The sequence below is a fragment of the Schistosoma haematobium genome, chromosome 2, assembly GCF_000699445.3.
Source record: "Schistosoma haematobium chromosome 2, whole genome shotgun sequence".
NCBI classification, from domain to species: domain Eukaryota; kingdom Metazoa; phylum Platyhelminthes; class Trematoda; order Strigeidida; family Schistosomatidae; genus Schistosoma; species Schistosoma haematobium.
The window spans coordinates 17,786,859-17,858,947 of record NC_067197.1 but is presented as its reverse complement, the minus strand read 5'-3'; the positions used below and the strand labels follow the sequence as shown (position 1 = coordinate 17,858,947).

Sequence of the window (72,089 nt, the reverse complement as noted above, 5' to 3'; positions counted from 1 at the left end):
ATATATATATATATATATGCATTTCGTGCAATTTCGTGGATTGGTTGATGTTAGACACTAACAACATTTGATGCCGACTCAATGGTCCAGTAGGTTAAACGTTTGTGTGCGAGACGGAAGGACCTGAGTTCGAGTCCCGCGAGCAGGATCGTGGATGTGCACTGCTGAGGAGTCTCACAATGGGATGAAACGGCCGTCCAGTGCTTCCAGGTTTCCAACCGTGGTCTAACATCAATTGGTTCATGATCTCAATAAAAAAAATTGTGATAAAATTCATATTCTCATTGCATTATCGATATATACCTAATGTTTCTCTTTGGTTTCTAATGAAAGCATTACTATATTATGCACAAGTGCTAATGATATAACAAATAAATGTAAACGTTTCATTCAAATATTTATTATACTTTTTTTCCCATTTTAATACTGTAAGCAGGATTTTAATTCAGTATGCACCTAGTGTACAATAGAGAATTTGTATTACGAAAAATGCAAAATGTTAATTAAGTTTCTTTGATTAAACTAAAAATTGTTTCATTGAAGTAGATCACATATCACTAAGAAATGATGAAATGTAGAAGTCTAGTTTATTCATAAAATGTTTAGTTATATTTCATTTCGTGTTGAAAATGTAGTGTTATGCATCAGATAACATGGCTGGAACAACACACTAAACATTAAAGAGACTGTTTTCATCAAACTTGGCTCACAAATTGAATTTTCTTAAGAATCAAACCTTAAAAAAATCATCTATATAACTTGAAGTTGTATAAAAAAAAACTCAATACCCATGTGACTATTGTGACGTCGGTTACTATGTTAAGCCCGGATAACTTATTCTAGCTTCTCGATTGGCCAGTTTATCCATTCTTCTTCAGTCACTTTTTGACCTTGTTAATTATTCACTTATCAACCTTGACTGTTTTTATATGGGCGTATTTGTGCTCACTTCTTACTCTATTCATCACATGTATGTAGCTTATTTCTGTATGACTATAAATATTGATTACCGATTGATTAAATGAAGTTAGTTCACACACCTTCTCCATAGTGCGTCATTTTCCTTCGCTCTCTTCAATTAGCTTCATCCTTCTCATTTCCTGTCCCAATCAGTGAGTGTACAAAATATGTATTCAAAAATCCATTCTCGTATTCGATTTATTTAATTCCGTTATTCGTCAACGCGATTTAAGTCGATAATTATATACAAGGATAGCCGACATGTGCATTTCGGTAATAATCAGTATACAATCCAATTGGAGTCAGATATAGGGCCACAAAACTATAATCTTTGATTGTATCACCTAATGGTAAAAGTAGGTCAATTGTTTCCTGTAGTTTGATTCCGAAAATTTATCATCCAATTTGATACACTACTAAGTTGAACCACTTAGATTAGTGACCAGGCAACAAATAGACCGACATTTCTTCATTGTGAATTTTAGTAAATCTGGAAGTCATATGAACTTAGTTATGTAGTTATCTGATTTCCAAAATCAAGTCCATTTTCAGCGACTTACTATATTGTGTTATTCACACATATGTATTCGACGTATTCCACTTTGTATAGCAGCACTGCAAAAGTAAGTTGCCGCCCTTGAATATTACTCATGACGTAGTTTTACTAGTGATATGACCCTAACCTTGTCAGTTTAATATCTGAAATACTACTTATTGATTAATACCAGATAAGACTTGAACCTCTCCTTTGAGTTTTAATCTCATTCATTCTACCTTTGAAACATATTGTCTAAAACGTCAAACAATTCCATGAATCTTATGAGGATCTAGTTGATGTTAATCATAATATAATTGAAATATTTTTGTGGGCTTTTCTTTTTTTACGAAAAATTCATATTTCCTGATTGTCTAGTTGACTGATGAACACCAATTCAAGTGATAGTTTCTCATCTCAACAAAATCTAAGTTTAGCTTATCAAATATTAGCTTTAATTCTTTACAAATATCACAACGGAAAAAGTTAACAATCTATCACAAAAAATAACATGTAATTATTAGTGACATTTATTACAGTTCAGGTATATACTTTTTATCGTCTTATAGTTTTGTAATAAAATGTAAAAGTATGACATAAAACTCCTATCCTACAGTAATCACTGTGTTCTTTAGAGCTCATCAAGGAATATGATGAGTACATAATTCAAAAATAATTAGCTACTTACTGATTAATTGAATTAGTCAGAAGATACCTTTTAAAGCCATCGGGTTAAAGAAACAAAATTCATACTACATTAATCTTAAGTTGTAAACAAACCCTAAAAATGAGTACGAAAAAGTAACAGAAAATAGATAGGTTATTTGAAAATTTAACTGATGACTAGTTTTTGATATGTTCATTTAAACTGCATTCCATATTTGTGATTTCAATGATGAATTAATCATCTATTCAAAGTTTCCTTATGGAACATCGGTTGACATTAAGTAACCGGCCTATATGATTCCCTACCACCCCTTTTAAAAAAATTGTGGGGTGTGAATGAAAAATTTAGGTATCATTGATTGGTGGACTTGTTTTGCAAGTGTGTGCTCAAGTGATAATGAACAAACATTTTGTTACCTTTAATAATTTTGTGATTGGTCGTAAACTGTTCATCTTTGTAATCTGATTAGTTGAAATCGAAATCACATCTGGAGCTGTGATTGGATACCAGAATTTTCATTTTTTACATTTGAAATTTAATGATAATGAATAATTTTTTTTGTGTAATCTTAGTCTTGAAAAAAATTTAGACTTTTGAAGAAAAAGACACCAACTTAATTGCATTACCATGCAATCCTACTGTTAGTGAATGTGTATTGGGATCAATTTTTGTTTTCCGATCAAGTATACCTTGAATTGAAGTCGTTAGTTATCGGAACAGGAATAATCATATGTATCTCAGTAAAAGAAAGTTTTTGGGAAAAAGCATCTGTAAACCGGTTTGAATATTTGATAATAGTGATTACTGAATGAGGTCGGTAGTCAAATATTTAATACCAAATTAATAAACAAATTATCACCAAAGTGTGTGCATAGGCTTTTTGTAACACACGGTGTGTTAATGGGAAAAAGAAATCAACATATCAATAAATCATCATGATAAATTACTGGTTGCAATATGTATAATTCAGGTGAACCAACCGTAGACGATCATTTAATGAACTGACTTTGACAGTATATGAAAGTAGTAATAAATTTTCCGAAAAAGACACTTAATATTTAGTAAAGGATTATTTTGTAAATGTTCATTCATAATGAGAATTAGACAACGTTAGATTTAAATGTGGTTAATTTGTAAAAGTCCATTGAAACGGTTTATTGTGTTCACTTGTAAATTATTTGTAGTTCTGTATTTTAAAATTAATTTTTTGGTCGTAATAAAAACTAGTTTGTTTAATCAGTCATGTGTGAATATTGTTAACCGCCGTAATATGAAACCTGAATTATCTAGACATTATGAATGTAACCATTTTTGACAAGCATTTGAAATATCAGTTTCATGAAGTGTAAATGAACAAGCCTACGTCGTCTGACTGACTCAACAAATATTTATCGACTTTAAACGTATAAATATGAGTAAGGTCAACTGTATCAATGAACATTTACAATGCTATTAGTATTATTTATTTTCCTTATTATTATTATTATTATTATTATTATTATTATTATGTCAATTGACAAGATTCAATTCTTGTACTATGTATTTCATTGACACAAAATTTTTGCATTTTCAATTTTCCTATAATGCTTAGTCACTTATTGTGACTGAACACTTTACTGCAAATCATCCCGACCTTTAGTGAATGACCTTTTTAATTTGTAAATATATATATCGTTACAGATGTAAACGTTAACCATTGTTAACACATTACATTGTCAAATTCATAAATGTCATGCCTTATTTTTGGACTTTATAAAATAATAAAATTATGGACTAATAACTGTATAGTGCGATGATGAAGTTAAGGAAAACGATTGTTTCCTAAATTATTTTTGATTTTTGAATATTTTAAGGGAATTTTTAACTGGTATAATGTGATTGTACCAGTCATAAATAGTTGATGAGGTGTGCAAATGAATACGGTGATATAATCAGTAGTTATGAATAACTATGGAGGCTTAGTTTACGATCAGACGTACTTCTTACGTACGCATAGTTCTGGTTTCAGGAAATTTTAATATTAAACAAGAATATGAAGTTCTTGTTTTGTGTATCTATGAAACGGATAATATTCTTATTTCTTTTTACACTTACTGTATGACCTTTTATCACCATCATCATTTCAATGATGATGGTTTCAACTTGTTTTCAAATGTCATTATTTTATTCCTAAATAAGTTAATTTTCTCAATTTCGTTTACTTCTCTATGAGCTTTAATCACATTCATCTTTGTAATTATCTTATTACATTCACTAATAAATGTCATCATAAGTTTATTGACCTAACGACAAAATTACGATTTTCACTCATTTAAAATATTCCTATTAAAATGTACTCAAAATGTACTTTTATTAGATAGTTTACAAATGTGTTACTAAAACATGAACGCTAATCACATTATTTTCAATATAAAATTACTAGATTAGTCTTCATTAGATGACAAAATCTTGTCTAAGTTTTCTTAACCTTTATATCTAATAAACGTTAGAAACAAGTTTACGAATACATGAACGATAATCGCTTTTCCACTATTAATCTCTAAGGGATATCTAAATTCATGAGACATTAATAAGTGCTTAATCACTTGACCTTTGCGGCGGAAAAGTAGTAGATAAAAAATAATGGAAATCAAATTGTGGGTGGCCCTGAAAAGGGCCTTTACTCGTTCTCGCGGTCGAACGTCATCACTATTAGTTTGTAATGGCGCCACAGATAGGACAGTGCACTGCTCGTACGTTCGGCGATGGGTCGTAGGCACAGAAGGTATGAAACATTGCTTCACATCTACAGAAAACCCAACCAACCGCAAAGCCCACCCAAGGATGTTATGTGAGCTTTCAATTTCCCGTAATCACCTATAGTGTACATTATAAATTGGCAAATTCCGTACCAGGAAGGTTCGCGTGTGAGAACACTTTGTACCGCATATTGCAGACATCTTGAGCGGTCAGACATTTCCCATAAGATTGGTAAGCAAAATTCCTGATGTGGAATGCAGCGGTACCGGAAATCAGCAGCGGTCTCACAGTTTCAAACTCCCCATCCGTTAACCTGCGCATCCATGAATTACCCTGGTACCTCAGGGAATTGCACTCGTGATTGTGATGTACATTCCCACGTACAACAGTCCAATAGCCGTCTATAATCTTACAAAACATAAATGCTGGACATTGGGTGTTCATAGAAGCCCTTCATTAAAAAAAATTATAAAACAATTTACCAAATTACCTCCTCCGTCTAATACGTTGTGACGAACCGCTAGATCTTATACGCCCATTTCGCCAACACACAAATTTAATGTAGGATTTTTGATCTCTGCCAATATGCGAATCTCTCACTACATAATGACTGTAAGTCGATCTTTCAAAATTTGTGATAGTGGTCTTTAACGCTTCAACCGATGGAAACGCAACCAGAAACAAGGTAGTCAAAAAGACTTCCTCCATTTCCGTTACGTGAGAAACACCAGCGCTCGTACTCGGCACGTTACTCTGCTCCATAATGACGATTGAGATTGTGCTTCGTCGACAAGTACTGATAATTTATAACAATTTTCAAGACATAACTAACCAATTAAATCTAATTTTTGGAACTAGCCATTTCATTGGACGAAACACGGGATGAAAAATATTGTAATTTGGGGTTGGAAAATTTTTTTTTAAAAAAAATGGCCGGTCGGACAATATTATTCTGGAACATCAGCTCGTAGAATATCGCTATACATCAGTTTACTTCATTCTAAAAAAAAGAAGACGAATATACATAGTTTAATATTTGAAAATAATACCGATTATCATTTAAATGAATTAAAGCTGCTACAATCAGTTTACCTCAACACTTCATAAATTCATCTATTTACTAACCAACCAATCAATAAGATTTAATCAGAAGTGATGGAAATTAAAGAAATAGATAAATAATAAGCAAAAAAACCCCACAAACATCGACCATGAAGATAACAATAAACTTAATTAGCAAATAGGGTAAAAATAGTCTTTTCTCTTTGATGATAAGAGAACTTCGTTGTTGTTGTTATTATTATTATTATTATTATTACCGTAGGTTTCTTTGTATATTTTCTTTACAAGCATGATATTTCATCAGTTTAAACAATTTATTTCGTGTTTCCTCCGAAAAATTCTCCTTTGCGTAATGCGTTGTTTATTTTCCATCACCAATTCATTTTCATTTCTGTTCATTTCTTTTCATCTATATACATTTATTTGTATACACTAGGTGCGTTGTGTGTCGTTTTATGTGTATTTATTTGTCAATCTGTTTATTTGTTGATATGTCAATTCATTATACTTAACCAACCACTTGCCACGTACCTTTTTTTTCATTTCATCTCTTTTTTGTTTTTCTTTGAGTTTCTTTTTGTTAAAATAATATAGATTTTTGGATGGAATTCTCAACAGTCAATGTGTTTATGGAGATTATAATTAGAATGAACTCCGCCTGGGGTTCCTCCGGGGGCTACTGCTGGTCCCAAGCCCGGATAAAGGAGGAGGGTTGGGCATGGGGTTAGCGTCCCCATCCCGTAGAAAACTAACTCGCTAAAAAAACGCTAACCAGAAAAAATTATTCAAACCTATAATTAAGATGATTGTAATTACTTTTTTATAATGATTATAACTATTCATTTGGGACAATTAACCAGTATGTAATTTATCAATGAAATAATATTTAATGTTATCGAACGAATACATAGATCATAACAACAAAAATTCGACAAAAGGATATTATATATATAAAGGATACCAATCTGTAATATAAACTTCCTCATAGCTAAACAATCCATACATCCTACTAAAATAAATAATAGTTGTGTACCAATTAGCGAATAATTTCAAGATGAATAATAGAAGTTCTAATAAGAAATCATTATTAATGGAATTTAACCATGTTGGAAGCGACGTCTAAAGATTCTGAGTTTAATCACCGCATTTTTCAAAGGATGTCAGTATATATGAGTGATTTTCTTCATATTGAAGTAATCATCATGATTCTCATGTAATATGCTACTTTCTCTTCTTTTTGACTAAACACATCAAATTGACTGTAGATGGAATCTGTTTAACTTTCAAATAAATTCAAGTCAAGTTGCTTTTAACTTGATTATACTAAAGACTTCTAAATTATTGTGTAGTGTTTATCCACGTTTTTAATTTTAAGTAATTTACCTGTTTGAATTGTCAATAGCTATTTAAAATTAACATTTTTGATCATGTTAGCGTTCCCAGACTTTATATAATACAATCTAGGTTCATCGCTTTTAATAGATCATCGTAATATCAGCTGTGGATTTGTGGAGATTGTAGAATTTTGATTGTTCATAACTACAAAGCAATACACAGCCATTTCTTCGTAGTATAGAATTCCTAAGCAGCGTATATAGACGAATCGAACTCAGGATCTTTGGTGTTTTGTATCGACTTTTAACCTTATCAACCATTGAGCTGGCAATCAACGGTCTAACCACTTCAAAAATTGTAAAAATACAAATAAAACAATGACAATATTGTTATAGGTTATGACGAGTATTCAATATGAGTTACCATGAAAAGTTTTATTCGTGATGTTGATAAAATAAGTAAAGGGTTTACGACCTTACGCATGGTAGTCACTTTTCGTTAATATTTTAATCAAGTTAGCATTCAATAAGTAGCATATCAATTTCCAAAGTTATCTGCCGAACAGTAAAACGGATGACATGATTCATTATTAACCATCGCTTGTCTAACAGATATGTATTGATATCACAAATGATGATAAACTAAAAAGATTCAGGGAAATAGTTACCGAGAAAACAGTGAAGACAAATTGGAAACAACGGCAGGAGTGATTTTGTTTTTTCCCAAGATATTTTGCTATCCCAATCTCTGAAAAAGATTCATCTGTTTTACTTCCCTATTCACTACCCATTATTCTCACATAGTCGAACTCTCCCAGCCACTACAATCCACTAACATTTCAAGAACTTTCATGGTTTATCTAAAATATTTTTAAAGTTCTAATGATAAGTATGATTATTTTTCCTGTTTCTTCCTTCCTTGTGATTGTACATAAAGCGTTCACGCGCGAAACAAATAGGTCATGAATTCGGGTCTGTTTGTTACGGGATCGTGGATGCGAACTCCTGAGGAGTCCCATACTGAAACGAAACGACCATTCATTGCTTTTAGGTTATCAATCGTAGTGTACGTAAACAAACTGAAGATATTCTCGAAATAAATATTTAGGACTCTAAAAAATGTTTTTCATTTTATGAGAAAAACTTAACCTGCATAATTTTAAAAATTTTGTTAAAAATTCAAATAAAATACTAATTTCTACAATTGGTAGTTTATTCATGATTTTTCAGTGAAGTGAACTTGATTTACGAACCATTCTACTTTTTAAGGAACAAGTACAATAATATTATAATGAAATAACTAATTTTATGATAAAACTTTATACAATGTTCATATTATTAGTAGATACTGAAAGAATTTCATAGAATTTAATATAATTATATAGAGTATTTTGATATAGGGATGTGGAGATTGTTGAGTTTAGATTGATATCTTGAATGGATCAGTGTTACACTACCATTGAAAACGTAGAACCACTGAACGACCGCTCTGTTCTAGTATAAGACTTCTCAAAAGTGCGCATTCACGATTCTTGACAAACGCGCTCAAACCTAGGACCTTCGGTCTAGCACGCGAACGCTTAACCTCTAAACCACTGAGCCGGCATCCAACGGTGTTAATGTCTAACTTCGGTCAATCTGCAATATATATATATATATATATAGAGAGAGAGAGAGATGGTTGTTTTGTCTTATTTTGAGACTCTTCAGTAGTACACACACCAAATATGGGATTAAGCTCATTACCTTCAAATTTCAATAGGCTGATATTTGACTGTAATAAAACAATGATTTAGTCAAATATTTATTATAATCAGAGAAAGGTTTTGTGGATATTATAGTAATGTAATAGTTGAATTCGTGAGTAAACTGAGGATAGATCACTATGGGAAACGTGGAAGCACTAGATGGCCGTTCCGTTCTAGTATGAGACTCGTCAGCAGTGACCAGTGGAGTTCAAACGGGTCTACTGTAAGATGGTAACTCACTGAAGACAATGGTGGACGGTGGCGCAACTTCGTGGATTGGTTGAAGTTAGACATTAACACCGTTGGATGCCGGCTCAGTGGTCTAGAGATTAAGCGTTCACGCGCGAGACCAACAGGTCATGAATTCGGGTCTGTTTGTTACGGGATCGTGGATGCGAACTCCTGAGGAGCCCCATACTGAAACGAAACGACCATTCATTGCTTTTAGGTTTTCAATGTTAGTTTAACATCGATCCATTCATGATACCAATCTAAAGTATTTTAATTAAAATGTCAATTAAAAAAACACTAAAACATTAAAGAATTCATTTCAATGATAAACCTGTTCAGTAATTAACTAATGTGTTATTACTCAGTTGGTTTTATTATAAGAAATGAGATTAACAGAATTCATTAATGTGATCATTCAAATAATCCAACAACTATTATTTATTAACTACTGACTACTTTGATTAACAAATAATATCAGTTTACTAACTGACATTGAAATTGTTAAAGTTTTAAAAAATTATTCAAAAATTCTTAATCTTCTAAAAAACAAAATTTGTCAAATTATAGCACCCTTGTCATAATGACAAGTGGTAATATTTATTGTTGATAAACGATTAAGGGAAAGTAAGTGTTTATCAATGAAGCATAAATAAATTCTATTCTGTTATATAAACGTCAATGATAAATGTTTCTTTCTATTAGTGTTTTTTTCTTGTAGTCAAGTCTGATGTTTGGTAACTGGGATTAACTGACAAAAAATGACATTGATATTTTCTGAAAAAAAAATATTTACGTAAGTATTTTAACAAAACAACAATAACAACTTGTTAAGAAAAATGTCATCTGACTACTAGATAAATAGAATTAATTCTTAAAACTTAGTCAAGCGTCTAGCCACAAAAGAGTCATTATATATTTGTACAAAATAAGGTTGGATGTCATTGTCATTTAATTGATAGTAATAATAATCAAAGTCAGAATTTTCGATACAAATGTCAAAACAGTTCTACTGTATGAAGCAGAAACTTGGAGAACTACGAAAGCCATCATCCACAAGATACAAGTGTTTATTAACACTTGTCTACACAAAATAATTCGGATCTGTTGGCCAAACACTATCAGCAACAACCTACTGTGAGAGAGAACAAACCAGATCTCAGCTGAGGAAGAAATCAGGAAGAAGCACTGGAAGTGGATAGAACACACATTGAGGAATGCACCCAACTGTGTCACAAGGCGAGCCCTCACATGGAATCCTCAATGCCAAAGGAGGGGAGGAAGACCAAAGAACACGTTACTCGGAGAAATTGAGACAGACAGACGTGAGAAGAATGAACGAAAATTGTCTAGAACTAGAAAGGAAGGCCTAGGACAGAATGGATTGGATAATGCTGGTCGGCGGCCTATTCTCCATTGGGAGTAACAGGCGTAAGTAAGAATGCAAGTCAGTAATAACAACTGGTCTCTGATTATTTTAAGTTGATTTATCTTGTTTCTTTCTCAATATTAAGATGTGTTCTTGAATTTTATATTTCATGCGTAACACTCGTCATTTTCATTTATTTTAGAAACATCATGTGATACAAGATAGGATCTTCCTGTTGGTTACATTCAAACATCTGTCAATGCATGAAATACATCACGATTTCTTGTCAGTTCGCCTAGTGATCATACAGCTATGTTGAATAACTGAATGCATTAACATTTTTGAATGGGCAATATATCATTAGTTCTTAATTATCGACTGTCTATTATACATAAGGGAGGTCGCGAAAATGATTCACAACCTTCACCGTACTAATAAACAACTTTTAAAATAAAACCTTGAATCCTCAACGACAAACTCAGACAGGTAGAAAAAAATTCACTCAATTTTTATCAATCAATAGTTATGAAACCATGGATATAATTAACGGAATAAAGTGCAATTAATCTAAAGTTGAAGTGATTTGCATTTTATTCTTTACCGTTCAGTGTTATTTGTCTTTTTATTTGCTTCATTAACCAAGCAAATAAACTTATTTTCTTTAGTGAATGAGTATAGTTTACTAATTTTTGTTGTTGTTGTTGTTGATTTAACATCAAATAAAAAGTGCATAGTAATACAAACCCTAGACACGTTAATTATCATTTAAAAAATTGTAACTGTGCGGAGGAAATTTTTGTTTTGCAAAAGTTATGTAGATTTTTTAGAACTTATATTATTTTTTGTTATTAATTAAACTTGATGCAATTTTCAATACATAAAAATGTGGTCAACATAAGTTTCCGTTATAAAGTTGTGTTACAATGAATTTCAATATTGTTCAATAATTTGTCAGAAAGAGTTTTTGTAGATATCATAGTAATTTTACTAGTTGAGATTATTAGTCAACTGAATCTAGACCATCATGAAAAACTTGAAAACACTGGACTGCCGTTTTTTTTCAAAAGAGGAATCCCATAATACGACGAAACGGACGTCCATTGCTTCCACGTTTTTCACGGTGATTTAAATTCAACTGACTCATGATTCCAACTACCCAAATTAATTATTTGTGTCTAAAGCGTTCAATAGAGATCATTTAACAAAAAATACATTTTATACTGCATTACATTACAATCATGTAAATAATTATCATATTTTGATGGAGTTTTGTTCTCTGAACTGGATGGTTTGATCATGGAGCTTTCATCGTTCTTCTGAACGACATCATCAGCACAAACTTCAGATAGAAGTGAAGTGTTCGAATTTCTCCATATGCGTTTCACAGCTTGTTCCGTACACTTCGACGTTGATTGGTTGATTGGATGAAAGCTCCACGACCAAACCATTCAGCTCAGAGAATAAAACTTCATCAAAATCATCCACCTGAGCTACAAATCTTCTCCACCATCTCAATTATCATAGTTATTTGCATAATCAAGCATATATTCGGTTAAACATGATTAATTAGTAGAGATTTTTTAAATTTCGCATATTCTTATTTATGTATTCAATAAGAAATCAAATACTCCCTAAGGTAACCATTCATTAATTAATTTAAATGATCTAAATAATTATCTTTATTACATCATTATTCATAAAGAACTTGGAGAAAATGACTGATATAATCATAAATAATCAAAATAATCAATTGAGTTGTTTCTTTGAAGTAACCAAATTAATTTATAGAATAATGGAGACACATTTGGAACTTAATATGTTGATGTGTATTTTACTTCAAATTAGTCGAAACATTAAAACATTCCAAGTTTTTAAACTGTCTGTTTTACAAATTGCCATGATCCTATTTTATGTAATCAGACAGAAAATTACTTGATGTTTACTAAAAAGAAACTAAAGTATCAAACAAAAACAATTAAATGATATTATAGAGCAAATTTTACTCAAACTATACAGTTCCATATTTTTAATTTGGATGATAACTTGAGTTCAATCTGAAGATTATGAGTTGTTTCGCCTGTGTGATCGTGTGAACACATTTCTAAGGAGTTTTAAACAAAAACAAATGGTTATCCAGATTTCTCCTTCTTTTTAATAGTTTGTCAAATGAAGTTAATTCACGACAAGAATTCTCTTCAAACTGAGCTAATCTTCACAATATATCTAACTAAACTATAAGCATTTATTGATTTCAAGCTAATACATACACAGTCCGTATGTTTAATTATAATTACATGAAAATAAATTATTGATAGTCTTTGGACAATATATTTAAAGATTTTAATAGTTGATTTCATGAGCCAATTAAAACTAGACCACCATAGAAAACCTGGAAGCACTGGACTACCGTTTCGTCTTAGTATGGGACTCCTAAGCAATGCACATTCACGATCCCGCCTCGGGAGATTCAAACTCAGAACCTATCAGTCTCGTACACAAATGCCTAACCTCTAGACCACTAAGCCTACATCCAACAGTGCTAATGTCTAATTTCAAACAATCAATGAAATTGAGCCATTGTTCACCATTTAAAAATAATAAAAAAACAAACCTTCATAAAAGAAATTTTCAACTGTACTATTTTAAGGATAATTAATTTACTTGTTTATTCCCTATAAATTTTATAACTTGATCAACTCATGAGAAATTTATTACATCGTTTATTAGTTTTTTTCTTTATCAGCTTATTTATCACTTTTTTTTTATTTACCGCTGAAAATACTCATTTTAATTTATATCATATTGATATACATCTCTTAGCATGAATCTAATGTACACATGATAATAGAAGACATTATTATGCCTTAACTAATATACATAACAGTGTCATGTGAATATAGACGTTATTTAGTTGAAAATTTGTTACTTTGCAACAAGACAAGATAGTTTAACGTCAAAAATTAGTTCATGAAATATGACGTTTGTTTTGTTGAAATATCTTTATTAAACAAAAAAGCAAATAATATGAATTTTAAATATAGTTAAAAATCAATACTTCAGTTCGTCTTGAAATAAATGACTTTCATTAATAATCTAAAAGATAAGTCTATTTTTTTCACTTCTTTTCTAGTAATGGAAAAGATGACCAGTGTGTTAGTAGCCTCAACAGCAATAGGTCTTAATATACATAAAGGGAAAAGCAAGATTCTCCGATACAACACAACATGCAACAATCCAATCACAATTGACAGAGAAGATTTGGAAGATGTAAAAATTTTTAGATATCTGGGAAGTATCATTGATGAACACGGTGGATCCGATGCAGATGTGAAGGTGTGGATCAGCAAAGCAAGAACAGTATATTTACAACTGAAGGACATCTGGAAATCAAAACAACTGTCAACCAACACCAAGGTCAGAATTTTCAATATAAATGTCAAGGCAGTCCTACTGTATGAAGCAGAAACTTGGAGAACTACGAAAGCCATCATCCACAAGATACAAGTGTTTATTAACACTTGTCTACACAAAATAATTCGGATCTGTTGGCCAAACACTATCAGCAACAACCTACTGTGAGAGAGAACAAACCAGATCTCAGCTGAGGAAGAAATCAGGAAGAAGCACTGGAAGTGGATAGAACACACATTGAGGAAAGCACCCAATTGAGTCACAAGACAAGCCTTCACGTGGAATCCTCAATGCCAAAGGGAGAGAGGAAGACCAAAGAACACATTACTCGGAGAAATGGAGACATACAGACGCTAGAAGAATGAACAACAATTGGCTCGAACTAGAAAGGAAGGCCTTGGACAGAGTGGGTTGAAGAATGCTGGTCGGCGGCCTATTCTCCATTGGGAGTAACAGGCGTAAGTAAGAAAGTTAGTAAGTAAGTAATTACTTCCTGATTGCTACTGGATTTTATGGCGTTTGTTTCAATCATTGAATGTTTATAAATACGTATTGTTAACAAGTTCCAAACAATGATGAAGCAGTTGTTTATTACTTTTTATTTCACCATGATGTTTTCTTTGATATTTTATCAGAATAACCGTTTATAAACTAAACTTAATCCATAATTTAATAATGTAGCAAGCTTTATAATTGCAACCCTACTGAAACTTATATGTAAACATGTTTAAAACCAAACAAATTATGTAGTAAATAGGTTATTCTAACCGTATTAGTTACTTTGTAAATATTCTCATTATAAGCTATTAACCTTTATTAAAAGTGTCATTATTAATCCATTGGTCGTATTGCACTTAATCTAATTTACAGTTGATTGATTACTAGGTAGTGATCAATCTCGTGTGTAACAGGTCCTTTTTAGTGCAGATCGAATTCTATCGGTCCGACAAACATGACATTGTTTACTACCCTGTGATCAATCAATTTTAAATACATCTTAGCCCTACAGGAGGTTAGTCACAGCCTGGATAGCTTAGTGGTAACGTCTCTGACTGCGACGTTGGGTGATACAGGATCAATTCCGTCAGGGACTACCAGTTTCCCAAAGATTAAAGGTATACCTTGCGGACGAGTGCCAAATAGCACGAACCCCAGGTCCAGGGTATCCTGTCGACTGCCTCCAACTATATTTTCAACTCATTCTAATATAATTAACTATTCACTTATTATATATCTATCTTCACAATAGATATGTCTGTCTGTGCACATGCCTACTAACCATCTATATTAATAACTCTTTTGAACTATATACAAACTTAATTGACGAGTCCTAATTTGAGTTGACTGACAAACCAACATTCGTACTTCATCATTCATTCACCTCTATTTGCTATTGTTTGTCAATTGATTTGTATACCTCGAATATATATGTTCTTAACACATTTCGTATATGACTTATAATGGCGCATTTTCCAAAGGGATTGGATCAATAATATATAATAACTTAGTCATGGGAATAATCAAATGTTGGAGTCAGCCAACCACTAAAGTTTATTAGTCCCTGATTATTACTACGGTATTCTCTTGAAAGTTGTGTCATTTAGTTCGACAGTAAAAATTAAACTGTTAAAACAAAAAGATACTTAACTTGCAACACATGAATCCTTAAAATTTGTCACTTGAGATTAAGATAAAAATATTTATTACAATGGATGTTTTATATACGGGAACGCAGTAAGTTTTCTATTAATTGCAATAGTCATATGTACAATTTTGTTCATACTGAAGGTAGTATTCGTCTCAATTCTTCTTGAGCTTATGAATCAATAAAACTTGGGCGTAATTTACTTCTGTTTTGATCAAGTTAAGGAATATACGATAATGAGTTCTTAAAACTTCACCAGGAACGAATTCAAGTTTGCGGTTTGAGTGAGCATTGAAGGCTCACGGTCAATTTATGATCTTGATCTTCTAGTCCCAAGGTTATAGATGATGAACTGAGCCTCTTGAGGGATATACTTATCAAAAACGAGTATCCTTCGATATTCATTGATAAGAACATAAAACCTAAACCACCGAAAACACAAATAACTTCAGTCAAAAAGAAAGCGTTATACATGAATATCGACTTTAAGCGTGACAGAGATACATATGCCTTAAAGAGGAGAAGTTCTGATTCTTTAAAAATAACGTTCTTCGCAGCAACGTTGCGAATATTGTTCTCCAGCTGATCATTGTTTACCAGTAATTTTAAAGATAAATTATCTCATCTGACCAATTCAATCAGCATTTACCAATTTACCTGCTCATATGGAGCCAGGTATATAGGTCGTTCGATTCGTACTTTATCCGAAAGAATTCAAGAACATTATCCGGCGTGGCTAAGAAGAGGAGAAAATTGCTTAATAAGACGTTCAATAATCGAAGACCTTGTGAACACAGGTCACTTAATCAAGACAGACTCTACGTTCAAAGTCATCTACAAGGTAAGTAGAAGTCTTCCAAAGACAATTATACTGCATTTTCTTAGCATTGCCAAAGCAATAGCCATACATTTGGGAAAACCAGAATTGTGTGTCCAAAAGGGATTTAATTTTCTCCCGTTTTTTTATCGCACTTGTAAACTACAACTTTGAAAAAGCACATTTATTAGGACTGTAATTCGAATAGTGCATTCAAATATGTAAGAATATTTAAGTATATAATGTTTAAACCAAACAAAAGTGAAATTCAACACAAATGACTACTAGATTTCATGATGAATAAGAAATATTATTTCTTTTATATCCAGCTTTGATATAATTCCAATTTATTCGACAATGAAAACTTCATTAAGATTATGTCACAAGATTTCAGGAAGATTTTGAGTTTAATTGAGTCGGCTAAGTTGTACTATCTGAGCATATATATGTATAGACAGAGAATATGTTCTAGTGTAGTGAAAGAGAACACAGGTGAGGACAACCGAATTATGTTTAGCACAACATTACAGGGGTACATGGTAAAATAGAAAAACCATACTATAATACCTAATTTGCAAAATGTTCAATAATTGTCTCGGACCTCATTGTTCTTGCATTTCTATACTAATTGCTTTCTATTTCCGTTCTTCCTTTCTTGATCTTCCGAATCTTTTGCTGCCAAACATTACATTCCTGACTCGCATTATATACTAATTATGTCAATATAAGTAGCACGCACCACACTCGTCACCCCTTTTAGTAAGGTATCTCCTTAGTCTTTCTGATCGCCGTATATCTGTCTTCCTTGGTGCTGTTCATGAGTCACACTCATAATGATCTTGAAGCCATCTCTGCAGTTCACTGGCATTTACGCGCTTCTGCTTGTCTTCTCTCCTGGTCGAGTAAACCGAGCCACAACTCTCCATGATAACGTACGATCCTTTCCACTTTGGGATCAGCTTTCCCGAACCTGATCCCCTTGCTATGTTACTTTTCTGTTCTCTACACTTGACTAGGTCCCCCACTGCAAAAGGTTTCCACATCCTCCTCTGTTGTTGCGCCTTCTTTATGTCTGATATTCGACCATTAAAAAACCTCTGATTTTATTCTTTTATTCTCATTTTGTTTTTTATTATTCAAAAGTTAAGATATATCATGCTTTTCAATAGTTTACAGCCGACTGGAACAACGTAATAATTAAGTTTTTACTTTATATCATGAATGTGTTTTCTTCTCTTTTCTGTATTTATTCAAAAAACAAGAAGTTTGATTTGTTTTTTTCAAAATATCTACAATTGAGTTGTATATTTTATCAATAAAAATCATCTCATTGAACTTTGAAATGGCATCTGGATAATTTTCCCTATATTCACAGTGAAACTTTGTTTGATTTTTTCTTTTGAAAAAAACAATACTTTTTGATTATGGTTGAAAAACTTTCAAAAATAAAGAAACACAAGCCAACTTATTCCTTTTGTACACTTCTAACTAGTTTTACTTACATATAAATATTAACTTCTATATATAAAGCTGATTTTTAAATATTAACGTTTATCAGAAGCTGATGAGAAATAAAATGAATTCTCAGTAAACAGTTGTGAAAATTTTTGAGTTTAAATTAATATTATGAACGGGTCAATGTTAGACCAGCATTAGAAACCTGGAAGCATTGAACGGCTGTTTCTTCGCAGTATGGGACTCTTCAACAGTGCGCATTCAAGATTCCTCACCCAGGGTTCGAACCTAAGATCTTCGGTATCGCGCGCGTACGCTTAACCTCATTTTTATTCTGCTCAAACCTTTTACTTTATATTATTCAAGTCAGTACATGAAATTATACGTATATCAACCGAGTTTAACTGCTGAAACTAGTGATTTTATTTTTTCATGCCGAAATTATTCTCTTTGACGCTCATGTGTCCATCTTGATCGAATGCGATCTTTCCAAGCTCCGTTTACCACTGCATATGTGTATCATGATTATTTCAAAGACGGTGGTGAGAATAAAAAAAACAAAGTGTTATTATTATTATTATTATTATTATTATTATTCAATGCTGCTATTAATTTCCAAACTTTCTTACATAACGTTTGACTTTTATAAATAACTACAAATTTGCAACAGGTGATTGAAACTTGCAATGGTTATTATTAAAGGTATATCTTGTGTAATCATTCATTCATTTATGCTCTTTGCATTTGGCAAAACTGTATTTTGTATCACAGTTTTTGACTGTCAGCATTATTTACCACGATAAAGTATGAAATTATTTTACTTTATTGGTAAATGCTCAGATGTGTGCGTATTTATTGTCATCGTGAATAAAATTAAATCTAAAAACTTTCTGATCTCATCATAAATATTTCATATGATCAGAATTAGTCTCACATTGGATAAATCTCTACAAACGAGTTAATCCAAGTGTTGACTGAGATCATGAACCAATTGAAAACCTGGGAGCAGTGGATGACCGTTTCATTCTATTGTGGGACTCTTCAGCAGTGCTCATATACGATCTCGCCCGCGGGATTCGAACCCAGGACTCTCAGTTATTTAAATCATTTAAATTAATTCCCCCATATAATATTAGTATTCCATATAAATATATAAATTAAGTTTAATTTGTGTGCGTTTTTTTCCATGCTGAACATAACGGACCACACAATTGATCTTTAAAATCATTTAGATTACTGTCAGTTTGTTTAGCTGTATTATTAGAACACTCTCATGTTTATTATTTGTCTAATAGTGATGTGAACTTACGTCGTACTAATACATTTAATCTCAGTTTACCCTCATTAAACTAATGAATATTTATATCAGAAGGGCTTTTTGGGGATATCATAGTAATTTCAATGGTTGAGATTATTAGTCAATTGAAGCTAGACCACCATAGAAAACCTGGAAGCACTGGACGGCCATTTCGTTCTATTGTGGGACTCCTCAGCAGTGCGCATCCACGATCGTTGTTTTATTATTGTCAAATATCAGCCTAATGCAATTTAAAGGTAATGAACTTTATTCCAAATGTAGTGTGTGTACTACTGAAGAGTCTTAAAATAAGACAAAACAACTATATTGCTCTTTGGTTTTCAATAGTACCCTGGTTGTTATGAATCCATGATGAAAATGTATTTTAAAAGTAAATAATTTTAGCCAAATATCTTTTATTATCATTGCTTTTTCTCAAAACAACTATCGAATCCACCAAGTAATAAGTGTACAGTTATATTTTCATTAGATAGCGGAATATTTCAAATATATTGAGGTAGGTGATGGAATTTGTAGTTGTTTAATATGAAAATGCTTTTCACCCGACCGTAAAATTAACATTATACATTTAAAATATCATCATAGTGAGAGATATAAGTTTTACATTTGATACCTTTGTTTTATGTTTTAATAATAAAAAAATGGTCAAGTCAACGTATGAATACAAGGCGATCTGATTAAATATCTGGGCTACCTGTTATTGTCATCTAGATATTTCAGCAAGTTATTTGTTTCCTAGTTTGTTTTAAAATGTCATTATATCAACTCATTGCACAACCTAATCAGGTGCGTTTGTGAAAAGTTTACAACCTTTCTCGATACAAGTCACAAAAATGTACAATCGGAGACATCCTGATTACTTGCAATATGGATTGAATAGAATGAACAATTGTTCAGATGTCGATTTCTGAAACGCTTACATCTAGCTGACGATCGCTCAACATTTATCTTCAATATCGACCAAAAAATAAGAAATAGGGACTCGCTGAAGTACTTTGTGCTGAGAATTCTATATTGTACCAAAAATAAAATATTGAATAAAGCTAATAATAACAGACGATAAAAATTCCCTACTAAAACTTTTGTGAATGGTACATAAATTTCAATGTTTAATGTTGAAACAGCTAATCGTATTTTTGTTATAATTTGTTCCTTGTGTTCTTGTTAATGTATGACATAATGATACCGTCAATTAGAGAACAGTGAACTATCGACCGAACCAATGATGCATAAAACAAGTACGAGCAGTCTAAAGTCTTTATCGGTCTTGCTTCACGCCTAGCCCAGTATGTTAATATCCAGAACACCAATCTCGGCCTCTGCAATATGAATCATGTATTTCAAACATACTGGGTTTATATACAAACCAAACAGACCACATCGTACCATAAAATAGAAAACAACATCTGTACAAGATTTAGCCAAATGTGGCTGTGAATGTATGGGATTGTAATTAGTAGACTGAGCACAACTCAAGAATGGTAAATCGTATCATAATAATTCATAAGTCAAAATAAAGCTTATGATAAGAGGAACACGAATATAAATAGTTTTGATTTGGTTATTTATTCTCTGAAGAAGTGACTTACACTAAGCCACGAAACGTCAGAAAAATCCAATTTTCTACTCATTGGGATATTACAAATATATTATTTTTATTTATATAAATAGTTTAGTTCTTTATCAATTATACAATAAAAATATACACTAAATTTACTCAAATAACAGATTTCATCTACTTGTTTATTTCTGGGTGAAGTGTCATGAGAGTTTAAAATGAAGTTCAATAATTATAACCCTGAAATGTACATGCATATTATTATCTTACTGCTTTTGTTTACATTTGCTATTCAATTACCGCATAAATACATGTCCTCAGAAGCTTAATTAATGTTTAAATATAGTTAATAATATTGTACTAATTAGCATAAACTAGTTATTGTTGAAAATATAACAAAGCTTTATTTAATTTTGTTTAAAAGTAATCATAGAAAAGATTCCAGTTGTGAATGAAATGTTACATTGAAAATATTTCTCCTTCAATATAAATAAAAGATGAATCCATGATTACTTTTATGCCACCTTGATTGATTTGAAAAATTGCTGTAACAACTGAAGCGTTCGAAATGAAAATATATCAAGTAACTGATCTTCATATCTAAAATGAATAGATTTCAGAATACAAATCACTGGATGACTTGATAAAGATATAAATGTACATAAATAAAAAAAGGGATTTCAGTAAATATTTAGAAACTAACCATTCAGCCAAGATAATCTGGGGATAAATGACTCATAAAGTAACAAATGAATGATCAAGAATAAGAATAAAACGCATAAAATAATTAAGTATCTTTAATTTTCACTTACTATAACAACTATGCTAATTAAAAAGTAACTAGAAGATCATAACGTCTGCTCTAAAATAATGAATGATTTACTTAAGTTAGGCTAACAACAGTAAACATTGATAATAAATTAAAATTTTGTATTCTCATGTTTAGTTACCTGAGTGTTATTGACATCATGAATCAATGATACCGGCTGTATTATAAATAAATCAGAAAGGATTGTAAACGGTTATTTTTGCTTTACTAGAATCTCTTATTATCCGTATCTTCATTTGCATAAAAAATCTTTAAAGCCTTTGTAAACAAAACAAACATCATTACTAAAATGAGATTTCTGAGACAACAAAAGAACTTGATCATATAATTAAATAGAAAATCCAACAACAAAAGTTTCGTCTCAAGGTTATTATTTACTGAAACTTTACAATTCTATTTGTCATTTAAATTCTACAGTCGTTCAAACCTGAACTCTGAGTATATCAATAATATGCCTAATTCTTCATCTTATCATTGTTCAAACACTTTTCTAAATAACCAGTTGTTATTAATACTTTGAAAGTTCACTTTTCTTCTTTTGTTAATTAGACACTAATCTATCATAATTGTTGTAGCGGTAAATAAATCCGCAAAATAAATAGCTCTGTAAGTCTTAGAAATTGGATGCTGACCACATTAGTTTTAATGGACTCACCTAGCTGAAGGCACTCGGTCATGCATCCGCACCAGATCATGAGTAGGAACGCCGTGATCAACATCCCCTGCAATCGCTAAATCAATTGATCCTCAATATATATTGATAGCCTATCAAATATATCTTCGAACCTCCTTGCTTCTGTTTTTTGATTTCACTTGGTGGGTACGATTTATGGTAGAAAGTGTTACTGTTTAAAGCGGTGTCTAACTCCAAATACCTATGATACCTTCACTTTCATCCATAAACTATTTTCAATAAACTTTAGATCATTATGCAATTTTCATTTGATGCTTGAAATATTCGAATATTTTGTTAATGATACAATTCAAATAAATTTCTATTTTCAGAAGGGGTATTGTGGAGATTTTAGAAATTTCACTGATTGAAAATATGAGTCAACTGAAGCTAGACCACCATGGAAAACCTGGAAGCACTATTGAGAAGCCGTTACCAGTGGAGTTCTACCTGGTCTGTTGTGAGATATCAGCTCACTGAAGACAATGGTGTACGGTGGCGCAACTTCGTGGACTGGTTGATGTTAGAAATTAACACCATTGGACGCCGGCTATCTCAGTGGTCTAGTTGGTTTAGCTCCTGGCGCGAGACTGATAGGTCTTGGGTTCGAATCCCAAGAGGTTCGGGATCGTGGATGCGTACTACTGAGGAGTCCCATACTGGGACGAAACGGCCATCCAGTGCTTCCAGGTCTTCCATTGTGGTCTAGCTTCAATTTACTCATGATTTCAATCAGTGAACTTTCTATTTATTAAGAAATAGATAACAAATATGATTACGCAACTCTAATGAACGTAATCAATCATAAATACGCTTTTCTCCTTAGTTTGCTTTCAAAAAAAGAAAATTATTTTTAACATTGACTAATCAGTAATCAAAGTCAATATTTCTTTTTGATGCAATTTTATGATTATTTCTCTTTATTATCAGTGAATAAACTTATTCGCATCATTAAAATTTACTCCTTAAATCATAATCATATATAAACAACATAATAACGGGTTGTTGTTGTTTTTTCTTTGTTTTTTCTTAATGATTTTCATTTAACAACAACATCACTTGTTATCCTCTTGAAAACTTGTTCTTTTTCCAAAATTTAGTTTACTTTTTTAAGGATGAAATTAATTCTGAAATTATGTATAGATATTGTGTATAGGAAGCACTTTGAGGCAAAACAAAGAAATAAATAAACAAAAAAAACGACAAAAATACCTTCTTTCTAAGTGTTATTGAAAAAGTAAATAAATAAACAATATATATAAGGTAAGCAAACGATTTATGCTCTTTATTCTCTTCCTCCTTTTTCTTTGCTTATTATTACATTCTTCTTTACTTGGAAAACCATAATTATCTTTGAATATATATATATATATATATATATATATATAATCCATTGGAAAGAGTAATATATCGTTTGACAGTGAACAATGAATTATTCCTGTGCAAGTAAATAAGCAAAGTGAATATTTTTTTCTCAATGCCTTTAAGTGCTTCATTATGAAACATTTAAAATATAGAAATATCTTTTTTAAGTATAGACTAATTTCTGATTTATCTGTCGTTTAAACAATTGTTGGTTGAAGTTAAACATTAACACTGTTAGATGCTAGCCGGCTCATAGGTCTAGAGGTTAAGCATTTGCACATGAGATCGAAAGTCCCGGGTTCGAATTCCGCGGGTGCGATTGTGGATGTGTGCTGTTGAGGAGTCCTATATTAGGACGAAACAGCCATCCAGTGTTTCCAGGTTTTCAATGGTGGTCTAACATCAATCAATTCATAATCACAATCAAATAATTATTTTCTTTATTGCAAACCAATATTGTAATAATAATGAATTATTTTATTGTATCAAGCTAAGAACAATCTTTTCTTGAAACCATTAATTATTTATTGATTTCTAATAGAAAATAATAAGATTCTGAAATTGAGTGAAGAAATCTCTTTTCATTAGAAATTGTTAACACACTTGGTGAATAAACTGATGTTATATGATGACAATAATATTCATAATCATGTAAAACAGTTACCTATTGCATTTACTTAGTTAGTAATTTGATGTTATTTTTGGAATCACTAGTGAGATTATGATATTACTTAACATTTCTGCTTGATTAGTATCATATTATTATTATTATAAATCACATATATTAAGTTAGAACCATGATGAAAAGTAATTTCGAAGATAGTTCCCACTCTCTTTGTTTAACTTTTCACTGGATATTTGACAGAGGATTTTTAGTATATTATTGAATATGTTTATTGTAATTGATTGTTAGGGATGCTGAGGAATATACCAATCATTATCATGTTAAGTCTAATGATGTCCTTGGACTCTAGATGGGCATTCCCTATTGGCCATTATCTATTTCACTCATTAAATATTGTACAGATGTTGTTTTCTATTTTTATGGTACGATGTGGTCTGTTTGGTTGGTATATAAACAGAGTATGTTTGAAATATAACGATTCATGACTCAGAGGCTGTGACTTGCGTTCTAGACTCAACTGGCTGGGCTAGACAGGGAAGCGGGACCAATCAGGGCACTAGGTCGTTCCCTACGTATTTTCCGTGTCACTGTAATCGATCGATAAAACGCTGCTTATCATAACCTGCAGTCCACACGTTACAACATTGATAAACTCATTAAAGTCACTGGAAATCACAGTTTGACGCTAATAAATCATCGGGTGGTAATCCATATCAGATTGTTTAAGTTTTATGATCATATATCGCAGCGTAGTTTTTTAATATTATGTATTTTAAAGCAATTAGTACTCTTTCGACTTAATTAACATTATTCAGTAAGATATATCTAATATCTTGAGGCAAATTATTCTTCCTATCAGCTTCCTGTAGATTGTTTACAATCGTCTAATATCTGACAGTGTGCATTCCGTTAGTCAGTTAAGCAGCCACTTGATCACATTACAAGCTACATCAATACAATTTTGTCACCGATATTGACAGTCCAACAAGAGACTGATTATTACTCAACTGTTAGTTATTATAAATATTTCAAAACAACCTAAGGTGAAACATGGCTGAAATAGCTTGACGATAGCTTTTCTGAATTTCCGTATAAATGTCATCTTTCCTTTTCTCTTATTTGACAGTTACTATCTGAACTGCATAATGAAACTATTACTATTCAACAGGGTGTTGTTACGATCCACGGCGTCTGATTCAGCTCGAAGATATATTCGCTACCTACAGGTTGGTCCAACCAGCTATACGAATAATGAGATTTAGAATCAACTAAGAAACTGTACTTGGTAAAATCGAACGGATAAATGCATAAATCTTTGGTATTTATACGTTTTTTCTTCTAATCCAGACAAGTACATGTGGGCTGAAACCTTGAGACAGCATGTAGGTAAAGGCAAGTGAGACGCCTAAACTTACCAGCCTATCAGATATATTTTTCAGATAAAAATATTTTTGTTATTCTTCTGATTATTTAAAATGATAATAATCAACAACAAAATGAATGAGTTACTAGACGACAATCTTTGATAAGTACTCCAAATAAATCATTGCCTCTTCATAGTATGGACTCATTTTTAACATATTAAAAGAGCAATAGATATCCAAAGTTTGATTTTGCTCAAAAACTGATCATCATATTCATAACTAATCGAATGTTGATTCGTTTGTGTATTGGTTGTTTGAATGTTCCCATTGATGTCTAGGACTGCAATTGATTGGTCTCTTTTTGGTATATGTGTATCCTCTGCAGATTCCCTCGATATTGCCTTCAGTCACAAGCATTATAAGCTTAAACGATTGTACATCCAGATACATTCTAACCGACGCGTTTCAAATACGACGAAACGTGCGTCCTGGATTCCACTGATAGACGTCATCATATAAGCTTATAATCGAATGGTACTTATGAGTGTTGAACGATATTATTAAAATTGATAGACAGAAGTCAAAATTTATAAATATGACTATACAATAATACATATTAGATCAAATACTTCTGTCAGCGTTGCTGTAAAGTATTCAACATGATTCACAAAAAATGTATTTCACTATTTTAATACAAATCATTAAGAAATCTTAGTATTTTATAGTTGAAACGTTGTTACCAATATTTTTATTTAAACTATCAACAATGTGTAAAAAATAATTTCAGTTAAAGTTAAAAGTGTACATTAATTGCATCAATCATTACTAGCGCTTAACCCAAAAAATATGACTACTACAAGTCCTGAAACATAACAATATTAGGGTGATTACAAGCTATGGCCTAAAAATCACAGCATACTTTAGTATATTTCCCATTAGAATACTTAGAATATTACGACTGCTCTTTGGAAGCATCCAAGTTATTTAACCAGTAAAATTTATTCTTAGAACAATTAATGGCTTGATTAAAGATTTAAAAAATTAGCTTCGAAAAACAAGTCATACTATTAAATAAATAATATATTTTCGTATGACTAAGGCTTCAATGAACCCTTGCCATACGAAAATTCAAAAACAGTTTGTTCTTACTTTAAACCTACCCTGGTAAATATATCCAGAGTGGTTAGGTTTCGAATTGTGTTCAAATAATATATTTGTAATATCCCAATGAGTAGAAAAATTAGATTTTCTGACGTTTCTTGACTTAGTATGAGCCACTTCAAATTTTTTATTCCCTGAAGAAGTGGCTCACACTAAGTCACGAAATCTAATTTTTCTACTCATTAGTATATTTCAAATATATAAACTTATTTATAACAATCTACCCAATGTTCAATTTATTCGAAATTATGTCAAACTTTGATCATGATACCTACAAATTCATATTATTCTTTTAGATAAACTCTTTTGAATGTAATCAAATCATCACACAAAGATAATCCAATTGAACTGAAAATTGTAAGACGAGAGTTTCAAATTTCAAAATGTTTATTTAAATGTGTTTGAGTAACTTAGCAACAGACCATTTTTCTCTATTATTTAATATATACAGCGTTTTGACATTGAGATATCCTAAATAACTATATATATCACTTTTAAGATTTAATTTGATAGATTCACTTAAAATAGAATAAAATATGTGCAATACAAGTAGTATAACCCTCATTTGGTCCTATTTATTAGATCGACACAATCAAGATCAGTTCAGAGTCGCTCAAAGGTCGTCCATAAATTATAATCTCACCAATAAATTCATTTTACAAGTCATTAGACGTATGATTAATCAATGCAGGATTGAATAAAGTGTGCACAAGCACAAAAGCACAGTTACATTTCGATATGTAAATGATACATTTTTTAAAAATTAATTGTAAGGGTTTTTCGAAGCTTGTGGACTTAAATTAAATTTACTTTCGAAATGGATCATGAAATTTTGAGTTAAAAGGAATTTAACAAATGGAACTACTAGAACTATTGTAACTATATTTTGTTTACATTGATGAGAAATTTATTCAGAAAAGTTGATTGTATGTGGAAATAATTTAATATAACTAATAATAAACTTCTTGTCGACCAGTAAGTAGGGTTAAATCAATTTGAGCATCATACTTTTACGACGATACAGATTATTAAATCTTCTAAGAAAAAATCAATAACTAATATATTTCTAAAATGAAAACATTTTGCACTTTAAAAAAATTGATAATTCACCACCATATATATTATAGAAGCCGAAACTTCAAAGTCAAACGAATACCACACCTCTAGATCATAATCACACTCTGACAGTTCAGATTACCAACTTTGATTAAACCATGGTATTTCGAGATTATCATTATTGGTGTATGTTTCACTTTTGTGGTGGTTAAATCCTACCAGTCTCAAATTCACGCTGTCATTGGTGTGATCTGAGAATTTTTAACCGACGATGAAACACTTAACAAACTATTTACACTTCCTGAAAGCTCTCCATTTGCAATCAATTCATAAAGTGAAAACCTTCTACAATTTGTACTAATCTTCACAAATGAACTGGTTTAACAACTATATGTTATATACTATGGCTAAAATTTCCCGAATACTGATGTAGAAATATTTTAACTGTAAATAGTTCGTAAAATATTTTACTATTTCTGGTGGAATAACATATACCAACCGATTTCATACGTTTATATGTAACTACATGTTAATTTTACTCTTTTCATTATTACTTACTTACGCCTGTTACTTCCGATAAAGCATGAACCTCCGACCAGCATTCTCCAATCCACTCTGTCCTGGGCCTTCCTTTCTAGTTCTAGACAATTTTCGTTCATTCTTCTCACGTCTATCTGTCTCCATTTCTCCGAATAATGTGTTCTTTGGTCTTCCTCTCCTCCTTTGGCATTGAGGATTCCATGTGAGGGCTCGCCTTGTGACACAGTTGGGTGCATTCCTCAATGTGTGTCTTATCCACTTTCAGTGCCCCTTCCTGATTTCTTCCTCAGCTGAGATCTGGTTTTTTCTCTCGCAGTAAGTTGTTGCTGATAGTGTTTGGTCAACGGATTCGAATTATTTTGCGTAGATAACTATTAATAAACACTTTCCATTTTCACCACCCGGATATTACCATCGAGATAAACATTACGATTTAATACTAGGAAATTACATTGAATATTTAACAAACTGGAAACTATACAGTCTGATTTTTTAAAGACACTACTTAAACTTAATTTCGAGCAAATATTATATTTACTATTGTCAAATACAAATACGATTCATAAGGATTCTTAGATTTAGATTTTAAAGGAATAACTTTCTTTAGTCCAAAGTAAATATAGTCAAATCTCTTTTTTTAAAAAAAAAGAAAGCTAAGACGAAGTTGATGGGAATCTTAATAATATTTAAATGCGAATAGAATGCTAAAATATAATATTTCTACCTAAATACATTGAAGATACTCAAAAAATTCCACACAAGCAGAATACCATGGGAACAGTTGTTTATCGTAAAATCCTTGAATTAAAATAAGTAATATTAATCTATGGGACCAAATAGAAATGATATTACACATGAAGCTACATATTTTGATAATATAACCAAAAAAATATATCTTAAATTGGTTTATTTGTTTCCAAGGACTTTGATTTTTCCTTTGCTGATACTCAAAATTAACTTGTTCAGTTTAAACTACTTACAGCTATCCAGACATATATATATTTCTGGATGGTAATTAATTTTCAACTATTTTTTTTAAAAATTAACCAAATATAATGGTACGTAATATTCACATTACAATGTGTTCAGTCACTAACTACACCTCCATTATATATTAACTCCTAGTACTATATTTTTACTGACCAATTATTTCTTATAACATTTTTATATAGATCTATTCCATTGATACTTAACAACAGTTTCGATTTTGGTTGTCCATCTCAACATTGTGTTTTAAAGCTAAACTAATATCATGTAAATGATGTTGTTAATAATAATATTTATGAACTTCAAAAAAATTAGCTTGAGATGATGTAAGTAACTTATAGGTTCATCCACATATGCAAGATTTTTAGTGATTCATCAATTAAAGTCATTTTGTGTTGAAAACTCTACATCTAAGTAAAAGTAATAATTATGTAACTTAAAGATAAATCCCGAAAGTTCTAGTAAGAAATCATGACTGATGAAATTCAAGTATATCAGGAATGAGACTAGTATCACTGATAACTTAACTCCGCCTGTAGCCCTTCTAAGGTAACTTCCATTCTCAAGCAGGGATAAAGGAGGAAGGTTGGAGTTAGCAACCTCACTACATAGAAAAAAAAAACGCTGACCATAAAAAGTCACCGATAAAATGGGTATATTATTGTATTGAATCATGAATCAATGAAGTTAAGAATATAAACTATCATATACTTTCTCAGAGAGCTCATCTTGAGCACAAAATGTTCATTTGTTCAATCATCAATGGGATAACGTTTATAATCCTGAGTAATGGTGAACCAATCCAAAATATCTGTCTACTCCTTTTTTGACTTTCAGTGATTCACTAACTGAAGTCAGTTTATGATTAAAGTATTCTGTATTCCATTTACTTTTCCTAACACTAAAACTTAAATTTCCTTTATAACAAGAAAATTCTCATTTAAGTTACTTATTGTAACCGAAACCATTAAATCGTTATTATAAAACAACAATTAAATATTAAAATCAAGAGTGAGTTGAAGCTAGACCACCACAGAAAACCTGAAAGCACTGGACGGCCGTTTCGTTTTAGTATGCGACTCCTCAGCAGTGCGCATCCACGATTTCATCCATGATTTCAACCATTGATATTACTAAAAATCTCCACAAAACCCCTTGTGACAATTAAATATTAATCAACTGATAATATGAAATAATATGATTTTGTCTAAGAATAGTAATTTATAAGATTACATCTACAGAATCACTGCATTCATTGATGTATACAGGCAAATAGACGAGCTGAAAATCTCTAGAAGTTTATAGTAATCAAGAACAAAACAAACAGATGGATATTAAAGTAGTAAGAATTAAATATTGTGGAGTTCAGTATAAATGTAGAATTTTTTTTTCAATATGTAACAATTAATATTTAACCTAGTGAAAGAAAATTGTAAGAAGAAAAGAGAAAGTGAAAAAAAAGAAAGTGGGAATAAATAATGATGACGACCAGTGTTGATGCAAATATGATTAGAAATGGTTAGATACATGATCAAATGACGTCAAGTAGTATAAGAACGTCATTAAAGTTTAACAAATTGAAAGTTTTGGATAGTTAATTAGTTTTCTACTTCTTTTTTACAATAATCTTGTAATTGATCATTAAAGTTGTTATTGATTTCTTGAACATATCTAACATGGTTACAAGCACGAAAATGATTCTAAAGTAGTACAAAGAAATTATTTTTGAAAAAAACCTTGAATTTTCGTAATTTTAGGTTCGCATATATTTTTTCTAAATTGATTGTATTGGTTTTTACTTCGTGTCAACTTTATACTAACCTGTATAATTTTATCTCACTGTTCCAATGTGTGATGTTAACTTGAACCGACGTGTCAAGTATTATGTTCCATATGATTGATAGACTAATCTGTTACTGAGTAGCTAACAAGGTTATGTTTTCCAGACCTCATATTTGGCTGATTCCTATTAAATTCATTTGAAATAAAGTCACATTTCAGTATGATTCGGAATCTCAATGTACTTTGACTAAAACTATAGAGTTAGAGGTAAAACTGACTATTATAAACAAGTCAGCTTAGTGGTAACGTCTATGACGATGATACTTAAGGAGGTTTATTCAAACCTATAAAGTCGCAGGGCCCTCTTGTCAGTGCAAGCCAATCAGTACAAAAATTAGATCTACAGTTAGCCCATGTCTGACTGTCATAATCTGAGATTTTCTACTCTTGTCCAGTTAAGCTCATCAAGCTCGCATTGACTTCATTCCATTTAAGTGTTTTTTGTTAAAAAAATAAAGTAAAATCCATCAAATTCGTAACTAAGAGTTCTTACTAAACACCTTAAGGAATAAAATATTTTATGGACTCTTTAAAATTTGAATATAGTTTGCTTATTAACGGCAAAATCTTTTACAATTACATTAACCACTATATTCATTATTAAAACGTTTATTATTCTGGTAATCAGTAACTGAAATATTTATATGTAAATTAAAATACATTTGTTTAGGCATTTTTATTCGAGGTATCTTTTAAATTTAATCGTCAGAAGTTTCTTCATGCATCATAATATAGTCTACAGGTAATTTTAACTCTCTTAGTACAATTTGAAATAATACTTTGCCAATGTTCTTTATGTGTGACAGAAACGTCACAGAATCGTGAATGATTTTAAGCATACATTCCTGAAAGGAATAACAGCGTGGTTGGATCAAATCTTTTAGCTAACTTAAAAATTCCATAATGTGGTCCTTATAAAATTCGAGTAAATATTGTCATTTTAATTATATAATGATAATAATAATGTCTTACTAGTAATATCCCAGGTTAGTTTGAGGAATATCATTCCTTCTTTAAAGAAGCAACTTACATTAACTCATGAGTCATCAGAAATTAAATTTTCTATTCATTGGGTTATTATGAATAACATTACTATTGTATTAACGTAAATAGTAATAGTCAATATATTTAAACCTTCATCCTGACATAACACTACCTAGATCTATCAATGAGACTAGCCGTTTCCAATTCATTAAGTCAGATCTCGTTAACAACCTATACAAATTCTATTGTGATCCATGCAAATAAGGAACAATTATTTTGCAACTTACTACATATATATATTGAGAATTTATGTTCATTTTATTGAAACGTTTTGTAGTCAAGATGCAACGAGTAAACGAAAGTTCTTAGAAATGTGTGATATTCGTAAATTCCTCGATGCACTCTGAAGTGAATAAACCTGAAAACAGGCTGGACGGTGAGCTCATCCGCTACTATAAAAAGAATTGTAGAAAATAAACGTTAAAACGGCAGTGCAAAAGATTGTGAATACCAAAACATAGGAATTGAATGTAAAGATCTACATAAATATGGACTACTTTTGGAATAAACGAATGTTACTACTAACTCCTCATATATTTGTTGGGTAATAAAATCCATAAAGCTCTCAACAATTTGGTTTTAATGTATATTACACAACATGAGGACCAAGTAGATCATGAAGTTATATTAATTTAAACACCTAGACGTTCCACTGTTCAATACAGAAAAATTTGAAATGCATTGCCTTCATAGAATAGGAAATTCAATAACCCTACCCTCTGGTTTAATGGTTTTTTCTAACCGCAGGTCATCAGATGAGTTTTGGCGCTTATATTCACATGCTAAAAAAGTACATCAACGGTGGATTTATACTCAATGCTGTGACGTCAACCTAATGTATCTCAAACCAGAACAATGATCATATTCACGTTCATGTAGTCATCTTATTCGTCATACTAAGATGTAATTTTTATTAAAAAGCTAGATTATGCTTTGAAGTTTGCTATGGCTGTAATTGTTATTTGCCAAATCTGACTGAATTACGCCGATATGCATTGCATATTGGAAGGATATTCCAAGTCTTCTTTAAGTAGACCTTCAGTGAATATTGTTACTGAAGAAAGGTTTATTGCGCTGTAAACTATGTTCTCATGCGTAAATAACTGTTATCTCTAGTCTTAGAATAATATCGTTTGTTCTCTGTTAGGCAGGACTTACTGGCGTTTAGTTCTTGTTTTGGGTTTATACACTTTCTCAATTATACTGCTTAAATTGGAGAAAAACATGACATTAAAGCCGGTTACCTTTGATCTATGAAAAATGAGCATAATAACACATATTCTTCCTTCTACTCTCTGACCATAGCCCATCGGCCTTCTTTTATGATCGTGTAGGTCACCAACGTAGATGATCTATGTCGAAATGATTGGAGGCCTACTCGAGTTAGACGTGAATAGTGTGACGAACCAACTAACGTCGAAGTCACACCTCGTGGTCAGCACCTTACGTGGACTACCCCCATTGACGTAACAAGGTACTATAGATGCTTTGAAGACTGTACAACACAAAGGACGTTATTACAGAAATATATTAGTTAAAGTAGATACAAGCGAAAGTAAGACCACTGCCGCATGGGCCAGTCCATGGCGTATGATTAACTAATGCGCGTTTGTTGTACATGACCTTGGCAGGGAGCGACGATCTGTTCGACATTCAGTGATCCAACTGCCGGATGATTTGGCTAGGGCTCAGTGACATTTCACTGGCCCTACGATCGAAACAACAAACATATACTGCATACTGGTATCATACTTCCTACCTTTCAATGTTGAGCGTGGCATACTTTTAATGACAAACCTTCTTCAATAGATTGATAACATCTCTGACTTGGTCCCAGGTTGTCGGATGCCTGAGTTTCATAATCCTTTCGAAAACATTACTGGCATGCATAACTACTGGACGCTCAGTACTAGTTCAACTTCTTGATTGGATAGGGTTATCTATAATACTGCATAAAACAACAAGCCGGGGTTCATTTTCTTAGCACAATAATGTGCTTTTCAGATTTGTTTTTTTAAGTAACCAGTTCAACCTCAAGGCCACTGAACTAGTCACAAAATCGAACCTGTGCGATGCAGGTCCCTTTTGTGGAATTTGTATGTGGGAATTTGGATCCTAGTCCATGGCACGATGGAGTTGTTGGTGCTTGCTGGTTTGAAGTATACGTTTATATCCCTTTGACTTTATTGTGTACAATCACCTCATTCATTTATTGCGTTGTCCTGTGTCGGCACTTAGCATTTGACAGTTTTTATTGTTCAGTCTTCTATTTTCGAGTGGCCATAGATATAACAATCGTTACCAGCAGTGGTGTAATTATCGTTCTCGGGTTTCTTCTTCCATACTACGAGGAGGGGTTTTCTATTAACTCTCGTTTTTTTGCAATTCACAGTTTCATAACAGTAATACTCTGGATTACAACACTAATCCTTGATTATCTCCATGGTAAAGCCCTCAAATATACTTCAAGGGGTTCTCGGATTCATCTTTCGTTTTCAATAATATACTTCTTTTGCTTAGCTATAAACTGCTGGTCTTTTCGTAGAGAAGTGGATGCGCTATGGAGACCATATGTTATTGTTAATTGCTATATTCAATTACTCCTGTTATGTCTGCATTTACTTTCCAAGGTCCCAGTGTTCTACCCCTCGGAAGAGCCTAGGCGCAGAAGGGCTAGGATCTTAAGACAAAATTCCAATAGCATCCAGTTGTCTACAAGTTATCAGTCAAATGAAATTACACAGAGACCCACTTCGCAAAATGTTAATGACCATGAAGATTCGGCTTCATGGTTTTCAAAGTTATGTTTTTGTTGGGTTAATAATCTAGTGCGTAGTGGTTATTACGGAGAATTGTATTCACTCACAAATCTACCTTTGGTCCCTAAACGTCTGAATACATACACTTTGGAGTCAAAAGTCCCTAAATTAAAGTTGAAATCTGTAACTATTGATGAAACGATTAGACAAAATCACGATATTTCTAACAAAGGGTGTTCTATCAAAGCTTGTGTTCTATTTTTAAAAGCAAGTTATGAAGCATTCGGTCGTGAATTCCTGTATCTCGGTTTGCTCAAACTTTTACTTAGTGGCTTCGGTTTATGTGGTCCAGTAGTTTTAAATCATTTCATTCTAAACGTGACAAACTCCGAAACTCCCTCATGGTCTTGCATTCTTGTTGGGTTCGGACTAGTTTTTTTGTCATTGAAGATAGCAGTTTTGAGCACATCTTACAATTACAAAATGGCAAGTTTCGGCTTCAAAGTTAGAGTCAGTGTAACTGGGATGGTTTACAGGAAAATTTTATCCCTTAAAACTTCGTCACTTAATTGTATTGGAACAGGATGTTTGGTTAATTATCTGACCTCTGATGCTGATAGAATAGTCAATTTCGCACCTAGTATTCACGAAGTGTGGGCAATGCCTCTGCAGTTATCTGTTGCAGTCGGACTACTTTACCACCAACTCGGGCTTGCCTGTTTAGTAGGCATTGGGTTTCTACTTGTGTTACTTCCTCTGAATCGTATTTTAGCAACAAAAATCGGGAAGTTTAGTCGCCGTTTGATGATGTTTAAGGATACACGGATTAAGGTGAGTGTTTCAACTTCTCATGTGTCCTAACTGTACTCGTTTTCTATATTGCTTTGAAGTGGTCGGCCAACCCGAAGTAATTGAGGCTGTCTAAATATCAGTTACCTGCTTTATGTTACGAGATTACTGCATAATTATAAACACCAATTAATAATTCACGATTACAATTAGCTTTTTCAGTTATTTCGTACTTGTTTCCTTAAAACCCCCTAGTTTCTGTTCTGTATAAAACCCCGGTTGCCTTAAAATTTGTCTTCTGTCGGGGAGATAATCTGAAAAATAAGTTGTAAGTTCACTTGAAAAAGGATTGTAAATGGTTCCCTTTTACCAAATTTTACCATAATATAAAAATAGTAGTGTCTTGAAATGTTTCTACCCTATGCATCACCGCTTCTTTTGATTAAGATGTTCAGATATAGTTCACTGCTAGTTAGCAACGTATCTAGGTAACACCAAATAACTTTTTTTATCTTTGGAAAACATAGTCAAGGAAACATTTTTGTATTCTCGCGACATCTTTACTTGTCAATAAAATATGACTAAAAGTCATAGAGGGCTTCGAACTTCTGTCTTGCTGTTCCTAACCTCGTTATTCATGTAACTTGTCATCACTAATCGTTTATCTTAAAATCGGTCAATGATGCTTCCATGATCGCGACTAATCTTTTCTGTTAAAAAGGACTAAACCACCAAGTAACGCACTTGTGTTGCAATGAGTAATGTTGTGATTAGATTCAAAAAAGTATCACATAGGATGTTTTTCCATGTCTTCCCGAGATTAAAAAAAAATTGTAGGTAAGCATGCACTTTGTTCAAATATGTCAAACTTTTATCCCATAAACAAGGTCTTCCAAAATTACTTTGTGTTCTCCCCAATGGAAAACTTAAGCAGTCATTTTACCTATAGTTTCATTTACCTAAACAATTTCTCTAAACGATTAGCATCCCTGATTTGGTAATATTAAGTTCGTTTACTTGATTATTTCCAATGTATTGACCAAACTGAGCATATTTCTGCACGATAAATATTGACCCTGTGTATCTCTCCCTTGAAGTTGTAAACTGTGTAGTTAACCCATACATTTCTGTGTGAAAATCTTTAGTTATAAATTCAATCAGTAAAGCTGATGCTCATGTATAAAAATTTATATGCAAAATTTCTCAATTCTCATTTTAGAAATTTTCTTGTGATATAATTTTGATACTAAATCTTACTTTGGTAATAAACATTATGATTGCTTTCTTTTCGAAAATTTAGTTGATGTCTGAAATTCTATCAAATACGCTTTCAGTGAAACTAGCATGTTGGGAGAATTTAATGAAAAATCGTGTCATGCATTCTCGCATTCAGGAGTTGAACGCTCTACGTGGTCAAAAGTTGCTGGACGCTTGTTGTGTATTCTTTTGGGCTGTCTGTCCTGCACTGTTAGCCAGTTCAACATTCGCAACTTATGTGGCTATCGGTAACGAATTAAAAGCTTCTGTGGTAAATATTCAGTTGCATTTATGTTATCTTGATGTTTTTAACTTAATCACTTATTGGTCTTAAAGATAGCCTAGTATACATGATATATGTTAGGGTACATACCCAATTTAGATGCTAAGGCTTTTTTCGACGTTTCCTTCCCTTAATAATATCTACGTGTTTAATTTTAAAAGCGAATTTCAACACATCTAAATATATATATGGGAAAGTAGACTTCCTATGCTCGGTTGGACATAACCACTGGGAGACGCTTTTCTTGCCAATCTATTATGCCACACCTGTCTTAAATAAGTGTCAAGTTTTACGTTCCAAAAAGTAGATGCAACTTTTTAATAATTTGCTATTCCTGTATCTAATTTTCAGTACACTAGTTGTTGAAAAAATATATTTGTTTAAATCAGGTTATCTTCAGCGACTTCAGTTAATAATGCTCAATTTTCTGATTATAGTAGGTGAATGTTTTCAGTGTCAACTAACACTAATGACCGTCTATGAATTTCAGTAGAATAATCATTTTGAAATACATATCATATATTCGTTAAAAAAGGATAAAGTTTCTCACTGTTGTTTCTTAAAAACTCTACTTATCTGGCATATGGTTTTATTGAAAATTATTGGTGGTAAATTTTCAGTTGTGTACATGACTCAATGGTTAACTAAGTTGCATCGAATACCTTGGATTTTTTAAATTACTGTCATAGTCACTTGTTAGCATCCTCAAAATGATTTTCCGGTCTTATGTATTCCATACCATTTTCTATGGAATAAATTTCCCCTTAAATTTATCATTTTGAATCTTTTAAACTGATTCACACTGATATTGGTTTGTAAATTAATATCTGCTTATTATTTGAATACTAAATTACACTCTCTGTCTTCCCTTAAACTAAGAGATTAAAATCGCTTCATATCTTTTTTTCTACGAACTAAATCTTTCTTCCTGTACTATATCCTTATTGCAATCTTTCTTTTATATATTACCACAACTGAACTAACTACTTTTATGAATCCGATGTTTATCTTGTTGTGTTAATGAGGTATGGCAACTTGGACCGATGCATATATGTGCCTGGTCCTACGTTGTAGCTGACTGACTGAATACTAAATACTCATCTTTTAAATATCCATTTAAATCTGCACATCCACTCAGTATCATCTTGTTCTCTTTAAGGTATTTTCTAGTCTTGCATTATTTGGAATGTTGATTGGTCCGATGAATGCTTTTCCTTGGGTTATTAATGGTGTTATGGAAGCAACTATTTCCATGCAACGTATTACAAAACTCTTCTATTTATCATCTGGTTCATTTTCATTAGAATTAACTGATACGCCGCTCTCTGATGTTGGAATTCCAACAGATATTCCGATTGTTTGTTCTTTTGCCGAAAAATCTACCATCAGCATGCCAGTAAACATTATGAATGAATCATTCTATTATACTAACTGTGATAATTTAGTTTTAAAAAATATCACTCTCCAGGTGCAGTGGGTGAGTTAAAAGTTATTAGTTGATTATATAGCACCACTAAAATTCGAATCCCACTTTTGTAAGGATTTAGATCTTCATGTTGTTGTCATTTAGGAATGAATGATTATCAGCTTCTGTTGGGATATTTCAACCCAAAGGGGATACCTCAGTATCCCCTGTAGTTGTTTTGTTGTATTTTTGGGTTGTTGCCATCAGAGGTTACTTGCTTTTCCATGTACAGAACAATAGTTCATTTTATTGTACTAAGTGGCTGTAAAATGTGTTCGTTGATAACAGACTACTTAAGCTTACTGGTACTGAATTAATCAGGATCTTCGAAGTTTAAGTAATTTTGTTAGAACCAACATGCGCGTATTTGTAAAAGTTGAAAGCCAATCTGTTGATGTAATGTTTTGGCTCCTGTCTACCTAAAGGTGATGTTTCCTAAATTATTATCGAGCTACCAAGCGAACTACTAGGGTCAGACAAAAATATGAATTCGAAGTTCTTAGTTGGTAATTGGAGTACCGAATAAGAAGTATATTTCAGTGGTATATCAACTTATATTGGCGCATCGTAGTATCATACTCTATGTCAATTTAATTACCCATTCCACATAATTATTCTTCTTAACAACTCTATTACATTCATGATCACTTACAGGGACAATTAATCGGTGTAATTGGACCAGTTGGTTCCGGGAAATCATCTTTACTTCTAAGCATATTGGGTGAATTACAATCGGTTGTTTCAGGAGACGAACTTAGAAATGAAAGTATGAAAACGAATCCACGACTTCGATATGCTTATGTGGGACAAACTCCTTGGCTTCATTCTGGAACTATACGCGAAAATATTTTATTTGGCTCAGATTGTGATTTAGCATGGATGAATACTGTAATTGAAGCGTGTGCCTTAAAAGTTGATCTGGGTAAACTTCCGAATGGTTTAGACACAGATGTTGGTGAAGCTGGCGGAAACAGTCTTAGTGGAGGTCAACGGGCTCGTGTTGCTCTTGCTCGAGCTGTTTATCAAAAGGCCGATGTTTATCTTTTAGATGACCCATTATCTGCACTTGATGTTGATGTTGGTCAACAGATTATCACCAATTGTTTACTTGGTCTTTTATCAGGAAGAACTAGAATTATCGTCACACACCAGTTGGATTGGTTAATGAACACTGTAAGTAAAGATACGTTTCTCCAAGCAACTATGTATAGTATCATTTGTTTGTTTACCTTATATATTTCTCTCGAACTTGTCTTAATGTTCTTTTTATCTTTTTAGAAAATTGTAAATGAACGTGCTCAAGTGGATTTTATTGTTGAATTAAAAGATGGAATAATTACTCGAAAAATTCCAGGTAATCTTTACCCTGACAATGATGATAACGATCATATGCATCAACCCGTTCTTGACATCAACAGCAGTCCTCCTTATAATGAATCCACATTATCCAGTGATAATCATCATGACAGTAGTGAAAACAATAATAATTCGACGTTGGAAAATGATGATGTTCCGTTAATTACTATTAAAGAATACAGCAGTGTCAATCAATCCGAATTCAGTCCGAATTGTGTAATCAATAATAATAACAATAACAATGTGAATATAAATATGGAACATATGGCAGTCGGTTCCATTAGTCCCCATGTCTACAAATCGTATATTCATTCTGTTGGCTACTTTTTAACATTCTCCATTATTTTGTCTTTATTGTTAATGCAAGGTATGTGTTAATTGCGTTAATTCGTAATTAGGCTATTTAGTTTGTCGTGCGCAAATAAATTCGATAAGTTATTTCATTCATCATCATAATTCTACACTGATGACCAGCTAAGTGACTGATATCATAGAGGAACATTTTTAGACATTTATAACAGACGCCAACTGAAATCGTCAACGTCACCTGAAGTACTTATTGCAAATTAGACCCAGTTGTTTAGACCTAAATTAGGATTTTTATCAAAAACTGTCAATTTCTCACCTTTCGTTTTTGATACTAAGGAATAACTAAATAACCGTGTGCACGACTTTCAGTCTTACAGGTCATTAGCCATAGTATATCTATAGCTTTTGGTTTGCAAGGTTAGTTAGCCGTAAGTCTTAGAAATATGAACGAAAGTAATTGTCAGAATTCGGAGTTTATGTGAAAACTGAGTAAATTAATGGATGCACATATCTACTGAGTTGTTTTGTTTAAGGATTTATACTAGTTAGAGATGGCTTTTTTCTTCCCATAAATTGAAGATTGCTTTACATCACAGTTTTACGAAAGTTAGTGATATATAGACCGGTCTTCGCTGTGAACGTTTTCTCGTGATCTGGCCCGTATAAGAAAGCATAGACCTCCTGTCTTAGACTCCTTACTGGTTGACCCCAGTAATTAATATGCCTCGGAATCAATCTCCCTTACTTACTTACGCCTGTTACTCCCAATGGAGCATGAACCTCCGGCCAGCATTCTCCAATCCACTCTGTCCTGGGCCTTCCTTTCTAGTTCTAGACAATTTTCGTTCATTCTTCTGACGTCTATCTGTCTCAATTTCTCCGAGTAATGTGTTCTTTGGACTTCCTCTCCTCCTTTGGCATTGAGGATTCCATGTGATGGCTTGCCTTGGGACGCAGTTGGGTGCATTCCTCAATGTGTGTTCTATCCACTTCCAGTGCTTCTTCCTGATTTCTTCCTCTGCTGAGATCTGGTTTTTTCTCTCGCAGTAAGTTGTCGCTGATAGTGTTTGGCCAACAGATCCGAATTATTTTGCGTAGACAAGTGTTAATAAACACTTGTATCTTGTGGATGATGGCTTCCGTAGTTCTGCAAGTTTCCGCTCCATACAGTAGAACTGTCTTGGCATTTGTATTGAAAATCCTGACCTTAGTGTTGGTTGACAGTTGTTTTGAGTTCCAAATGTTCTTCAGTCGTATATATGCTGCCCTTGTTTTGCCGACCCACGCCTTCACACCTGCATCGGATTCACCGTGTTCATCAATTATACTGCCTAGATATGTAAATGTTTTTACATCTTACAAATCTTCTCCGTCAATTGTGATTGGATTGTTGCATGGTGTGTTGTATCGGCGAATCTTGCTTTTCGCTTTGTGTATGTTGAAACCTACTGCTGTTAAGTCTGCTGCTAACCTTGTCATCTTCTCTTGCATTTGTTGTTGCATTTGTGATAGGAGGGCCAGATCATGTGCGAAGTCTAAATCGTCCAACTGCATTCTAGATGTCCATTGTATCCCGTGTTTCCCTTCAGATGTTGACATCTTCATGATCCAGTCGATCACCAGGAGAAAGAGTAAGAGTAAGCAACCTTGCCTGATACCAGTCTTTACTTCGAACGAGTTTGTCAACTGTCCTCCATGCAAGATTTTGCAGTTTAATCCATCATAAGAATTCTTTATGATATTGACTATCTTCTGAGGCACGCTATGGTGTCGAAGAATCTTCCATAGTGATGTCCCGTCCACGCTATCAAATGCCTTTTCGTAGTCAATGAAGTTGATGTAGAGTGATGAATTCCATTCAATTGATTGTTTCACAATGATCCGTAGAGTTGCGATTTGGTCGGTACACGATCGATCCTTACGGAATTCAGCCTGTTGGTCTCGAAATTGGGCGTCTACGGAGTCCTTCATTCTGTTTAACAATAACCTGTTGAAAACTTTTCCGGGTATTGAGAGAAGAGTGATGCCCCTGTAGTTATCACACTTGCTGAGATCGCCTTTCTTTGGTATTTTGACCAGAAGTCCTTCTTTCCAGTCTTTTGGTACTTGTTCCTCATCCCAAATCTTATTGAAGAGAATGTGGAGTATCCTTGCAGTTACCGCTACGTCTGCTTTCAGTGCCTCTGCTGGAATGTTATCTGGTCCTGCTGCTTTGTCACTCTTGATTTGTCTGACGGCCATGCCAATCTCTTCAATTGTTGGTGGGCCGACATCGATTGCGAAGTCTGTGGGTGCTACTTCGATGTTGGGTGGGTTCATTGGAGCCGGTCGATTCAAGAGTTTTTTTGAAGTTTTCTACCTACTTGTTTCGCTGTTCTTCGATGTTGGTGATCCTGCTTCGGTTTGGGCACCCGGGCAGTATCACAGCCCTCACACATATCGAATGGGATTTGTGTGGCGCATATGTATTTGGTGCCTCCTTGTACCTATGTGTTAAAATAAATAATAAAATAATAAAGATGTTGGTGATTACTTTGCTCTCCTTGCTTTTCACTGGTCGTTCTGGTTTACGATAATTTCCAGCGAGTTGCTTTGTTGTGTCATACAGTTCTCTCATGTTTCCTTCTCTTGCAGCCTTTTCCGCCGTCGTTGCTAAATCTTCCACATATTTACGTTTGTCGGTTCTGATGCTCCTCTTCACTTGTTTGTTTACTTCTGTGTATTCAGCTTGTGCCTTGGCTTTCTCTGCTCTTGTTCGGTTGGTATTGATTGCTGCTTTCTTGTTCCTCCTTTCTTGAATCTTATCCAGTGTATCAACGGTGATCCATTCCTTGTGATGGTGCTTCTTGTGACCCAGAACCTCATGACATGTTGAAGTGATTGTCTCTTTTAACGCTTCCCCTGTAGCTAGTCGTTGTTGTCCAACTTGCGTCCAATGTTTCACTAATCCCAAGCACCTTCATGTTGTATCTCCTTATTTTCGCATTCCGTTTACTTAAATAAATGGTTGCTCTGGTTGTCAGAAAAAGCATCCGCCTCATGACTTCCGAAGGAACTCGGCTTTCATCATGAGGCGTCATAACTCTTCTAAATGAAGACCTTCTGGCTCCTAGGGCAGAGTTTAAATGGTTTGAAAAATTTTTTCTGGTTAGCGTTTTTTTAGCGAGTTAGTTTTCTACGAGATGGGGTCGCTAACCCCGCGCCCAACCCCCTTCCTTTATCCGGGCTTGGGACCGGCAGTAGCCTCCGGAGGTGCTCCAGGCGGAGTTAAACCAATCTCCCTACTTTTATTGATTTTCTCTGTGCTACATTTATGGCGTCGTGACTTCAACTATTATGTTATCCTGTTACATTCTACGGTTTATTGTTTATGTCTGCCGAAAGAGTACTGCATTTATTTTCAGACTATTACTTAGTTAACTACCTACAAATGTATACTGCATGATGTGTCGCTACTGTTTATCCATTTATGTACATATTTTTGTTTATTTTAGTTCAATTAAGTTTTTAATGCATAGATTTTATTGTAGAAAACCAATTATATGTTATTTGTTCATTAACCCAAACATATTCATTGTTCAGATAAACTAAACAAACTCATATTGAAAATATTTCGGTTGACTGATACACCCTTATTTTTGCAAATAATTCAGTATTTATAATCAGACCAGTGTATCAGTATACTGGTTTAGAAAATGACAGTTATTTACTGACAATTACTTCAAATCTTCCATTCTTATAAATATTTAATTAGTTTTACTTTGAATGGAACATGTAACTGCTTTTGTAGCGATAATAGTACTTTATACTTTATTAAAACTCTTATTATATATACATAAAATATATGTACAAAATACTGAATAAATTAACTAACTGCTAACGTCACTGAGCCTCTCATCTATAGGTTACAGGTTCGAACCCAGCCTTATACAAATGCGTGCTATTGACCACTGATATTAAAATTAGCGGAAGGTTTTTGATCGATAGTCATATTTATATCGTCTTTACAGAAAAGTGATTTACTTAAGTTATAATACCCTTTTTGGTATATATACCGCTGCTGCATATCTTAAATCTTCATTTTGTTGTGCATTCCCCCTTTTAATAATAGGTACTCGAAATGCATCTGATTGGTGGTTATCATACTGGGTACAAAATGGGAATTTATCTGCAGTAGTTTCATCATTTCAAGACTCATCTTACCAAACAGAATTATTCCCAGATAATCATACGAAAAATAAATATCTTCACTCAACTCATAATTTATCATCAATTAATTACAATTCATCCATTAATGAATTGCTTCAAACGAGCATACATTCTGCTGTACGGTTTGGTGAGCCTAATTCTATCACTGGATATTATTACTTAGAGATCTATGCATTTGTAGTGATAAGTAATCTGATTGCTACAATATTTCGTGCTGTTTTATTTGCTTTCGGTGGTCTAGTCGCTGCATCTGTTGTTCATGAATCTGCTTTGGACACAATTTTGGAGGTTTGTCAAATAAATTTGAGATTTTACGTTTTTGATAGGTAGTGAAAATGTGTTGCATATTATTAATAAGTTTTATTTGTCTTCTAGGTCAATTTACTATTATTGTAGTAATTATAATCATGTAAATTGTATTGTGGTGTCTGCTACTTATACTGACGGATATAAGTAGTATGTATCAGGAAGCGAGAGTAGGATTCTTACTGACAGAAGAGGAAAATGAGGAGAAGAGAAAGAAAAACAAAAGCAGTCAGAGTAGCAACAGGAATGGAACAACGATAGAGTTTGTAAGAGACACTTCAAAGAAGCTGTGCAAATAATGTATTCAATGTATTGCTTTCATATTTTACAAATTCGGTATGTGATTTTGCTTAGTATAACAAATTGGTTTACTTTCCCGGACTCTTTGTTCATTATACTATTACTAAACGTTTTACAACGCATAGTACATAAATATAGCGAGTTATAAATAGGGTTGCACATCTGGCACCGAAGTTATGTAAACCTTTTGATTAAATATACGAAAAAAATGCGAATATCATATTTGCGATTTATTTCCTTACATTCTTATGTAAGGTTGGTATAATACATGCTGAAAATCCCACCATACAATTACACTGTACATTTAAAATTTTTGATCGTCTTAGTCCAGTGGTGACTTAATCGACATTCGGAACGTATACCCATGAAAACAGTAGTCAGTCAGTCACTCAGTCGTAAACAACGTGGAATTTAGTACAAATGTCCAATGATCTAATTTGCTAAACTTCGTAGGAGACGTCTATCTTCATCGATAAGAATCATCGTAGAATACCACCCAATACTCCGTTATATGTTTTCGAGATCAAATCACTATAATTAACCAGGCACATTCCGAAGAAGGCAAAGGAAAAAACCACGTCTTTATTGCCAAGAAAGTGTATAGATAGAAAGCATGGACGGAAAAGTCTGATATAAATGGATCTTAAAAACAGATTCTATAGATCTACTCTGGTTATTCCATACGTAGGTTAGGTAAGATCTCATTGGTTGGTCCGCTTTCAATTAATCATTGACAGCGATTATATTAAGAATGTGCTGAGAATTTAAATGTAAACCGTGTATAAACTCCAATTTTCTTACCACTGTCTCTTATTGTTCGCAACTTCAGAATATATATTCGTCCGCTTCTAATCCTTGTTTAAATTTGGGACATGTGGGGTGAAGTATTATTTCCAAGGGTTTACTTATCAGTAGAAGACGTACCACTAAGGTTGGGATTTCGATATCAAAATTTGAGACAAGTAACCTTAACGATCTACTCCGGTTTGAATAATTTAGTAGTTGATATACGCAAATCAGTACTATTCAGCGTCTAATTCATTCTTATACTAGAACACGTAGTCAAGCTCAAATTATTGCTTTTATACTTTAACTCTGATATTTCGTAATCGCAAATAAAATATAACTGACACTGTAAGTTTGTAGAATTATCCAAGGCATATACATTCTATTTCACACCCGATAACCTTTCGTTACGTCATACACATACGCAAATGGTCATAATTATTGGCCTAGCAATTTTTCCAAACATGCATACCAAAGTTCTTTCATAAAAGCTAAAACGCTTATGAGACGCTTGTAGCCTCTCTCTCTCTCTCTAAATATATATATTTCTCTCATTGTAGGGACGACAGAATTACTTTAATACTACACCGCAAGGTCGTATTCTCAATCGTTTCTCATCTGACGTTGGTACAGTAGATGACGCATTACCATTCCAATTAAACATTCTACTAGCCAGTTTAGCTGGATTATTGGGTGCATTAGTTATTGTTTGTGTATCACTACCAATGTTAATCTTCTTTCTGCTACCTCTTGTATTCATTTTCTGGTCTATTCAAAGGCAATATCGTGGAGCTGCTAGAGATCTAAAGCGAATTTCTAGGTGATTTAATTTGTCTTTTTTTTAATTTTACAATAATGATCAATCTATCATTCATTGGTTAATTTCTCTTTCGATTTATATCATGTGGCGGCTTTTTTTTTAATCTCGTAGTTATTCTATAATTCCTTTATAATGTTTTCATGTTACTCTTCACGATTTATCTCCTAGTGTTTATTAAATATAGGAAATCTTAAACTTTCACTGATAATTACATTAATGCTGTTATAAGACCGTACAATTCATCTTGATTACCTATCTCATTCGATTATTATTGTCATTAAACTAATAATAGTTCACTTTAATTACACCGGTTTATGCTATAGATTGTCAGCTGTATTTGTTATTTATTTGAAAGTTGATTATTTATTCTAACGGACTGCCTTATGTAAATGAGGTGAAATTCAAACCTACGACTGTTTATCTTGTATATAAACTAAACAGAGGTTAGATACCTCTATAATGTGTATTTTTTTCGCGATAAGATAATTGTTAGAATTTGTTTGTTATACAACGTAACAATAATTTCGTGAAAGTTAAAAAGTAACGCTAATCGAAAATAAGTTATTTATTTTCAAAGTACTGACTGTCCTTAACTCACCCAATCGAATACATATTATTGTCAATATTTCAACTGAAGTATATATAAATATTTTTGTGACCTATTAATCAATTATTTGTTCATCTCCCTAGCTTTGAGCTACACTTTTACTGTGTACTCTAATCATACTACTATGTCAGTAGGTAGGTGGAACCAGTTCGTAAATTTTGACCATACAGTTGATAGTTTAATTTACCAACCATTAGGGAAACGTTTGAGTGACAATAATAAAATCTCATGGACATACGTGAATTATGTTTATGTAATAGCTGACTCACAATTATTAAACGATTCGCTACACCCTTCGGTGTTATTTGAATTTCATCAATCGATAAATGGCATTTGAATGCTCACTATTAGACTTAGAGTTCTCGACGTTGATCTTGGTTGATGTGCACTTTTAAGTAGTCTCAAGGCAAGATGAAATAGCTGTTTGTGGTACTTTATGTAATATCTGTCTGTGATAAAACTTACCTGTGAATGCTTTTGGTGGTATTGTGTTTCCTGAGTCATATGGCTAAATTGCAGAGCTTCATTGTATTCCTGGACAATATCAGTGCCTACCTTCATGTACAAGTGAATTTTACTGCTATTCCACAAGTGTCATATCGGTTTATTCCGATGGCCTTGTTTGTGATTGTCTGTCTTCGTAAATTTTGGTTCTTTTCATTTTTCATTGTATTCACGTGGATTGTTTTTTATTATTTGATCCCCAGCCTTGTAATTGATCGATCACTTTTGTATGAGTTCACATACTGAATCCATGTCGATATGTTTATTGATTGCCGATTGATCTGAATGCCATATTTCTAGAAGCTTGCTGTGAGTTTTCCCGATTATTTGAACGCTAGATATTCACAGTCTATTGATCGTGAAATCCGTGCCCAAGTTTCATTTTCGTCAAAACTCGCTAACCAAACTATTTATCGAAAAACACATACTTTCAAGTTCATTCGTTGCATAACTAACACTTCTTACTGTACATACATAGATATTTCTCAATTGATCTAATAAAATTTTTTAGATCAATTTCAATGCTTGTTTGGAATGCAACCATAAATTTTACTTTATATTATAGACTTGTATGACGAATAACATACTTATTACAAATATCGGTTGCTCGACATATAGTCTACTTTCTATTTGAAATAAGGTTCGTTAATAGGACAAATTAAAACTTTCGTGCCTTTATCGATCACTTTCCGAATTTATATCTTTCAATATATATATTGCTTGCATTGTATACATAACTTACACATAGACTAACTCATTTACTTTAAAATACATGTTTGAAGTAATGTTCGAAAATAGGTATCTACTCAAAATCATTTTACCATAAGCTTATTTTGAATTATGTTAGTTGTGTAACAGTTTTGGCTTTTCATAAATAATTACTTTTTAGTCATACGTAATCATAAACCACTTATCTAAAAGAAAATTATACTTTATTTCACTTCTTTTTTTTTTACTTTAAACGTTTTCTATTAATGTTGATATTATTACTATTCACAATTCCCAGTATTGTTCGTTCACCTGTTTATGGTCATTATACCGATACTTTATCTGGATTAGCAGTAATACATGGTTTAGGTCAAGAAATCCGTTTTCGACAATTAACAGCTTGTAAATTATCTGATCAAATACGTGCTGAGTTAGCTAGCTTGGCTGCTAGTTGTTGGTTAAGTATAAGACTACAATTAATTGGCAGTGCTGTGATTACTGGTGTGGTCAGTGTATCATTAATTGGTCGATTGTTTGACTGGACACATGTAAGTTATAGTTCGTTTATCATTCAAAATGTACTTAACTACATCAATGATTTACATTGAGTCATTTTTCTTTAGCCATGTTATATTTTAAGTTGATCGTATATATAAATTATGGTTTCAGTCATCTAGTGGTTTTAATAAGTATATGATGAATAGTGTAATCTTGAGTTGTCTAGTCACAATAAAATTCAGAAAACTTCGCTTTGACTTCTTCTAATTCTTATTGGTTGTTTGATTGAAATCGGTTTGTGACAAACAACCAATCTATGATCTTATACAGAAGTGATCGATCAATTACAAGGCTGGGGATCAAATAATAAAAAAACAGTCAACGTGAATACAATGAAAAATGAAAAGAACCAAAATCTACGAAGACAGATAATCACAAACAAGGCCATCGGAATAAACCGACGTGATACTTGTGGAATAGCAGCAAAATCCACTTCTACATGAAGGTAGGCACTGATATTGTCCAGGAATACAATCAAAACTCGGCAATTTGACCATCTAGCCCAGGTGACATAAAACTGAAATCATTACTTAACCAGAGGATAGGTGGTTCAATTTCCGATAAAAAGTGATGTTTATTGAAAGCTACAGGCATCTCATTGACGATATAACTAATGAGTATAGGTACTTTATAGGATATCATCCATCCCATATGTATATATCTGTATAAATATTAGTTTATTTCATCTTAATACGACTGCCACAAAGATACGAAATTCAATCAGAAGTCATTATATGTGAAAACTATATTTGAAATAATCTCAGCGATTGAAATTTAAAATAATTCCAACGTTTTGTCCAGCAAACTTATCTGAACTTCTTCAGGGTAATAATCAAAATCATCAAAGGAATATATTACTTACTTACTTTCGCCTGTTACTCCTAATGGAACATAGGCCACAGACCAGCATTCTCCAACCCAAGCTAGGTACAGTTAATTTGATTCCGCATTCATTTACTGGTTGAGTGCTGAGCTTACTTATGTACAACTTACCTACAAATTTTCTGTTTGATCACAACACGTAATGCTTCTGTCAAATCTAAATCTGTTCAAAAATCCTACTTAAAACATGTACAGCTTATTTTTATTATTTCGTCTGTTTCTAAAACAAAATTAGTATAATCAATGCAGTAGTTTTAAATAAATACAGTCGTTTAAATAAGCTATTACATACACTATGCTGAACAGTAATGGATAACAGTTACGCTTCTACGTATAGATTAGAATGTTTAATCTTATAGTAGTTAACATATAAAAACAATTGGAAGCCACAAACAAAAATTCGACCAATTTAAAATGGTAGGCATTCATAATATCATTTTTAGTTGCTTGAATTGCTTAATTCTCTCTCTCTCTCTTTGATAACTTTAATCATTAAGGTTTTCAATGCATGGTTTGAAGAACTCTAACTCCACCTTACGAACCATATGTTTCACAGACAGTTCAATAAGTCTCTAAGATTAGATAAAATACAACCAATCTCAAACTAAACATGAAGATTCCACTTTTTTTCTTTATTTCAGATAGCTTCTATTGGTTTGTCGGTTGTGTATGCACTTAATATTTCCGGTTTAATGACTAGTGTTGTGTATGATATGACTGAAACAGAGAAAAATCTTGTAGCTGTAGAACGTTGTCAAGAATTAATTGATGATACTCCAATTGAACATGATATTGTATCAATTAAACCCATGGTTAGTCCATAGTTTACTATTCGTCTTTTAGTTATGTATAAATTTCTTTTAGAATTGTATTTAATTATTTCTTGTATATGTTTGTCAGTCTAAATATAACAATTTGATGTAAATAGTTACTAGCTATATATGTAATATATTCGTCCCCACAAGAAAGTATACTTAGGGTCCTTTTAAAGGATTAGATCTAATTTTGATGGAGTTATATTCACATTACTAATATTGTACTGTAGGATTTAATTATCTACAGACAAATTTCTAAACTAGTCCCTAGGCTGTTGATTACAGTCTTGGGGTGGCCAAAGTAAAAACAAGTTATTTGACTTGAATAACTTCATGTTTCCAAGCTTAGATTAACACAGTTACTATGAGAACAGAAATCAATTCAATCCGCTGTGGTGCATAGAAATTGCTCTAGATCATTATCTCCACCCATTTGATACTCAAAATATTCACCTAGGGATGTGATATGATTTTGCGTAATCCCAGACATTTCACTGCGTACAAATATATACGTCACTAAACTGAGCGATTGACCCGTGAGAACACTGTGCCACGTATTGTAGGTGGCCTGCGGATTCAGCTGCTCCCTGTAAGATTGTTACACAAAGTGGACAATAATAAAGCTTTCGTCCCTGAAATCAGTAATGGTCGGACAGTTTCAAATTCCGCCTCGGTCAGCTTCCCCATCCACGAATTGTTGTAGCTTAGGAGATTGAATTCATGTTTGTAATTCATATTACCACGGAAAACGTTTCAGTAGCCTTTAATGAGTTTATAAAATACGAAGCCTGGGCAGCACTTTAGGAAACAATGTTGTAAAATTGATCAACTTATCTCCTTCGTTGAATAGGATTATCAGATCTACCTGCTCTTCAATCATTTATCCAACATTTAAATGTAATATACGCTTTCTAATTCTTATGGAAATGGAAATACTAAATCGCTGTGTTAAATGTTATGTGTTACAATTTTTATAAAAATAATTTGGAATTACCTCGTATTCGTGTAATTACTCTTCTGAAGGGGCCTCAACCTCGTTCTTCGTCACACAGTCACCTTCGTTTGCCGAAAGAGAGGAAAAGTGGTATTGCTTATCCTACAGGACTACTGCCTAACTGGCCAGCATCTGGATCCATTTTTTTCAACAATGTTTCGCTTACCTATCGTCAAAACTCCGAGTCAGCTAATGAACAATCTGTCAAAGCTCTTGATGATGTCAGTTTTACTGTTAAACCCGGTGAATGTGTAGGAATTGTTGGCCGTACAGGATCTGGTAAAAGTAGTCTCATCAAAGTGTTATTACGTCTGGTTGACCACCTCCCTGGACCGTATACAAACCAATATATAGCCAATCAGACGGGATTCATAGGTGCCACCGGTCAAGTATGTTACATTTGTTTAGTTTTTTCAAGTTGCTCTGGTCAACAATATAATAATTCCTTAACAACACCGTTTTTTGCTCATCCAAAGTGGTAGTTTGTGATACTAATATATAATCACTAAATACAGTAAAATTTATGATCTGATCTTTAGTAACACAAAAAGTCCAAGCAATTACTAGCCGTTTGTTTGGTATGAAATTGTAAATAATGGTATACATAATGGTTAGTAGAACTGGGATGTGTGGAAGGTTCTTGCCTTAAAAGTAAGATGTTAACTTTGAGGTCGTCCTTTTATATCAACTACCGTGGTTCTGCCACAAGTATCATTTCCATTGGCCGTTGACTGCTGAATGCTGTCTAGCGAGATTAGAGTAGCCATCTCAGCTTAAAGGCAGTGTTGAATATCATCTACCATCTTGATCGTGTGCACAGATTTTGTGTACATGCATGTATTTTTCAATCCCTATCTTGTTTTTCATTTGTCACTCCCCCTTCCCTACTTGTAATTGATATATCCCCCTATTTTCAATATCCACTGACGTAGCTTTCTATTGTATTCAATGTCATGTGATTAGTTGTCTTTTTACAAATAACTTAAACGATCCCGAACTTCGGTCATGATCACTCAATTTATCGTTTTCTAAATGTTCAGAGCTTTTGATCCACTCCTTATTGAACTTAGATGCTCATTGGCCCTGGTTAAAATCTCTGAATCATAGATCCTTTCTTTTGTGCTAATTTCCTAATATGAAACGCCGTTAATGCATTACTTTATGCGTAAATATATTTATAGTACCTCACTTTGTGTATTTTGAAATACATTTATAACACTTAAGTCATTCTTGATTTTGGATTCATTTTAAATAAATATTGGTTTACTGTACCTATGTTTTGAATCAGTGTGTTACTTCCTTTGGTCACACAACTGTAGTCGACAACACTGCGATTTTTTTGCTTGTATTCTTTCAACCATTTTTCTATGTAGAATGTTGAACTAATTATATCCATCTTCTAAAAGCTCAGCCGCATAAATCAGTAATTTTGGTGTAATCTAATAGTCAAACTGCGGTCTCCGTCATACAAAGGATCACTAGAATTATGGGAGCTTAATTGTCTTGTAAATTTACTAAAATGACTAATATATTCGAACTCACCATTTGCTTATGGAATCGTTTTCCAAATATTATGGGAATAGATCTCAAAACGTGGAACTACTCCCTAATCGACTGAATATGTTAATGAATTTATATAATCATTCATGTCTCAAATATTCAACTTAAAGAATATGATTAAGTTATTTATCATATCATAAGTAAATCCATGATACTCCACTTCTCGTTATATCAAATCCAAAATTACTCACTATACTAAAGTAATGATACACCTGTTGGAAATTCTAAGAATTTCAATAACTATAAAAGTTAGAATGCAGTCAATAGTATGTTCTGATTGTTAAATAGTAAATGTATAGTCTTTCAACCAACAATCTTTATCTCGACAAAGAAAGTACAACTTTGTATACTTTAATGTAATTCACACACTTTTTGAAAGTTACAGCATTAGGCTTATGAAAACGGAATTCGAACATTCAAGTCGGTGTTTGAAAAAATTAGGTAGTCTGTATACGAAACTCGAATTTATTTGGTCAGCTGATTTGATAAATCAGCTTACAACATAAATGTAAGATCAGAATTAATTATATATATCTTATCTATATATTACTTGTGTTATGATTTTCATCCCGTGCCTGCTTATTGTAGCGAACAAAAATGTAGGTGGGGACAATCGAATGTATTTGAATACAAAATTACAGGATCTCTTAGTAAAATCTGAGAACCATACAGTAAACACTTCATTTGCAAAATGTCAATCAATCGTCTCAGACTTCATGGTTCCTTCATTTCCACAGCAATCATTCTCTAATCTCGTTCTCTTTACTTCGATCTTCTTCACCTTCTGCTGCTAGGCATTTCACTTTCGATTGGTGACACATACTACTTATATCTGTCCACATCAGTAGCACACACCACATTATGAGTTCACTAACAGTCAATAGTCCTCACAAAATTCCCTCTCCTCTCTAAATTACCAGTCAGATGGCCGTGTGGCTAAGTGCTGATATTATGCTGCACTATTAAAATTCACATGTGGTGTGTACTTGAAACACATGACTATGATATTAGATTTACCGGAATAACGCACTCGAGGTTGAATAAATTAATGTCTTGTCTTTGCTTCTCAAAATATTTATGGGTAAAAATAGATAAAAAGTAAGAGGTTCTACAACAAATAATAATGAGTTTACGTTAAACTCACATTCAAGGAGGAGAAATTCAGTCAATATTTATCTGTCATTTGAATATACGATAGTATGATAATCGATTCAGTAATCTGACTGGACACACTATAACAGATACTAAATAATTAGACTACTCGATTAAATCACATTTCACGACTAAACAGAGTACCAGGGTACAGGTCAGACAATAGTTTGCTTGATACAATTAAGCGCAATCCTCATTCAGTGAAAATCCGAGTAGTAAACCAGAGTTTCGTTATAAGCATAATGATTTATACAAAACATTGTAGTGGGCCTTCTCATCAACCTTCATTGATTAATCACAGTTCACTTTCATCTGATGCATCAAATATACATGCTGATTTCTCAGGGGATAAGTTTCAAAGTTTCACTTTCCTTCCGTTTTAGCAGCTTATTTATTATCTGATTAAAATGACATCGAAATTTTCACCGACCGTATACTTTATTTGTTCACTGATATTATTATTGTTTAGTATTATCATTCTTCGCTTTCCCCTATCTATTTTTCATTTGCAAGGTGTTTGTCGATGGAATAGATGTTCGCACTATTCCTCTCACCTTACTTCGTTCTCGGATTCTAACTATTTGTCAGGAACCATTTCTCTTTTCTGGGTGCTTACGAGACAATCTAGATCCTGAGAAGTATGTTCATTAGAAGCTATTTTCCCTCTATTGCGATTAATCTTGTCATATAAAACATTTTCAACTTATTAATATTGAAATTAACTCACGCCGAAATGAAATCCCGTATCTCTTCGTTAACTGATCACAACGTCAGTCAACCGTAAACACCGTAGAACCTGGAACATTCGTGCATCGGTTCAAGTTGCCATACCATATCAGCACGGCGAGATAAAATTATAAAAACAAATGCCATAGTAATAACAGTAGTAACGGTATTAATGATAACAGAAAAGATTAGCCATAGACAGTATAATTCGAAAAAAATAAGTTCATGGAATAAAATAACATAATTTGATCATAAAACCCAAGATCCAAAACAATAAAAAACGTGACTGAATCTGTGCCATTGTTACTGATTTTAAATCATGTCACTTGACAGCCCCAGCGACTCGTTACGATAATAGTGCTGACCCTAACTAGGTCATCTTAACCTACTAACACGACTCAATCCAACAGTCAGTGACTAGATAAACTGATGCAACGTCCTGGACTGGTTTTCGCTTACTTTTTTCCACCTTATTCATACATTCGTAGACATCACAACAACGACCAAATTATAAGGAAGGATGTGATTGTTACTTTACCAGTAGGGATTTTTATCCAACCAATGATAAGTATCTCATCCGTAGGATTAAATTCGTACATTATAATATCAGTAGAAAGTAGATTAAATAGATTATATCCTACTAGTGTATTCAACATGTGCTGTACACAAAACTATCATTTATAATGATGGCAGCATAGTATACGGGCTTATTCTATCATATTTAAAACAATAAAAGTGGTAGATCCCGAAATAGGATGAGAAATGACCTAAACATTCTACTACCCTCCATCATCTAACTCTTCAAAGCTATATCGCCAGTTTTTCTTAACCGATCTTTGTTTAAGTTCAGTCATTATTATTACCACATTTATAATCCCAACACTTCCCTCATATTTTTTTCTCCCAAAAAATTACCACTAGTAAGCTAAATGATTCTGTATTGGAAGACGTTTTATTGAAATGTCAACTGGCTACAAGTCGCTTACAAGCCTCTCAGTGGTTACTTCGTGAAGTTGGTGAATCAGGACGAGATATATCTGCCGGGCAAAGGCAATTGATTTGTTTAGCTCGAGCTTTACTTCGTCAACCTAGGCCAAAAATTATTTGTTTAGATGAAGCCACTGCTTCAGTGGACAACAAATGTGAAGAAACTATTCATGTAAGATTTTATTCTGTGTTAGTCATTAATTAATAAATTAATTGTGTAACATTACTGTCCAGACTTTGGTTACTGTATAGCATGCTCCAGCTTGTTGTAAAAAGTTATTTAATTATGATGCAACTATTATGTCTAAATTCACAGAGAATTTAAATATGTCTTTGACTTAGCTATTGAACGAAATAAGGTTTAAGTTACTGTACAAATAATTTATCAATTTTACTTTTTTTCTCATTAGTTGGATCATAATTGCTGGAATTCATATTATTGTTTAAAAGTTCGGATGTTATAACTCTCATATCTCTTTTAATGCTTAATCCTTTCTTCCATTACTCAGTGAATCGAATTCTATATTCTTAGTGATTTCTAACTGGCTGAATTATTCATCTGTAATTTCGACAATAACATATTCAGTTTCAGATAACATCTTGATGTGGTTCCTTTTTAATTCTTTCACAATCAGATTGATATGAACAGCTAACTCATTTCCATGTATTTAAAGCGGAAATTAATAAATTATGTGTTCAACACATTACTTTCCACCTTGTATTGTATTTTATTAGTTAATTGGCATTTTCTTTCTGTCTTAAATTAAATGGTCGTGAAATCGTACGGTCTAGATTTACGGGCCTGTCAGCGTCAACTTCCTCGCCATGTTTCAGCAACATTTCGATTATGACCTTAAGTTATCGACGTACGAGATATGGATAACTAGTTTATCAGTTTGTTTTTTATACTATCCTCTCGTTTTGTTAATTAATTTAAACGAAAATACAAACTTGACGTATTTTCAATGGGCTAATAATGTTCAGAAGTTATTTAGTATATAGGTTAAACTTTATTGCACAGAATACAATCTCTAACTTTCCTTCTTCATCATTAGTTCTCGTGACAAAAATATATTTGACTGAGCAGACTATATTCTGATATTTTCTTCCTTGCTAATAAGTTGAGGAAAAAGTAACTACTGACACGTATAAGTCCTACTAATGACTAATTTCCCACTTAATAACGAAATGTACTATAACAAGAATATATATGTCACTTATGTAACAGTGTTTTAACATTTATTTATATTTTCCATACAAACAGCAAGTCCTTGACCAAGAATTTCAAGGAGCCACAATATTACTCATAGCCCATCGACTTGCTTCAGTTCGTCGTTTATGTTCACGTGTTATAGTCATGCAGTCTGGACGATTGGTTGCAGAAGGTCCACCAAAAGAAATTTTAGATGCCTTATTCAATCATATTGAAACCAGAGATCTGGTCACATTGTAAACAGTGACATTAATTTATAGATCTGATCTGTTAGCTAACTAAATTATGCATTATTGTTTTACTATTTTTAATAATATGTATTTGATTTCTTTCTGATTAACAATGTATTTTTCCTAAAGGTACATATTGGCTGAGAAAAAGTAATTTTTCGCCTTCAGTTTAGTATGTCAGTCAGTCAGTCAGCTACAACGTAGGACCAGACACATATATGCATTGGTCCAAGTTGCCATACCTCATTAACATAACAAGATGGACGCCGGATTCATAAAAGCAGCTAATTCAGAGGTGGTAATATATAAAAAGGGAAAACAAATCAGATCTAGGTTAACCAAAAGTCTAAGGAACGACCGTGAGCAGTGGTGGGCAACGAAAGCAACAGAGATGGAAAAGGCGGCGGCTATAGGAAATACAAGACAGCTCTACAGATTAATAAAAGAAACCGTAATTAATAAGTCAAGTGTAACTCAGACTATTTCGGAAAAAGACGATACTCTCATCTGCTCCCAGTCCAGACGCTTAGAACGATGGGCGGAACACTTTAGGGAACAGTTCAGCTGGCCTTCAGCTACTCTAAAACTACCCTCCATTCCTAGACAGTGTGACTGGAACATTGAAGTAGGTCCCCCAACTCAAGCAAAAGTTGAAAAGGCTATAGTTAATCTGAAACGAGGAAGGACAGCTGGTCCAGATGGATTGGCTCCAGAGGTCTTTAAGGATGGTGGTCCAATTTTAACGATTAGGTTGACTAATATTTTAGCTCAGATCTGGGAGTTAGATGTTATCCCATCTAACTGGTCACAATCACTTATCGTCCCAATATACAAGAAAGGGTTAAAATCATACTGTGACAACCATAGAGGGATTAGTTTAACTAATATAGTATCTAAAATAATTATCAGATGCCCAACTAAGACTGGTGAACTGCAAACACGACAAAATCAAGCTGAGTTCACACCTTGTTGTGGCTGCATCGACCACATATTCACCATTCGTCAGGTTCTAGAACACAGGCATACTTATCAAAGTCCGCCAAAGGTTGTCTTCCTTGACTTAAAAGCAGCATTTGACTCCGTAGACCGCGAGATTATGTGGCAGTGTCTGTCATTGAGTGGTGTACTTCAGAAGTACACACACCTTGTGAAGGCTCTTTACTCGAACACTACTAGTCGAGTCAGAGCTTACGGCGAACTGTCATCTGCTTTTGCAAACTCAAATGGTGTCAGTCAGGGCTGTCCACTATCTCGATTTTCGTTTAACTTCATCATACACATACTGATGGAAATAACATTCTCGTCAACTGAATTCTCGAGTATTGATCTCCTCCCAGGAGATCCACTTATCGACTTAGAATACGCAGATAACATAGTCCTGTTTGGTGAAGACGCTGACAAAATGCAGAGTCTTCTGGTAGCACTGAGCAGCAATGCCAGAATGTTTGGAATGCGCTTCTCTCCCTCTAAATGCAAGTTGTTGCTTCAGGACTGGTCTGCGTCAACACCTGAACTAAGGATAGGGAGTGAAGTAGTCGAACGCGTTGACAACTTCACTTATGTTGGAAGTCTGATCAGCCCTAATGGGTTGGTGTCTGACGAAATCTCAGCACGGATTCGAAAAGCTCGTTTGGCTTTTGCCAACTTACGTCACCTATGGCGAAGGCGAAGTATCCATCTATCAATAAAAGGACGAGTATACTGCGTGGCAGTTCGTTCTGTTTTAATTTACGGCAGCGAAACATGGCCATTAAGAGTCGAAGATACTCTTAAGCTATTAGTATTTGACCACAGATGCCTTAGAAATATTGCTCGCATCTATTGGGATCACCGGGTAAGTAATAGTGAGGTTAGACGTAGGGTATTAGGGAATGATGGTAAATCACAGTTGATGAGGTTGTGAATCTCCATCGACTGAGATGATTGGGCCACGTGTTGCGTATGCCTGAACACCGATTACCACGGCGTGCAATGCTAACAGGTGTTGGGGATGGTTGGAAGCAAGTTCGGGGCGGCCAAACTAAAACATGGCATCAGTGCTTGAAGACGCTAACTGTTGGTCTGAACAATGTTGGGAGATGCAGACTACTTGGTTGGGGTCCGTGTGACTATCGTAACCAATGGTTGGAGACTTGGTGACATGGCTCAGAATCGATCACAATGGCGTCGGTGTATGCACTCTCTGTCTTTCCTTAAACTAAGAGATTAAAATCGCTTCATATCTTTCTTTCTACTAACTAATTCTTTCTTCCTGTACTATATCCTTATATGCAATCTTTCTTTCATATATTACCACCTCTGAATTAGCTGCTTTTATGAATCCGGCGTCCATCTTGTTATGTTAATGAAGTATGGCAACTTGGACCAATGCATATATGTGCCTGGTCCTACGTTGTAGCTGACTGACTGACCTTATAACTGGACTCTTATTGATACATTTCTTTGATGTTTTACAACTTACTACTCTAGAGAAATATGTCGTCGGATTTTGAGAATGTGCTGTGCTAAGTAGATCACTTTAGAAATGGGTCTAATTTAGCTACTTTGGCCAGGATATCCTGTTTTTTCTTGGTCGTAGATATCAAAACAGATGACGTAATAAACATTTGGAAGGAATTCCGATACTTTTTAGCATGATTGCAATATCTTGGTCGGAAGGCTAAGCAAATTCCATAAAAACACGCAGCAAACCGATGGCGTCTTATTATCTGAGACTTGTGTCTGCTTATATCCTTTGTGATTAACTGACGGGAATAATAGAAGAGCCGTGTATTTGGGTAGTTAAATGAATGATGCTGTCAAGTGATATCAGTCCATGTGTAGCAAAGACCAGAGTGATGTATGCTAATTCTTGTAGCTTATGAGACGTTTTAGTGGGTGCAGTTCTACTTAGTTATTGTGAAATCTAGAATTCTAAAGATTGTCTGAAGAACTGCATTCATTCTGAACCAACAGTGTAGTGAGGCCCAAGAGCGTGGACTCTGGAGATAACCCACCAAGTGTTACATTTTGGAACATTATCTTCGGTCTTTTGACGCTCAAACAACACGGAAAATGACCGGAAGAAGTCAAATTATTATATGGTTTCGTAAATTGCAAAATAATCTTCATAGGTTTATTGTCCTATAATTCGTCACAAACAGAATAGAGCTATTAAGGTTGTACTGCTCACTGACTCAAGATAGAACCCACTGGCAATCTTGAAGTCTTAAATTGTTTATTTTCATAAACATGGTGAACCCTCACACTGTAACCTAATTTAGTAGGATTGTTAGTTATCTTCGGATACTTGTCATTTCCCTAGGAAAATGATTTTCTGTTGCTTTTCAATAGTGAACATATTAATTCCAAACTAAGTGTAAGGCATGATCGATACACGAACCCACCAATGTCAGTGTCAAAAGCCCACCACCACCTTGACTTTCTTTGATCTTAAACGTATATTTATTTATTGATTTATTTGAACACATAAATATTGGTACAAAGGGGCATCGAATATATATGCGCCACACAAGTCACTTGATTTGTGTATGATCCATGATACTGCCCGGATGCCCAAACCGAAGCAGGTGATTTTCTTAGGGGACCACACCCGGAACCTTCGATCTAAAGGTCTAATCCACAAGGCAGTGGAACGACGATAAGAGATGCAGTCTCATGGTGGCCGGTGACCAACAATAGGTTCATACTCTACTTGTCCCTTCGGGATACTGGAGCCCATGTGCACCATGGGTTTGGAATCAGGGTTTTCAAACTCCCCTAGGTGGACTCTCCGTGTCCACCAACCCGGTTAAAGGGCCGGACATTCGCTTTCCGTCCTGTCAAAGTACTAAACAACAGTAATGTCACGAGGAGGCAGTGAGTAGGATTTCTCTGAAAGTGGTTGTGTACGGGTGGACATGTGAGATCGTTTCGAGAGGGAGAGCTGACTCTCCCTACCCTCAGTTGTACCAGGGCATTTGGGGACCTGCCTTGTTTACTAACTAATTACAACCTCTCGTTTGCCATAAATGATATTAATTTTTAGCAAAGGGATCCAGGACGCGCGCTTCGTCCTGTTTGGGACTCGCCAGCTGGATGTTTCTCCATCCCAGAGTTAACGTCCACTACAAGACTCGAACCCAGTGCCATTTTCAGACGCCTTTGCGTTATCTACTTAGATACTGAGTCCAGATACCCACTAGCTTGTGCAATGAGGTGAGGTTTTGTCCCATTCGTGACTCACTCCCTGTACTTCACGGCTAGCCACTTCTACTTACAATGCTTGTAACTTAAGACAATCCGCACATATGCCAGGCAGAGACTAATCAATCGCAGTCCTTAAATTAAGTGGGAAGATTCAAACAACCAATACAAATGGGTAGTAGGTTTTCTTGACTCACTTCCCCTCTCTTCTGATTACTATTCAGTATGTTACTTATGTCACTCTTTTTCTGTTTAATAGTCTATTAATTTGTTTTTCGTATACTAACCGTGTTAATTTGCGTCCTAAAATGGAAAGTTAACTAAGCCAAATAGCTTACCTATTCTAACTTTGGCCAAGCTAACACTGTGCTCGACAACCAGGAAATTAACTTAGAATTGCGTTTGTAGGTAATTACTTTCTATATAAAGTGTGCTTTGGCTGAAATATGGACTGACAAAGTTTATTTTTCAGTCAGAATCACTGGATATCAAATACACCCACCTGAAAATCCACTTAAAATATATAAACAAGAATATTCAAAAATCTTGGTAACTGACGCCTCCAGATACTTATGATACATTCATCCCGAAGTTTAAAGTGTGTTAACGTTAATCGCTGTAACCGAATATGGTGCTACAATTGTGTTTTGTTCCACGCCAATAACGACAATTCCACAACTAGGCTGTTATATCCTAACGCCGAAGAAAACCTTGCAATGTTTACCGTTTATCTATTCACTCAACAAAAATGGTGTAGGTCGTCGTTTTTTAGTCCAGATTTCCAATCACCTTAGTCCTCTGAAAAATCCATTATTTCAGATTATACAGTCTACTTATGTCACACAGGTTTCTGGGATATGTTCAGTGATTAAAAAGTCGCCACAATATTGTGGTTTAAGAAATTTATCAGTGAGATTTTTTAGACAGCCAATTCATTCTTTCATGCACTCAATGATCAAAAAGTATATTTTACATTGATAATCGTTTAGTTTCCCTCCTAGTAGACTAATCAGTTAAGATTTTAAATGTGATTTTGTGAGCAGTTTTTTTAATTGACTACATCAATCTACCATTCATTAATTATTAACCGTATCTGTATCTTACTAATAAGGCGTGGATTCATAATAAGTTCACTTTACAAGGATCGATAAAGAAACACTTAAACGAACAATCTTAGTCGGGTAATTTACAATAAGACATAGATTGTTCCTTTTTGCAACAAAAAATGTCAATAATGAATAATTTACGTAGGATGAATCGATAAACTTGTGGTTCATATGAATAACCTGTGATATGAAAAACAGATGATACAACATATACAGTCAAAGAGCATTGGAGATAATAGTATACAAGGATCCAGAAGTACAATAAGCCAGAAGCAATCACTTATCACTAGTCCAAATTTTAATCGTTTTATCGCCCTCTAACGATCCTGAAGCAATCATGTTCATTTGAGGATGACAAGCAGTACACAAAACAACATCTATAAAAGAATTAAAAAGTTTAGAATAAAATGTGAAAACAAACCATTATGACCAGAAAGTTTTTGTACAATTTCCTTTGTTTGCAAATTCCATAAATAAATACAGTTGTCTTCAGACCCCGAGACAATCCACTAATCAAAAACAATCATCAAATAAATTATTAAACATACTTTGCCTCCGGTAACTGAAAAATTTGCAAATATACAATACTTCTCATTTTTGTGCCCTCCATAAATTTTCAAGCATCTACCCTTAGTGTAATCCCACAATTTGAGACAACTATGTTTGGAAAATTCATTAGGATTTAGTCATGTTAAGTAACTTGAATACCTATCGAGTGTAGCAGCTAGAATATATTTGCCATTAGGCGAGAATTTAACAAATGAAACAGGAGGGTTATCATCATCTGAAAATCAATCAATTGAGCAGTATATGTGCATGCACAAGTCAAGTTACCTATTAATGTTTTTAAACACTGACCAGAACCGGTATCCCAGATTCGACTAAAATTTAGATTAATTGTTCAAGAAATACAATTTAAACCACATACCATAGTCCATCATAACTGCTGGAAGCAATAAGTGAACCATCACGATTGAAATTAACCTAAGCAGGTTTTTAAGAAAATTATATATATAATGACATACAGCTGTAACAGGATCAGAGTGGGCAGGAAGCGTGCGGATACACCGGCCTGTTTTCACATCCCATAACTTGACACTTTCATCAAACTATACCAGTAGCAGTTAGAAAACAACAAAGACGAAAGACATACCGAGCCGGAAACGATCAGGTTTGACTGTGGATTAAAATTGCAGCAAAAAACATAGTTACTGTGACCTTTAAGAGTTTTCAGGCACTTGCCAGAGACGAGATCCCACAGTTTTAAAGTTTTATCATCGGAGGAACTACACAGAAATCTTGAGTCGTAAGACCATGAAACATCTGAGATTCCCTTTAACATATTATATATGCATAGCAAATAAAAATTATTAAAGTAAAAACTACCAGTTTATGACCGCTGATAGATTTTTCAAATTTCCCGTCATAAGCATTCCATACTTTGATTAATTTATCAGCTGCTGTATTGTTTCAAAGGGGGAATGTAACTAATAGTCGAGTGCTTACATGAACTTGCCAACCACTGACCATTTTCACTAAATTTTACTGATGAGACTGCTTTTGTATGACCAGTTAGAGTGAATTTTAAGAAGTAATTGGGGACCTAGCAGGGTGTGATAAATCCATCACCAGTACTTACTTCACTACTCATTAGATGGGTAAAATATGTGTTTCAAGTCTATAAAAACAAGTATTAAATTATGCATCCAATAATAAGCTACGTAAACAAGATGCTTAAAAATAAATTAATCCAGTTGACAGCTTACTTACATTTTTTAGTGATTTTCCTACCGGGTAAATGATAATTGTGGTTACCAAATCTAAACTAGATTATGACACAAGCAGACACAACAAAGTAAAGCCTCACATATAAAAGAGCCCACACACTAATCAAGTGACTGGTGTGACGCATATGTATTCGGTGTCTCTTTGTACCAAGATTCATGTGAATTTTGCAGACAAGATAAGAAACAACTACAAAAGTTATTTAAAAATGATTTTAAATACGAAAGCACACTGGGAAGTATGTATTTCGCGTTTGACTGTACTGAATAACGGACCAGACAACGAGAGAACCATGATAAAACGTTTAAAAATTCCTTACTCGATTATCTGAAGCTATAATTTAGAATAATTAGAACATTATTATCCTTAAAGGATGATAAGTGAAAAACTATAAATCGCAGACAGTTTTGAGGAATATAAGCATTACACTCTATGACATGAGATATTTTATTGTAAATTGCTTTGTTCAGAAATTTTTGCAATGCAATGCAACCACCATCTTTAGTGCAGAAAGCCGCCTGTAGCGTAATTTTAGGTAGTTACGAGGCCACAGAAAAATTATGAAAAACCAGCTTTTTCAAAGCCGGTAGACTGTAAAATTTGTTGGCCATAAGATATTCAAGCAGTCGACTTGACGTTAGCAATACCGTTTGGAAATTCTGACATGGCATAGACTAATACCTAAAGTCAAATATCTGTCCTATAATGTGCAGCCATTCACTTAATCTCATAAACTTTCTTAGAAATACATGCTGTAAAAGTCTATAATAAATTCTATTTAACTAACGTCAAAAGGACGTTATAGATCTGCGACGGCTTCTCCAGAAGAATCATTCGATGTGGATCATCCGAATCTGCTACAGATGTACAGACAGCAGTTGCGTACGTCAACTAATGAATCTAAAACACATCTATTGCTATGTACAGACAATTTACTAAACCCTAGGACTTAGCAAGAAGGGCTTTTGTTCCAAATTCACCTTGAAAACTGTAGAGCGCGCCTTTCATTCTTCAACGTCCAATTTCCGATAAATTCTCACTCTAAAAATAAAGATATTTGATGGGTTGAACAGTGTTTATGAATCCCGTAATATTGTTGTATTCACATATTCTTGGGGATTTTCAACAATGGCTTGAATTAGAAGGAATAATATCGTATCACAATAATAAACTACGCTTGATAGGACATCTATATAAAGTAGAACACAATACCTTTGACCAAAATTTGTTCTAATTGTTAGTGATGGAACCTTCTGAACTATGATTCAAAGGAAGGGCCAGTGTTTACCTAAGCTGCATCGGTTCTGAAGTCGATTTCATCAGACTTTTCCCATTAGTTATTTATACTTATCACTTAGCGTTGACACATTCAAACTTTCTCGCTACTTATTGTAGCGACCAACAAGTTACGTGTAGTAATAATAATTTGTGCGGACGAGGAAAAGTATTCATGAGTGACCCGACAATCATAATCGGGAACGCAACTTTTACGTTACTGCATAAAATAAAATATTGTACGTAGCAAGATGTAAAATTACTGTTAAATCATACCTAAAACACGCGAAATAGTCGCTTAAAATTCGAATTTGGCATCATCAAGTAGAAACGATGGTATCATAGAACCCATTTTGGTATGTCTCTACACAATATGTTTGGAAATATTTTCGTGTGTATTTTTTTAAATTATTAATACTGTGTTCTTTCTTTCTATCTACTGTTTTTGACTGTACTGACACATATCTTCTATCTATTTTGGTTTACTTGCAATAATTATTACTATACAGTCTACATATAAGAACTTTAGTCCAAATTTGAAAGAACAGTTTCACAGTATTTGAACGCCGATTTAGTGTGGGATATTTAGCAAGAATAATGTATTTTTACAGTTTTAGAGGTTGAGTTTTAAGTAAATCGTTTACAGTTAACGAAACACAAGACAGCGAAGCAATATACACTACAGTTGATGTTAGTTGGTGAATGAAAATTCCAATCTCTTACCTATTGCTTTAAGTACCTAATTCTAACTAGAAGTCATATAAGGGCAATGAAAACCTATTTCTACCATTCTGAGTTTTCGAGATGAATAGCCTATGTCCATTGTAAGGAGTTTATATAGTTACATGTTAGATCTACAAACAAACAACCTGAGGCAGACCTCAATTTCCTTACTGTTTGCATAAAACTGGTTCATACTTCACGATTTTATTGTATGCTAAAGTGGTATTGGTTCCTAACCACACAATCTTTGGAGCCGAACATACGATGACTGAGAAGATTTATATTAAACGCTTAACACTTGGAGAAAGTCAGATATAGTGAACTCAGAAGGACTCAACCAGTATGACTAGGCTTGGACATGCGGGGGTAGTCACTCCGTATTCTTTCTTCCATCTCATGTTAAGTTTATAACTCTATCCCAAAACTCAAAAGAGTTCATCAAAAGTCTTGGACAGCATATTGCAGACTGTAACGACAGGACGAGCCAATAAAGACGATGGTGTGACTTCCACATAGGATCTTGTAGATTGCGTGGTCTCATTATAGTAAATCTACTGCCTTAGAATTAGATCTAGTATTCTAGTAGCACGGATAAATGCAATTAATATTGATCTACACACTAGTCATGCAAGTGCTTTGTAACGTTAAGAGAACGATGAAAATCCCTCTGCAGTTTTTTATTGGACAGTACTGTCATTTATTTGTTTCTTCGCCCTGTCGTGTATTTCAACCTTTGTTCAGATCTCGTTTAACCTCACCTTTTGTTCTTCAGTGATCCTCGTTTGAACTTTTATCACATGATTTCGATTAAAGACTTATCTTTTGTCACCTGATTTTCTATTGCATGTTGCCGGACTATTGACAGTAAGGTCGTGTTTGACTAAGCTCAAGGTCACGGCGTGATTCAGTGTGTGACTGTTAACTTTTTGACTGTCTACGTGGGAGGATTGCTGGAGTCCATGCAGATAGATATTTGATCCCATTTTGTTGGGAATATTTTTATTGATTCTCAGATATCGGACCCTTTGGCATTAACTGTTCTTTTATTGTTTAGCGCGCTACTTTGCGCGAGAGAAATTTCTGACTGTATAGCACAGGCTGTACCGTTTGATGTATTTTGTATTTTTGATGTAATTTGTTCTTTTCTAAGTTAGAACCGTTTAAATTGAGCACAGAGTTTGTGTTTTGATATAATTTATTACGAGTGTCTCAAAAACGCTTTGTAAGCTATACAGGCGAACGTAGTCTGGCCTATTCGAATAAATTTTGGTTCGTCAGTCCTGCGTTCAAACCGAATAGTGGCAATTCGGTCGTTACAGCTTAGTTGTATGTTTTCATTGACTTCACATTTCCAATAATCTTACTTGAGTAATTCATTTGTAAATCCATGTTGTAAATTATTGACCGTAACACAAAGGTAACGTGAACCTGCTGTCAAAAATAAATTATAATTAACATCGTAGCTACCGAAATACCAGTATTCGGGGTAGATGCAGAACTAATGAACTAAAGTTTATTCGATTAGGCCAGACCACATTCTTCCGTAAAGCATACGAAGCGTTTTTGAGTGACTCGTATCAAATCATTTCAGAGCACAAACCCTGCGTTCAATTTAAACGGTTCTAATTTAGAAAAGAACAAATTATATCAAAAGTACAAAATACCCCAAACAGTATAGCCTGTGTTATATATTCAAATCTTTCCCTAGCACAAACTAACATACCAGACGACAGAAGGAATAGTTATTAAGCAAGGGTTAGGTACCTGATAATCCATAAATATATTCTTAACACAGTGGACTCAGAGATCTATCTGCGAGCATTCCGGCAACTTTTTCAGGCAGACTGTCAGAGGTTAACAGTCATACACTGAAACACACCGTGACCCTGAGTTTAGTCAAACACGACCTTATTGTCAGTGGTCCTTCCTGGTAACATGGTAGCTGCTTGTTTCAGTGAGAGCATTGCTCCGAGACGAAACTATCAATTTCAAATCAATAAATGTTGGGTTCCAAATAGTTCTCAGTATCAGCAGGAATAGTGGGGATGAATTGACGAACTGCCTTTATTGGACGTCACAGCGGACCCAAAGCAGTTTCTTAACACCGAGATTTGTGTGCGGAGAAATCATATGATTGGCGATATTTATGAACACTTGGATAATGTAATGTCTTTGTAATCTTTCTTACAAAACAACAGTGAAGCGACTGGAATCATCTCTTTAAGCTAACACAAGTACTCATGATAACTTCGTGGTGACTTTCAGATTACTAATTATTCTTCGTTTTTCTTGGCTTGTGGAAAAGGTGAATTTGAGTGATGTAAAAAAAATAGTACAGGTGCTTGTTACTTGATTAAGAGCTATAGTACTTATTCGTCAATAATTGTGACTCTGTCTCGCCTAGTTACAACTGCTCTCCACATAGACTCATTCGAAAGAGGATAAGCAAACCGAGTCTGTAGCCCATGTTTTATCTCCAGTAAAACACAAATCCCACCTAGTGTATGTAGTAATATGACTAATCCCATTTGTATAGCAGTGGTATTAGTAGGCCAGACACGTATCCAATACATTAAAATTCACAGACAAACTGTGAGCGTAAAATGAATGTCTGAAACATCAACTCCAGGTACGATACCTAAAATTGGTTTCAGCGTTATTAGATAGACAATGAATAAGCCAAGCAATAAACAGGCATTTTACAGGAGAATTTAAGACATTTGGCCGATCGAAAGCTGTTGTGTTGGATAATAATTTCACCGTTCTTGCATATATTTATATTACTCAACTTCCAAACCTGTTTGTTTACATCTCCGACTTCGTAAATTTTGGTTTCACTCTGTGATTGTTCTGATATTTGGAAGTTTTTGCTCCGGAAATGTATACAAATAAAGGTTGGCTTCGTAATCGTTAGATTTATTATTAAAACGAGTATTTAATAATAATAATTATATATTTCTGCATGTGCAGGTACACACCGTTTTTACAGGCATGATCTATAAATTACGACATTTGTTGGTTCGCAAAATGCTTCCCAACTTATTAAGTTTATAGTTGTTATAAAGTGAAATCGTAGAGCGCTTGCTGTAAACTATGACCTTGAGAGGACGCGTACGTCAAGTTTGCTCCAAACGTCAGAAGTTTCATAGCTGTGCTCTCAGAGCAAGATTCTGAAAAAGAAAAAAAGAGAAACAGAAGAGCAGCAAGGCACTTGGATATGAACGCCAAAGGTTGCTTAACATTGTGTAGTAGTACGGACAGAGGTAGAATAAATTAGAATAAATCCATATTATGTCTTGTTAGAGTGAAGTGAAGTCAGAGGCTCCATATTAGAGAATGTACTAATAAAGAACAATGAGTTGTGATGTTTAACAAGTTGGAGTAAGCTCACATGAAGGAAAGGAAGTCAAGGTTGGTACAAGGGAAGCGGTTTATTAGAAGGGTCTGTATAGAGAGGGTGTAGTGTTAAGAATACTAGTGACTATATCTTTCATTGTCTTTTTTCTTTTCTTTTTTTGTCCATCCGATGTCAGCCACGCAATCCTAGTGTAAAAGTCCGAGTTAGCATGTTATAGGTTGTCTTAGTAGAATAGCTAATCCAGCATAATATTGGAAACATGAGTCTGAGTGGTGAGCGTAGGAAGACAATATATATCTCAGATTGACTGTCTTATTCTCAATTATAAAGAGCCTGGTACATACAAAATGCTCTGTCCCCACAAACACGGGTGGATTGAAGTTATCGCCCTCACCATCAATGCTTGCTGGTCAGTAACTCCACCATCCCTCCTTTTGTGATGTTAGGCTCATTTAGGCTTATTTTTTGTATATACGTCATACCTCACACAATCCTCTGTTTCACAACCTGTTAAGAATTAATTGTAATTTACGAAGATATTAAGGTCCCTTGAAAGCGAAAATAGTTCACTTGAGCTTCGAAGCGAATTCACAATAATGGAGAGTTGGGCAACAGACAATTGGTTAAATTTAACTGGTCAAAATATCTGGCCATGAACACTCAGACCCGTTGGACACAAACAACTTAAATTCCCATGAAAACCCGCTCTCGACTGTCTTCTCAGAGTACGACCTAGGTATGATAAATGCAGAGTTTGGAAACCAGATGAGTATACATTGGAGATGTAGTCAAAAGAAACGCAACTCTTCACTTTATGCCTATAAAACATAATACATTTACCCTGAGTTGTTTCTAGCACTGCCCAAAACTTACTAACGCCCTCTCCTTGAAGTCCACAACGTAGTTCCTCCTACTCTCTTCAAAAGGGACGTATATATCTTGGACCACGTACAGAAACAGGCAACTTAGTGGGTTATAAGGCGAATGAACAAATCCTACTTAGTTAAACTCAAACAAATGAGATTGTTGTAACTGAGCAGTAGAAAAATTGGGGATTACCTGATCACGATTTACAACATATAACGTACACCAAGGTTCTCCAACATGAATCCCCTCGGGGCAATACCAGAAAATCGTACGTCAAAGAGCAAAAACACGGGTACGCTCTTACCTGTCATTAACCGTTCTCCTTACTTGGAATGAGCTCCCAGCAGAAGTGACCGCAGATATTTCAGTCAATAGCTCCAAAATAAAATTTAACAAACAAGTACTAACTAGTATATTATTATCTCACGCTTGGACTAGCTGTGACTGACTCATGTGTCGTAACTTACTGTCACTGTGGAGTGTGCTACTTATATTGATGTAAGTAGTATAATATGCGAGTCAGGAACGCAATGTCTGGCAGCAGAAGATGAAAGGAAGATCAAGAAAAGAAGGGCGAGAACACGATGGAATTTGTTAGAAAACGCATGAGCAATGGAATGAGAGACAATGGATTGGTGTTTGTAACAGAAACAGTCCAGTTTGATATGATGCATTAATATTTTGCAAATTGACGATTTACTATATGGTATTCAGATTTTATCGAAATAGTCTGTAACTTTCGTGTTAAGTACATTCGATTGTCCCCACCCGTGTTCTTGTTCACCACATCCCCATCATTACATATATTTACTTACATATTTAGTTCTTGAAACTGCAGTGACTTACTTTTATCAAGAGAACGCGATTCGTCCAATGGAAACAA

The 72,089-nt window shown here is 33.7% G+C and overlaps 2 protein-coding genes across 4 annotated transcripts; one reads left to right on the top strand and one right to left on the bottom strand.

Moving 5' to 3' along the window:
- The first annotated feature begins 34,376 nt into the window (after positions 1 to 34,376).
- On the top strand, positions 34,377 to 58,129 carry ABCC10_1 (Multidrug resistance-associated protein 7). Of its 3 annotated transcripts, none has more exons than XM_051214494.1 (13): positions 34,377 to 35,922; positions 37,181 to 37,408; positions 38,580 to 38,897; positions 39,540 to 40,058; positions 40,164 to 40,608; positions 44,662 to 45,047; positions 46,712 to 46,971; positions 49,089 to 49,338; positions 50,872 to 51,042; positions 52,069 to 52,428; positions 55,265 to 55,389; positions 56,399 to 56,636; positions 57,729 to 58,129. In XM_051214494.1, exons 1-13 carry the CDS (start codon positions 34,405 to 34,407, stop codon positions 57,915 to 57,917), a joined length of 5,007 nt encoding a protein of 1,668 aa, XP_051067677.1. In that variant the 5' UTR covers positions 34,377 to 34,404; the 3' UTR covers positions 57,918 to 58,129. The 3 variants fall into 3 exon arrangements, with proteins under 3 accessions (XP_051067677.1, XP_051067676.1, XP_051067675.1); XM_051214493.1 differs by having other exon boundaries at positions 45,135 to 46,971; XM_051214495.1 differs by lacking the exons at positions 34,377 to 35,922; positions 37,181 to 37,408; positions 38,580 to 38,897; positions 39,540 to 40,058; positions 40,164 to 40,608 and having other exon boundaries at positions 44,101 to 45,401; positions 56,399 to 58,129.
- Positions 58,130 to 59,490: 1,361 nt separating this feature from the next.
- WDR5B (WD repeat-containing protein 5B) lies at positions 59,491 to 66,105 on the bottom strand. The gene is made up of 14 exons (XM_051214492.1): positions 65,920 to 66,105; positions 65,206 to 65,883; positions 64,969 to 65,172; positions 64,838 to 64,876; positions 64,705 to 64,801; positions 64,585 to 64,658; positions 64,352 to 64,531; positions 64,224 to 64,307; positions 64,127 to 64,182; positions 64,033 to 64,079; positions 63,907 to 63,982; positions 63,747 to 63,855; positions 63,620 to 63,707; positions 59,491 to 63,575 (listed from the first exon to the last, which is right to left on the bottom strand). The coding sequence occupies exons 4-14, from the start codon at positions 64,847 to 64,849 to the stop codon at positions 63,475 to 63,477; spliced, it is 924 nt and encodes a 307-aa protein (XP_051067674.1). The 5' UTR covers positions 64,850 to 64,876; positions 64,969 to 65,172; positions 65,206 to 65,883; positions 65,920 to 66,105; the 3' UTR covers positions 59,491 to 63,474.
- Between the last annotated feature and the right edge of the window lie 5,984 nt (positions 66,106 to 72,089).

Excerpts from the sequence above, each read along its gene's own strand:
- ABCC10_1 (XM_051214494.1), top strand. The coding sequence starts at position 34,405 with ATGCAGGTCCCTTTTGTGGAATTTGTATGTGGGAATTTGGATCCTAGT. Across the intron at positions 35,923-37,180 it reads TTAAGGATACACGGATTAAG|TTGATGTCTGAAATTCTATC; the intron begins GTGAGTGTTTCA and ends TCGAAAATTTAG. Across the intron at positions 56,637-57,728 it reads AATGTGAAGAAACTATTCAT|CAAGTCCTTGACCAAGAATT; the intron begins GTAAGATTTTAT and ends CCATACAAACAG.
- WDR5B (XM_051214492.1), bottom strand. Across the intron at positions 64,080-64,126 it reads AGCAGTTATGATGGACTATG|TCGAATCTGGGATACCGGTT; the intron begins GTATGTGGTTTA and ends TCTAAATTTTAG. Across the intron at positions 63,576-63,619 it reads AAAACTTTCTGGTCATAATG|ATGTTGTTTTGTGTACTGCT; the intron begins GTTTGTTTTCAC and ends ATTCTTTTATAG.